We start from the raw sequence: 72089 nt of genomic DNA on the forward strand, positions 1-72089 counted from the left end.
AATTGTATTATATTTAACAATTATTTGAATTAGGATATTAACAAAATTTAATTGTAAAACAAATATGGTCTTTTAATAAATATTTTAATTTAAACCGTAGGAAGAAGTATATATATTCTTTTTTTATCTTATCTTTTGATATTTTTTTAGTTTATTTTATAACTAAATAATATAAAATTAAAATTAATATTTTATAAATGGACGGGCAGCCTGACTGGGCCTCTTTCTCTCAAATTTAGCTTGAAATTAAATGGGTTTAAAATTTCAATCTGGCCTGGCCTGGCCTTGTGAGTTAATTTTTTTTCCCTAAATTCGAAATATATTAGAGTTCTATTTGATAACTTTCAATTTTAGTTAAAAAATTACTATAAATTATTATTATTTATATATATTTTTAATAAAAAATTATTAAAATAATTTATTCTTAAACGAGATAGTTTGGGCAGTGGGCCATGACCACACCTGCGTAAATCTACGCAACAAATTGTGTACATATATAAAAGACTGATTTTAAAAACTATACATCATTAGTCCTTTTATTTTTTAACGAGTTTTACATGCGTGTATATGTGTCATTTATTACATGGGTCATATGTAAATTATGGCATTTATAGTATTATCACAATTATTATAATTAAATTATTTTTAGTCATAATTAAAAAAAAATTTAATTTATGAACTTTATACTCCATTAAATCCTAACTAAGACTTTTTGAATTTTAAAATTCTATTAAATTTTTAATAGTTAGAATTACCCGTCCTTTAAACAATTATTGTTTATCATTTATGATTAACTATAAAGGAATATTATGATTTGACATTTATTTTAATTTTCAAAACTTTAAAATATCAACTTTTAAATTGAAAAAACTAAAAAAAATTATGTGCAAATAAAAAGCTATGGTTTGAGTTTTTTGGATTAAATTTTTTTAAAATTGAGTTTTGTGTTTTTTTTTTTTTAGTGAATATTTTTAAAATTTTAAGCATTTTTTTAAAAAAAAATTTAGATGTATCTAAAAAGTAAAAAAATTGTGAAAAAATATTTTAAAAAATTAATAAATACATAAAAATACGAAAAATATACTCTCTTCTTTTCTTTTCTTTTCTTTTTTTTTTTTGTATTTTTGGTATTTAGTAAAAAAAAATTTAAAAAAAATTTACAAAAATTATACTTTTTATGTGTATTTATGTTAGGTGTGTCTAAAAATTAAAAAAATTGCTTAAAATATTGAAAAGATTCAGTAAAAAAAATATATGGAAAACATGAAAGTAAAATTTTCTGAAAAGTGTTTTTGGAAAACCAAAAACAAGCAAAGTGAATATTTTTTTTTTTTTTGAAAAATTGAAAAAACTAAATTATTTTTTTGTGCAAAATTGAAAATTTTGTGTCTATAAAGGAGCATGATGATAGAATACTGATGTGCAAAATTGGAAGAAAAAAAATTAAAAATAAAAAAACTAATAATATTCTCAATTTTAAAACTGGAAAAAATTGATAATGTTATCAGTTTTATTGAATAGTTGAATCAAACTAATAAGTAAAAAGACAAAACGTTTAATCTCATACTCTATGTCTTTTTATCGATTAGTGAAACAATTATATGAAATATTATTATGTAAAATTGATAACGTTCTTAGTTTTAAAAATTAGAAAAAAATTGATAATATTCTCAGTTTTACTAAATATGACTTATTGGTTCAAAAAAATTTAGATAGAACTTGAGCTACTATAATATTTATAAATATGAATTTTAGGTAATTAACTCAAAAAATAATGAGTTATGTAACCAAACACCACATTATATAACCAAAGACTTTTTTAGTTTTAATCAAAATAATAATTACAATAGGTCATAACTAATATCACAATAATTCAAGTGTCCACACTCTTGTGAATATTTGATAAAATATTTAATAATTTATTTAAAATTTTTGCAAGTCTAATTAGCCATATAAGATATCTAATAGATCAACAAATTATATGCATCAATTGCTAACTGACAAACATTTGAACCAACACACTTCGTTTTAGTGTGTCGATTAAAAATGCCCTAGGATAAAACTGTTAGAAATGGTTTGGAAATTCTGGGTTAAAATAGATTTTTTTTTTTAAATTTTGGTCTATTATATAGGTGAGATCTGTGTGTCAAAATTGGCGAGTCTAAGTGGTAACGTGTTATATGTCGCGTTGTGATTCACGTGGTATATTTGGTTACTCAAAATCATTATCGAGTGAATGGAAAATTGAAGCCAAAGTGTACTCCATGGAAATGGAGTTTTGGTGAAAAATTCTTAAATATTCGAAAAATGGCTTGTCCCGCATTAATTTGGTAGGAAATTTTGAGTGGGTTTATAAGACATGGGATTAGAACTTGGGGTGTGCCCCAACGGGTACCCAAGTTTTGTAGAAAGGGAGGTTATGGGCAAAATGGGCTAGACGGACTCAAAAATCATAACACGCGCATCGCCGGTCGGTCGGGCGGGGCTTGGGCACAGATGCGTGGTGTGAGGTTAGGTTGGGCTTGTCCGGCCCAATACCTATCTTTTTGGGTAAAAAACATTCGAATTTTGTTTTTCTAAAATTAAATTCAAATTTTTCCAATTTGTTTTTCAGAAATTAAAATTCAAAATTGGGTCCGTTTTTCTCCCACCCAAACAGATTGGAATTCTTTTAAATTTCAGAAAACCCGGACAGATTTAAATCTGTGCAATTCGATTTTATCTGTTTGAATTTGAACTCAAACAGTACCAATTCAAACCAACAGTTTCAGTACCTGTTTAAACAGGTATGCTACTTGTTCAATTCAAATTAAAAGGGTGCCACTACATCTATAAATAGACTAGCCCTCATTTGGTGTTTTCATTCAATAATTTCATCCTAAATATTGTCTGTCTTCTCTGCATTTTTGCTGTATTATTTTTCTTCTAAGAAAGAGTGTAAACACTTAATGTGTTCGTTGTTCGAATAAATTTTAGTGCTGCATTTATTCGTTGATAGATCATTTTATTCTGCGAGATAGACGTCCATATTCTGAAAGCACCGTGGAGATGACGAATATGTCTTAAGGACATAGTGTCGAACACTAGACTTGATTAGAATATTATTCAAGAAATTAATCAAGTAAGTTGGTTATTTATTTTCTGTTTTATTTTATTTTATTTAAATCAGATTTTGATTTTGTTTTTGTAACAAAATAAAAATATGTTTTTTCTTTATTTTATTTTATTTTTTTGGTTTGATTTTTGTAATCAAACAAATTCTCTCATTTCCTTTATTTCTTCGGTATTTTGGTTGTTGTTAAGTACATAACAGAATTTAATTTTCAAATACAGTGAAGATTATCCAACAATCTTAATATAGATTTATTTTTTGTATCTTTATTGTATTTAATTTTCTGTGTTTTCACAAAGTGATATTCTGATTAGAAAATACAAATAATATTTATAAACTATTTGACAGATAGTAGTAATATACTGTCTATTTTCTTTGACAACTAGTAGTAATATACTGGTGTCATTAACAATTGTAGAATATTATTTGGTGTTATAGAAAATTATTGTAGTATTTTATATTTCTGATTTTAGTAACAAGGAAAATAAAATTATTTTGTGTTATAATTTATTTTCTAGTTTTAGTAACTAGAAAATTAATTAGTGGTTTGTTTTTTTGATTTTTGTAATAAAATATTATGGCTACTGCAACTGGAAGTGATACTCCAATTGTTACACCAACACCGGTCCCTATCCAGAACCATGTTCAAGTACCAATAAATCATAGAGAAAAATAGAAAAAATTTAACGGTACTGAGTTTAAGAGATGGCAGCAGAAGATACTGTTCTATCTTACAACTCTAAATTTGGCCTGGTTTTTCCATGAAGGGGCTCCAGCACTTAAAAAGAGTGAAAGTGATCGGCAAGTTGTTGTTGGTGTAGATGTTTGGAAACATTCAGATTTCCTATGTAGAAACTACATCCTCAATAGTCTTGACAACATGCTGTATAATGTTTACAGCCCTCTAAAGTCAGCAAAAGAATTGTGGGATTCTTTGGAGAAGAAATACATGACAGAGGATGCCGGCACGAAGAAATTTGTTATCGGTAAATTTCTGGACTTTGTTATGGTAGACTCCTAAACGGTAATTTCTCAAGTTCAAAATTTTCAAATAATTTTGCATGATATTCATTCAAAAGGTATGTCTTTTAGCGAGTCTTTCTAAGTCGCTGCTCCAATGGAAAAGTTACCACCAGCATGGAAAGATTTCGAAAATTATTTAAAACATAAATGCAAGGAGATGACCATGGATGAATTGATTGTAAGATTGAGAATTGAGGAAGATAACCGAAAGGCTGAAAAGAGGAATGAGAAAAATACCATTGAGTTCAAGGCTAATGTGGTTGAACAAGTTCACAAACCACATAACAAAAAGAGGAAGTTTACTGGAGATGGTCCTAAACAAGGCGACAACAATGACAATAAGAAGTTTAAAGGAAAATGCTATAACTGTGGCAAGACTAGACATCAAGCTTCTGACTGCCACCGTCCTAAGAAGGATCGCGGAAGTACAAGCAAGAAGACTACCAATCAGGCCAATGTAACTGAACTAGATTACATCTTTGACGGGGTGGATGACATCAACCTCTCTGCTGTGGTATCTGAGACTAATTTGGTTGGAAATCCCAAGGAGTGGTGGGTTGACACTAGAGCAACTCGTCACATATGTACGGACAAGAAAATGTTCACTACCTACAATGAGGCTGCAAATGGTGAACAACTTTTCATGGGAAATTCTTTTACTTCTACTGTGGCTGGACAAGGAAAAGTGATCTTGAAGATGATATCAGGGAAATAACTGACCCTCAACAACGTACTACATGTACTTGACATCCGGAAGAATTTGGTTTTTAGCTCTTTGTTAAGTAAAAATGGTTTTAGGCTTGTATTTGAGTCTGATAAATTTGTATTATCAAATATTGGTATGTATGTTGGTAAGGGATACATGAGTGATGGTCTCTTCAAATTAAATGTAATGACAGTTGTACCAAAAATTGCTATTAATAAAAACAACACATCTTTTGCTTATATTCTTGAGTCGAATTTATGGCATGCTGGATTAGGACATGTGAATTTTGATACTTTGCGTAGATTAATTGGTTTGGATTATATACCAAAGTTTGAAATTGATCCTAATCATAAATGTGAAATTTGTGTAGAAGCGAAATTAACTAAAACTCCATTTAAATCGGTTGAAAGGACAACCAAACCTCTAGAATTAATTCATACAGATGTATGTGATCTTAAATTTGTTCAAACTAGAGGAGGCTTAAAGTATTTCATAACATTTATCAATGATTGCACAAGATATTGTTATATTTATTTACTTAGAAGTAAAGATGAAGCCTTAAAAATGTTTAAACTCTATAAAACAGAAGTTGAAAATCAGCTTGGTAAAACCATTAAAATGGTTAGAAGTGATAGGGGTGGTGAATATGATGCACCATTAAATGAATTTTGTGCATAACATGGTATTATTCACCAAACTATAATGCCCTATTCTCTTTAGCAAAATGGAATTGCTGAAAGGAAGAATAGAACCCTAAAAGAAATGATGAATACCATGTTACTAAGTTCAGGCTTACCATTGTGGGGGGAAGCAATATTGTCTGCTAATTATGTTCTTAACAGAATACCCCACAAGAAAACCAACAACACTCCTTATGAATTGTGGAAATGTCGACCACCTTCCTACAAATACTTAAAAATGTGTGGGTGTTTGGCGAAAGTTGAAGTTCCTGCTCCTAAAAAGACTAAGATTGGACCAAAAGCAGTAGATTGTGTATTTATTGGTTATGCTCAGAATAGTAGTGCATATCGGTTTCTTACTTATAAATCAAGAATACCTGATATAAATATGAACACTATAATAGAGTTAAGGAATGCTGTGTTTTTTGAACATATCTTTCTTTACAAGAAAGGACAGGAATTAAGTTCACAGAAAAGAACTTATGATTGTACACAAAGTCAAGAGACTAATGACAATCAAACACAAAAGACTAGTAATCAAACACAAAAGACTAGTAATGGTCTCGACCAACAGGATTTAACTGATGATGAACCAAGACGAAATGAGAGAGCGAGAACATCAAAATCCTTTGGTCCAGATTTTCTGGCATACCTGTTAGAAGATGAACCTCAAAACTTTAAGAAAGTAATGACAGGTCCGGAAACACTTTTGTGAAAAGAAGCTGTTAATAATAAAATTGAATCCATTATGCAAAATCATTCTTGGGAATTGGTGGATCTTCCACCTGGTTCTAAATCTCTTGGGTATAAGTGGATATTTAAGAGAAAAATGAAAGCAGATGGTCCAATAGAAGAGTATAAAGCAAGACTTGTAGTAAAAGGTTATAGACAAAAGGAAGGTTTGGACTATTTTGACACATATTCCCCTGTGACAAGAATAATATCCATTCGCATGCTTATTGCTATAGCAGCGTTGTTTAATTTAGAAATACATCAAATGGATGTTAAGACAACTTTCTTAAACGGTGATCTAAATGAAGAGATCTATATGGAGCAACCCGAAGGGTTTGTAGTACCGGGGCAAGAAAAGAAAGTTTGTCGGCTTGTAAAATCTCTTTATGGATTAAAACAAACAAAAAATTTGATCATGCAATGCTTACTAATGGGTTTAAGATAAACGAATGTGACAAATGCATCTATGTTAAAAATACTGACTAAGGATATGTCATAGTTTGTCTTTATGTGGATGACATGCTTATCATTGGAAGCAATCAAAACATAATCAAATCAACTAAGCAAATGCCTAACAAAAGATTTGATATGAAAGATATGGGGGTCGCAGATGTTATATTAAGAATGAAAATTACTAAAACATCTGACGGATATGCATTATCTCAATCTTATTATATTGAGAAAATTCTTGATAAATTTATCAAGGATGATTTGAATGTAGCTAGAACACCTGTAAATATCAGCCTTTATTTATCGAAAAATAAAAGTGATGCAGTGTCTCAGTTAAAATACTCCTAAATCATTGGAAGCCTAATGTACCTAATGAATTGTACTCCTCCTGACATAGCTTATACAGTCAGTAAATTAAGTAGGTACACTAGTAACCCGGAGAAGACCATTGGAATACGATCATTCGGGTTCTTCGATATCTAAGATTTACCCGTGATCATGGTTTGAACTTTACTCGATATCCAGTAGTACTCGAAGGTTATTGTGATGCAAATTGGATATCGGATACTAAAGACTCAAAATCCACTAGTGGATATGTCTTTACTCTAGAAAGCGCTACTGTTTCTTGGAAATCCACAAAACAATCAAGCATTGCACGATCCACAATGGAATCCGAATTCATTGCTTTAGACAAAGCAGGAGAAGAAGCTAAATGGCTTCGTCACTTCTTAAAAGACATTCCAATATAGCCAAAACCTGTGCTAGCTATTTGCATTCATTGTGATAGTCAATCTGCAATAAGCAAGGCACAAAATCATATGCATAATGGTAAGTCACGACACATTCGTCGTCGACATAATATCGTAAGGCAATTGCTCTCAAATGCAATAATCTCAATAGATTATATAAAATCTAAAGAGTATATTGCGGATCCGTTAACAAAAAGTTTGACTAAAGAGCAAGTGTATAGTTCATCGAAAGGAATGAGATTAAAGCCTATTACATAAGAATCATTATAATGGTAACTCTACTTATATGACTAGAGATTCCAAGAACTGAGTTCAAAGGAACAACTAAGTTATGTGTGGCTCGCCAGAAATCACTAAGGGATTAAAATTTCCCTACCCATTCCTATGATGAAAGTGATATCTGCAACATGTATTGTATGCAGGGGCCTAAGGTTAAGCTTAACTTTTAATGATTACTTATATCTTGATTTAGGCATAAAAATCAAGACGAGTTTAAGGAAATACTCACAATAGGAATCACCCATATGAGTGTCGAACTGGGGCCGATTCTATAAGGATGAAGAGGCTACATTCTCTAGAAGCACTCATGAAAATCAGGAGCGTTCAAGGCCAAAATGAACACAACAGTGAGAACCACGGTGTGTTAGAAGATATTTTGTGTGAAATCTATTGTCCTAGCTTACACAAATGGCTGAACAATTCAAGGCATCGCGTCCATTGGTTAGTTAGTAAGTCCGATAAGTTATCACTAGGGAAGGTTCAAGGCCGAAAGTTACCTATCTTGATGCAAGATATTTTCGATTTATACTCTTTCGACAAAGTCTGTATATTGTTGCATTTCTGTTGTCATCAAATTCCATTCATGTAGGGGATTGTTAGAAATGGTTTGGAAATTTTGGGTTAAAACAGAATTTTTTCCTAACTTTAGTCTATTATTTAGGTGGGACCCATGCGCCAAAATTAGCGAGTCTAAGTGGTAACGCGTTCTATGCCGCGTTGTGATTCATATGGTATATTTGGTTGCTCAAAACCATTATCGAGTGAATGAGAAATTGAAGCCAAAGTGTACTCCATGGAAATGGAGTTTTGGTGGAAAATCCTTAAAGGTTTGAAAAATGGCTTGTCCCACATTGATTTGGTGGGAAGTTTTGAGTGGGTTTATAAGACATGGGATTGGAACTTGGGGTGTATCCCAAGGAGTACCCAAGTTTTGTAAAGAGGGAGGTTATGGACAAAATGGGCTAGACCCATTGGACCCAAAAATCACCACACGCACGCGCGTCGCCGTCTGGTCAGTCGGGTGGGCGGGCGGGCGGGCTGGGCTGGGCCTAGGCTTGGGCGCGGGTGCGTAGTGTGAGGTTGGGTTGGGCTTGTCCGACCCAATACCTATCTTTTTGGGCAAAAAATATTTGAATTTTATTTTTCTAAAATTAAATTCAAATTTTTCCAATTTGTTTTTCGAAAATTAACATTCAAAATTAGGTCCATTTTTCTCCCACCCAAACAGATTTGAATCTGTTTAAATTTCAGAAAACCCGGACAGATTTAAATCTGTGCAATTCGATTTTATCTGTTTGAATTTGAACTCAAACAGTACCAATTCAAACCAACAGGTTCAGTACTTGTTCAAACAGGTATGCTACCTGTTCAATTCAAATTAAAAGGGTGCCACTACATCTATAAATAGACTAACCCTCATTTGATGCTTTTATTCAATAATTCCGTCCTAAATATTGTCTGCATTTTCTGCATTTTTGCTGCATTATTTTTCTTCTAAGAAAGAGTGTGTGTTCGTTGTTCGAATAAATTGTAGTGCTGTATTTATTCGTTGATAGATCATTTTATCCTAGGAGATAGATGTCTATATTCTGAAAGCATCGTGGAGAGGACGAATCTGTCTTTAAGGACACAGTGTCGAACACTGGACTTGATTAGAATATTATTCAAGAAATTAATCAAGTAAGTTGGTTATTTATTTTCTGTTTTATTTTATTTTATTTAAATCAGATTTTGATTTTGTTTTTGTAGCAAAATAAAAATCTGTTTTTTCTTTATTTTATTTTATTTTTTTGGTTTGATTTTTGTAATCAAACAAATTCTCTCATTTCCTTTATTTCTTCTGTATTCTGGTTGTTGTTAAGTACATAACAAAATTTAATTTTTAAATACAATGAAATTGTCCAACAAAAACAACCAAACAAGTAAATAATTTGATATCATTTTCTTGCTCTGCTACTTTACCAATTAAAACAAGGAAAGCTTTTTATTTTATTTTATTTTTGTAAATGGATGTTTGGACTAGTTTACACGCACCTGCACTAATTTCGCGGAGATCAATCCCATCGCCTACTTGCGGTAGCCCCACTTAAAGGCAGAACAAATCCCCTATATGAACTAGTCCCAAGAACCTTATTATAACTAGTGAGTATTGAACTTAAGACTTAAAAGAAGTACACCTATAATCCTCAAGTTATGCCCACTAGACCAATCCACAAGAAAAGCTAATTTTCTTGCCTTCCATTTACTTTTTCTATTATATCTTCTCATTTTTGTTAGGGAATTATAAAATCTTATCCATTTGTTAAGGTAACTAGTGAATTTTACTGCTTACAAGTTAAGAAATAAAAGAGGGGAAATAGAGAGGAGAGAAAGTGCAGACACACAAAAAAAGGTGGGGTTCACATGTTTTCATATATTTTATTCTTTATTTTTAACATGTTAAAAGGAATTATATTGATACTAAACACACCATTGACACTTTCATTAAAGCACTGATCAAGTCACTAAAATTAACTATCATTTGACTATTTTGTTCCAAGCAAAAGGCTAACTTAAATCATTTAAATAAGTCATTAATTTTTTTTTTAAAGAAAAAGGAGTAGAAAACATATCAAATGGACTAACTTTTCTAAGTGCTAGTTTATTTGTAAATTTCGTTTAAGCCAGTAAACTAATTTATGAACATGTTTGATGCATTTTATTATAAGTTAAAAATTGATAATAAAAAAACAAAAATTAAAAACACTCTTCTACCAATATCCAGATAACAATATGACCAAGCCGAACAAAAATTGTATCAAATAGTTTAACAAAAACTTTCACAATAAAATAAATTATAAATAACTCATATAAATTGTACCAAATAACTCCTATTTAAATATCAAAGGAGGCTTAAATTAACAAACACTTCACATCAAAAAGAATAGATAAATAAAATTCACTTCTTTTTTTAAAAAAAAAACACGTTAATACAATTTTGATTTATACATTAGAAATAGTCATATATGTATATTGCCACAAGGGTGTCACTTCAGACTTTTGAAGATTGAAGGGGCAAAAACATAAGAGTACAATCTGTCTAACATTTGTGCTTTTGTTTGATTCCTCTTTTTCATCACTTTTGGACTCATTGATTTTGGTGAGCACAATGCGTTCAAAAAAAATTTGGTGAGCATAATGGAGATTGCATTTTTCACATTTTTGTTCTCCTATCTCTTCTTTCCTTACATACAAATGGGAGTCCTATCTAAATTGATTTTTGTTCGGCTTGGTCATATTGTTATTTGTTTAAGTTAAAAAAAGGACAAAATAGGTATGAATAGTTAAGGATAAATTATAAATACATCAGATTTGTTTAAAATATGATTTGTTTCTAATTTTATCACAAATAATCATTTCATTAAGAAATTTTAAGTTAATTAATAATTTTTAATAACGTCAGAAATTTATTTCAATTAATAATTCAAGTAATTTTATCATTATATAAAAGGGCAATTAATAATTTTATTTTTTCAGTTAATTCTATTAAATAACAGTTTTTTGACAATGAGGTATTTATAATTTTTCAAATCACATAATACAATTCGTATTTTGAAGAAATTTCAAGGAGTATATTTGTAATTTACTCAAGAATTAATCTACAAATTTAAATATATATACACACGTACAATAGAGGTGGACATGTATTACGTGTGTAGTTTGTAATTAAATATAATAATTATGACAATTATTTGAAATAATTTATAAATATTATCATGTTCTAAGGACATTTTCAATTTCTTTTTTTGGTAACATTTGTGAGGACCCGTATTTAATTATTTTTAGAAGAAAATAAATGAATAAATTAATTAATTAATTGATTTTATGCGGAATCTATCTAAAATATATGTTAATATATAAGTAGGTTATTAAATTAATCTATAACAAAAACATTGTTAACGAATAATAATTTTGTGGGTATTCAATATTTGTTGCTTATAAATTGTTAAGGATTCAATATGATAATTATCCTTACTAAATACCTTAGTTAATTAATTTTAAGAAACTCATACAAATACAAATACAAATATAAATAAAAAAAAGAAAAAGAAAACAAAGAGAGAGATCAGATTTTTCAGTGACAATATTGCCACTTGGTTGCATGCATGGTAATATAGGATATAGGTCTTCATTATAACTCTTGGAATGGGAAAATTCGATTCATATTGTCACTTGGTTGCATGCATGGTAATATAGGATATAGGTCTTCATTATAACTCTTGGAATGGGAAAATTCGATTCAACTCAACACAATGATTAGAAGAGAGAGAGAGAGAGAGAGAGAGAGAGAGTCAGGTAAGGAGTCCATTTATATGCATACATACAGTGCACATTTCCTCCTTAAACTGTTCGGAGGGAAATTCCGTGAGCAAGTTAAGATTAATAGAGAGAAGAAGAGAAGAAGAGTAGAACATGAAAGAAGACATAATTTTTTCCTACTTTTTCATCAACCCATTTTAATCTTACTATTAAGTAAGAAAATCCTTTCAGTCCTCTCTTTTTTTTTTTAATTGTTAAAATTTTAGATTGTGTTCATAGCAAAAATTGTAGATAGAATTTTATTTATAGTTGTATATAAATTTTGTGATTTGTATATCAAATATTTGAAGATATTGGTAGTCTTAAAATCATGATATTATTGTGGAATTAGACTTGCATGTATAGTTTATGCCATTAAAGAGATGATTGAAGATTTTATTTGGCCCTTAAATCTGCCAAATAGTTGTACGAATTTTTAGACAATTTTATACTCAAAATTTTGAGATAATTTCTTCTACAAAGTTGTTGAGAATGATGTCTAGTTCATTCAGGAATTTAAGTAACAATTATTGAGTTTTGTATAACTTTATAAAAAAATTTAACTAAATCTGGAACTGTAGACAGATTTTACTATGTGTTTGAAAACTCATTAAAAATTCTATATTAAAGCAAATCTGGTAATTTCTAAATAAAAAATGCAATTTAAGAAGTTTAGTTTCATAATAAATTTTTAGATTATGGAATTGATTTATAAATTTAAGTATGGAATTAATTTAAGAAAATGTGATAAATCTGTGTCATAAAATTTCTTAGAATTTTTCAGAATTATTTATGATTTAGTTTTGAAACATTCTTTCTAAAAAATGACCATAACATGTTTATTGAATAGTCTATAGATTTTTATGAATTTTAGAATTGTATAAATAATTTATTTATAATTTTAATTACGAAATATATATTCTGAAAATTTTTGGCAGATTGAGAAGGAACCAAAATTATTACTTCAATTATTTATTTGGACTAAAATTTAATATTGTGCTAGTCTAATCCTATCAATTAAAAATCTATGCATATATGTGATTATGGTTTTTTTTTTTTTTTTTTTTTTTTTATCTAAATTGTCATTTCATACCATGGTTTAAATTAACTGTTTATTTAAATTTTGTATATTGATTAATTAATGTGTGATATGTGTAATATTTTATGTTGGGAATTAATGAAATAGTATAACATTATTGGTGACTGAAATTTGAATTATTTGTGATTAATATAAAAACTAACTAAAATGATTAATGACATGTACAAAATTAACGATTGAGAGTTAATACCGGTAATTCAGGGTGAGCCCTGATTTTTGATAATTTTTATATAATTGTGTCGTGAAATCCTAAGATAATACGGGACTAATTTAAACCCTTATCAGTATTTGGTTTTGGGATAATGATGGATGTGCAGGTGGCACACAAGGAGGTTACGTACCTCTGATAGACCGTTCCCTTAGGACAGACCACAGATGCCATGGCTTGGGTATATAACTTTGGGTGTGGACATCCTTGGTAGTTCTTGAATATTTGACCAGAGGTCTTCAAATTAACCGTGACCATAACTTAATAATTTATAAGAAGATCTCTTTGGTGAGATTTTGAATGTTACCTAAGCTATTAAAATTATTGAAATTATTATAATGGTTGTTATATTTATCGTGCTATTAATTTTATTATTATTTTAATTGTCATGATTATTGATCTGATTATTTTCTTCAAAAAGAATGTAGGTTAGTTATATTTTCTTACTGTGTTGCAAAATTCATGGCATATATTTTGTTGTACTCGCGTTTTATGCCAAATTACGATGAGGAAGAGACTGAATCTGAACTTGAAGCTGTTGCTAATATAGGACCTTGGCTAACTTGAAGTCAAGATTTTAGCAAAATAAATTTTTACTATCTTATGTATTAGGTTGTTATGATGTTAGATGTTGTATTTGAACTTTTAATTTATTTTTTTTTTTAATGTTGTTAAACCTTTGGATGTACGAGAAATGAAACTTTCCTATCAAGATGTTAAAAAGTTAATTTTATAAGTTATTTTATTATTTAAATTTTTATAATTTTTCAATAATTTTAGGGTGTTACAACATTTATACTAATAGAAGTGTTTGCTTTATATATAAATTAGTGGCCGGTGCACATGTGATGCGTGTACAAATGCATGTGATGGAGAAGATAAATAATTAAATTTTTGAAAATTTGATTAGTTTTTTCACAGTAACATTTTTCAAATTATTATGGACGTTTTCGGGATTTTTGTAATTGAGAAATGGAGAAGATAAATAATTAAATTTTTGAAAATTTGATTAGTTTTTTCATAGTAACATTTTTCAAATTATTATGGACGTTTCGGGAATAGAAAATCCGTGACATTTACATCATCTCAGGTTTTACTTTATATATAACATACAAGATATTATAGATATAGAGATTTATATTTAGGTTTCGTTTGGGAAGTCTAACTTGGGATTTTTTTGGCTATTTTAGCCACAAAAAATAAAATAGATTTTTTAACCCAATAAGACAAAACATCATATCCAATCCATAATCATTATATTCTTTTTCTCACAAAAAAATCAAAAAAGTCAAAAAAATTAAAAGCCTTTCCCAAACCAAGCTTTTTAACCTCAAGTTAAAATAATCAAAAAAATCCAAAAGTCAAAAAATCAACCCACTTTCCAAACAAACCCTAGAATACTTATATCGGCATCTCTTCTATAAAAAATTTGCACTTACATTATTATTATTTTTTTTTTTGTAAGAGTCACACCCAATATTTAGAGTATTTTTTTTTGGTTTAATTATTTAGCCTCCGTGTGGCACCAAACCATAATTATTTTATTTTTTCTCTCATAAAAGTCAAAGAAATTAAAAAATATTTAAACAAGACTTTTCAAGCTTAGACTAAAATAATTAAAAAATTAAAAAGCCAAAACCAATTCACATGCTAAACGAAGCCTTAAAAATGTTGGTAGTTGATTTTATGTTTCAATTGTTTTCTAAACACACGCCTCTCCCAAAGGAAACAAATTGTCAAAATAAATAAATAAATAAAAACTTGGTTGGATATATAAACCTAGAAAAGTCATTGCCTATTAATGCACATAAAAAAAATAAAATTTATTACGTGCTGTATAGGATTTTGAAATGGACGATTATATTAAAATTGATATTTTATTAATTTATTTCGTGTTATAAATTTTTTTCTAATTAAAAGTGAATCTAATTATTTAATATTTTTATTCATTTGGAAAAAAAAATAAGTAGGAATAGAATTTATAAAAAAAATATTTTAAAAGATTAAATATAAATATATTGTGGTTGGATTAATTATGTTGAACATTGATTTTTTTTTTTAATATCTATTTTAAAATTGTTTTTAACTATAATCCTCTGCTAAACCGATTTGTCAATAGATTAAAGTTTATTAGATATATAAAAAAAATATATTAGTGGAATAGAATTAATAACTACGCCAAAATTGGGCTTTAGCGGCGGTTTTTTACCGCCGTTAAAGGCTGTAAAACCGCCGTTAGGCGGTATTAATGGCGGTTTTGTTACCGCCGTTTATGCGCGTGTCGAAAAAAGTACAACCGTCGTAAAAAAGTAAATTACCGTCGTTAAAAGTCGACCAAAAATGGCGTAACATAGGACCAAAAATGGCAGTTTTTTACCGTCGTAAATAGGTTCAAATTTTTCAAAAAATAATTCTTTCTTCTTGCACTCCCTAAGTCTTGAACCCTCAACCTCTCATCCACTCACACTAACCACTCTACCATAGCCACTCTTCATGAAATATATTTCCTAAATAAATATTTAAACATTACTTTTAGTTTATTGTAGATGGTTTCGCCGGAGCACGCCGGAGTTTCGCCGGCAAAGACCGCTGTCATTAACGGCGGTAATGATTGGGAATTAGCGGCGATTTTGTTACCGCTGTTAAAAGTGGACATTAACGGCGGTTTTTTTAACGGCGGTAACAAAATCGCCGTTAATGATACCTTTAACGACGATTTTCGTTACCGCCGTTAAAAAAACCGCCGTTAATGTCCTATTTTGGCGTAGTATACAAGACAAAGAAACAACAGGTGCTTCTAAACACACGCTCTTATTTTTTTTTTAAATGTCGGCCTCATATACATTTAAATTTTAAATCCTTGTAAAAATGTGAAGAGAAATTTATAAGGTGCATTTTAAAATTCTCAAAACATTGTTCTAAAAGTTAATATATCTCGTTTGGTAATCAATTAAAAAAATTATAGTTTTTTTTTCCTGAACTTTTTGTCTTTAATAATATTTTTCAAATTTGTGTCAAAAAATTATTTTCTAATCCATTTAGTGCAAAAATAATATAAAAATTAAACAAAAAAATCCAAAAAAAAATTATTACTAAAGGAAAAATAAATAAATTGTTTTCTACCTTTTGTTTTTCTTTTCTCAATTTTCTTTTCTTTTTCTGGTTAGTCTAGTTGAGTACATTCTAAAAGTCTAAATTTTTTAAAAAAATAAAAAATAAAATTCACTAAAATTTAAAAAAATATATTAAAAAATTATATCACAAATGGCCTCATCCAAATTATGTTCTATTCAAGGTGCATGAACCTAAACTTCACTTTTTTGATTCATTTTGGACCATGATAAATACCCTTTTGCAACCCTTTGACACAAAAAGGTCACAATATATAAAAATATATATAATTACTATGATAGAGGAATGAAAAAAGAAAAAAACTACAACCAAATAATCACACATAAATAAGCGATGGTTTCACGGTTAACCCTAATCTACTAAAAGCATCATAATAAAAATCCAAAGAAACAAGTTAAAATTTTGGCCAATAAAATACACTGATCTCTGTTGAGGTTCGGAGAAAATATAACAAATTCTACAATTTTGACTTAATGACATTGTGCTTCCTTCATAATACTAAGCTTCATTTTTATCAATAATTATTTAGTTATTTGAATTAAAAAATGATGTTATCTCTATTACACTGAATTTCTTTTTCTCCATATTAAAAGTAAGTCAATATGATTATATCAAAATTTAAAATTACTTATATTTCCTTCAAAACTCATGTAATTTACCCTTATCAAAAAAAAAAAAAAAAAAAAAAAAAGAAAAGAAAAGAAAGAAAGAAAGGGAAAAGAAAAAAAAAATCAAGATTCCATTCGCTTGACTATTGGAACAATTGAATGAAATCAAGCCACCCAGACCAAAAAATATATATGAAAACACTCACATTGACAAATTCATCCAATTTTTTATTTTTTTTTTAATGCAATAATGCTAGTGTTCAAATTTGAGATAGGAAAATGTTTGGTAGCTCAAAATTTTGTGGCTCAAATGGCTCAAATCTGTCAAAACGACGTCGTTTTGAGTGATTTGAGCCATTTGCGCCACAAAATTTTGAGCTACCTAATATTGTTGTTTTAGATATTATTTGATGTATCAAGAATGAATTAGTTTAATAAATTTCACCATATCAAAAACACTTCACTTGATATTCAAACTTTATAATAGTGTAAATTAACATTTTCTGAGATTTGAAAAAAATACAACAAGTCCCACAGTTTTGACATGAACATTGAAGTCCCTTAAAATTTTAATTTATAACCATTGACCCCATTCTTATCAATAATTCGTTAGTCAAACGAATAAAAAAATGATATCTTTATATCTTTTACATTGAAATACATATTTTTTCTTGTGTTTTCATACCATCTGCTTTAATTATGATTCATTTAGCCTTATTAAAAGAAAAATTAATATAATTATATTAAAATTATGGAACTTATTGTTTTCCACACTTCATCAATCTATGTCATTTACCCACATAAAAATGTCTAGAAATACAAAATTCAATCATGTAATCAGACACCAACTCTCTTACATGGAGTGAAGCTTATATATATTTTTGTGAATTCTTCAACACTCGTGTAAAAGAATTGTGTTCAATAATACGATAAATATAAGCGGTACAAGTAAAACAACTCTTACAATATTACTTTTCATGATAAAAGCTTAGAATGCTGTTTGGACATGGGAGTAAAGTTAAAAATGAATCCACTTTATTATTTTACCCCACTTGATTTTAATTCCAATGAGCTATTTAACAAAGTTGTATTGTATATTACTACTTTTTAAGCTGTCTTAGTGCATTGGTGCCTAATCATGTAAAAGCTTCATGCTTTGGATGCACCATTTGTCCATGTGCATGAACCTGGTTTACAACAACATAGCAATAAATATAACACAACAATGGTTTTTTGTCATCACATGTAAGCAATTTTTATAAGATGGGCCCTACATGTTCCACCAGAGAACATTTTTCCATTATAAATAAATATAGAATTGCCATCAAAAACATCAGTTGCCAATTTGAGGAACATTTTTCCATTACAAATAAATATAGAATTGCCATCAAAAACATCAGTTGCCAATTTGAGGAGGCAGTCAACCTGGAACTCTTAACACAGAGAGAGAGAGAGAGAGAGAGAGAGAGGGAGGGGGGGGGGGGGGGGGGGGGGAGATCTACTTACAATGGGCTTACTACTTTTCTCTATTCTCCCAAATAAGAACTTAGATAAGAAGGAAATATTTATAACCCAAAAAAAAACATATGTAAATCCCGATACTTGAGTAACATTTTACAGAGGCATTGAGACACAGGATGAGACTACTGCTAATCCACAGCTACAAAGAACTTCAACAGTTAAGCACTTTCGGCCACAGAAAGCTGACCAAGGCTCCCAAGAATGTTGGCATATTTGGGCCTCCATTCAGTTCTTGCCTTCAGAATCTCGGGCCCATCCTCGAGTCGAAGCATATGTTCACACTCAACATAACCAGAATCAATCGATCCACCACCACCACCTGATACTTTGGTCAGGGATTGCAGCACACTGTCCCTCCCACACTCCCTCCTGTACTCCAGAGTCAAGCTAGAAAGCTCATGGCTCTCCAAAATTGGGGGTGGAGCGCTCTGCAACAAACCGGCATCTAGCTCTAATGAGATGGCAAGTAAATATGAAACTAAATCACTGTTTGGCAATAGCTAAATAAGCTGCTTATTGGCTAAAAAAGCCACAAGTGAAAAGCATGTTTGCTTTTTGCTATATAAGTCAGGGTAATATAGTAATTTCTCACAAAAAAAACAAAAGTTTCAAAAGATCAACATCTAATGAATCATGTCTCAAGATTACTGCAGCTGGAGGTTTTCACTGATCCAATGATTGTGAACGTATTGGGACATAGAGGGGCATGGAGATTTGGGGTAGAGGATTTCATGCCCAAGAGGGGTGATAGAGTGGGCTCAAGCGGTGGGCTCAAGCCCAACATCCTAGGTATAAAACATAAGGATAGAACCATTGGGATCAGCAAAACTAATCATATCATTGAAAACTGTAAATAAGGACTTCTCACACATATTTCTCCCCATGCTATAATTTATGAAACATGGAAAGTTGACAACCATCAGGGAACCACAACTTGGAATGCTTGGGTAACTTATGAGGGCATTCAAAAATTCCAACCTCTATTGAATTAAGTACATTGTGCTTCATACAGCATATTAGAACAAAACTAGACACCATAAAACATAATAATGAAATCAACTAAGCAGAAATAAGAAGCTTATTAATTGCTTGCCATGCCTTGACTTTAGACAAATGTAGCAGTTAGAATGTAAAATGAAGAAATTAAGGTTGAAAGTTAGGAGGACGAAGAAGAAGAGAGAACTTTTGTATATATTGAAAAAATTGTTATACCTCAACTTTACATCAGTCAAATATATATAAAAACCCTAAAGTAGCAATATGACCATCGTACCCTCAACTTAAGTAAATATTAACAAGAGAACAAAAGAACAAAAATAACTAAAATAACTATTCTAACACTCCCTCTCAAGCTGGAGCATAGAGATCGAACATGCCCAGCTTGGCAGACAAACGAAGAAACGAATGCCGCGCCAAAGGTTTGGTTAGAAAATCACCCAATTAATCCTCAGAACGAACATAAGGAGTCACCAGTTGCTTGCGGAGTAAGAGATCACGAATAAAATGGAAATCAACTTCGATATGTTTGGTGCGTTCATGAAACACAGGATTATTGGCAATGAAGATAACAGCCTGATTGTCACAGAACATGCTCATAGGAGTGGAAATAAAAAAGCCAAAATCTTGGAGAAGAGACTGAACCCAGAGCATCTCAGAAGCAGTATGAGCCATGGCACGATACTCAGCCTCGGCACTAGAACGAGCAACGACAGTCTGTTTCTTGCTACGCCAAGTGACAAGATTACCACCAACAAAAAGTACAATAGCCCGAGGTGGAACGGCGGTCAGTCTTATTACCAGCCCAATCAGCAACACTGAAGCCAGGGACAGACAAAGAGGAAGATGGGCGATAGAGCAACCCCCAACCTGGAGCACACTTTAAGTATTGCAAGATACAACACACAGCCACAAAATGGGGTTAGAGGGGAGCATGCATAAACTGACTGACCACACCCACAGCATAGGTAATATCTGGACGAGTGACAATGAGATATATTAACTTGCCAACCAACCGACGATAACGACCAATATCAGGAAAGAAGTCGCCAGTGTCACCATCAAGCTTGACGCTAGAATCCATGGGAGTATCACTGGGGCAAGAGCCTCAGAGGCCAGTCTCGATAAGAAGATCAAGAACATACTTCCGTTGAGAAAGAAACAAGCCCTGAGAAGAGCAAGCAACTTCAATCCCAAGAAAATACCGAAGATGGCCCAAGTCTTTGGTGTGAAATTGTTGTCCCAAATACGGCTTCAAAGTAGCAATACCATTGGAGTCACTCCCTGAAATGATGATGTCATCCACATAAACAATAACAACAACACGCCCAGTAGATGAGTGGTGAACAAAAACAGAGTGATCAAAGGTGGAACGGCGAAATCCATAGACAAGCACAACAGCACTAAAGCGATCAAACCAGGCACGTGGGGATTGCTTAAGACCATACAAGGCCTTCCGCAATCGACAAACAAGATGCTCTTTGCCGGGAACAACATAGCCAGGGGGCTGATTCATATAGACCTCCTCGTGGAGATCACCATGGAGAAAGGCATTTTTGATATCCAGTTGATATAAAGGCCAAGACTGATTAACTGCAACAGAAAGGAGAATCCGAACAGAGTTGAGACGGGCCACAGGAGAAAAGGTCTCCAAGTTATCAACACCATAGGTTTGGGTGTAGCCTTTAGCTACCAGACGAGCCTTAAGTCGCTCAACAGTTCCATCAAGAAGATACTTAACAGTATAAATCCAACGACAACCCACAATAAATTTGCCAGATGGCAGAGGGGTAAGGTCCCAGGTCTGATTTTGATGAAGAGCATGCATTTCCTCATCCATGGAAGACTTCCAACTAGAGATGGACATAGACTCCAGATAGGTGCGAGGAATGGAAATACTAGACAAGCTACAAGCAAAAGAGTGAAAACCAGGAGAGAGGCGATCATAAGAAACGAAATGAGCAATAGGATGTTTAGTGCAAGTGCGTTTACCTTTGTGGAGTGCAATAAGAAGGTCATCAGATGGTAGAGCAGCAGGTGGAACATGAGCCTCAGACGAAGGAGATGAACTGGTCGGGCCATAAGACACAATGCGACGAGCTTGAGACCGTTGATAAACCTGCAAAGGAGGGATAGAAGTGAGAGGAGATGGAGAGGATATAGGAGTGGATGTGGAAGGAGCATAAGAGGGAAGAGTAGGAGTGAGAGAGGCTAGCTCCCCCTCACGAGAAGAGAGAAGATCAGTAGATAACTGTTGCCCAGAGGGAGAAAAAAACGGAGTAGACTCCAAAAAAAGTTACATCAGCACTGACAAAGTAGCGACGAGACTCAAGATGATAACACCGATACCCTTTTTGAGTGCAAGAATAACCTAAGAACACACACTTGCGTGCACGAGGAGATAACTTATCCAACCCAAGGTCAAGAACATGGACAAAGGCCACACACCCAAAAATGCAAGGAGGCAAGGGAAAAGGAGATGTGGTGGGATATAACAGAGAATAGGGAGATGTGTGTACAACACTAGAGGGCATGCGATTTATAAGCAAACAAGCGGTGAGAACGGCATTGCCCCAAAACAGTTTGGGGACATGCATATTAAACATCAGGGTGCGAGCAACATCTAGCAAGTGACGGTGTTTCCGCTCTGCAACACCATTTTGCGGGGATGTATGAGAACAACTAGTTTGATGAATAATACCATGAGCATCACAAAAGATAGTTACAATAGATTGCACATATTCTAAGGCATTATCAGACCGAAATATCTTAATACGCTTGCTAAATTGAGTAAAAATTTCATTATAAAACTTAGAGATGATGGAAGGCAAATCAAAGCTTTGTTTCATTAAAAACAACCAAGTCATCCGAGAGTAATCATCCACAAAAATCACCATAAATCTCAGGAGGCAATTTCGAGTGTAGGGGTGAAGGACCCGTTCGTACAGTGCTTACGTCATGCTGACGTCATCGTACGGCTGATGACATCAGCACGTCTCGGTCACCTCAGATCGATCTCTAGAATCTGTAGAAACCTTTCTGATGAAGAAGAGATTGCTCTGATACCAAGTTAGAATGTAAAATGAAGAAATTAGGATTAAAAGTTAGAAGGAAGAAGAAGAAGAGAGAACTTTTGTATATATTGAAAAAATTGTTATACCTCAACTTTACATCAGTCAAATATATATAAAAACCCTAAAGTAGCAATATGACCATCGTACTCTCAACTTAAGTAAATATTAACAAGATAACAAAAGAACAAAAATAACTAAAATAACTATTCTAACAGTATCAAATTCATTTAGATACTAATTTTGACTTGTACCAAAATTACAAAATAGTTGTTCAATTTTCGAGGAGGGTCCGAATCTTAGTTAAGCAAAGCAGGAGAGGGGACAGGAGCAAGGGAGGGGGAGCTGGGCATATAGCAACTAAGAAACGGGAGAGGGGATAGAAGCGAGGTCATATAGAAGTTTCTAAGGTTAGGAGTGTGGGAGCGTCTGTGTTACATGGATTCGACACTTTGGGGCGAAGTACCCGTGTCGACACGACACGACACGGCACAGGTGCGAGTGTGGGATCTGTGTCGGATTTGCCTGTTCTCTCTTGGACACAGCTCATCACAGAAAGCAAAAGAAATGAAAGAGGAGAGAGCAAGAGAGAACCTGGTCGAAGCTCCATCCAGTCGAAGATCGAAGACCTCCAGTCTCCATCCGGTCGATCCAATCAAAGATCGAAGCTCCATCTGGTCTCTCTCTCTCTCCCTCGCCTTCTCTCTCTCCCTCGCAATCGCGATCGCTTCGCTTTTCTCCCTCTCTCTCTCTCTCTCTCTCACACACATTTTATCTTCTTCTTGATTCAGATTTGTCTCGCTATCTATCTATTCGTATCTATCTATTATTATAATAACTATAATAATAACTATTATTATTATATATTATATAATAATTATTATATAACATATAATATATTTATAAGATAATATATACTTATATATATTAATAAAAAAAAAATAAACACATGTATGTAAAATAAAATAAAAAAATATAATAAATAAATTAAATAATTAATGTATATTAAAATAAAAATGTATATATAATATAACTCATCTTCATAAAATAAATATATATTTTTAAAGAAAAACTATTTAACGTATCCCCGTACCCGTATCTAAATTTGGATACATATCCACGTATCCTTAATTTTTAATTTTGAAGTGTCCGACCCTTAGATACGCACCCACACCCGATACTCGTACCCGAGTCCGTGTAACATAGGGGAGCGTTTATATATTTTATATATTAAATATATAAAAATATTCTAACAATTATTTTATTTGTCTAGTTGTAATATTATGTGTTAAATATGAATAAACATTATAGATTAATGTCAACTACAATTACCATTGTTAAGTATAAATAAATATTATGTAAATAGAAAGTGCTATAATAAGTTTGCGTTGCTTTTGTTTTTTTTTTTTTTTTTTTTTTTTTGGTTGAGATTTGTATGTTTGAGAGGTTCTATCTCAATTGGGAACGAGTTTCTTCCTCAATGGACGTGAATTTCTTATAATTTCATTATTTTGGGAGCGCGGAATCATGTTTCTAAGTAAGAAACATCACCCAAGTAGAAGTTTCCTTCTACTAAGGTCCAAATGCCTCCAATCAATTCAAATCAATTTAATAACTAACTTTAAATGGCTTCAACCCCAAGGGTTGGTCTGGTGGGAAGGTCTTAGATCTTGGGAGTGTGCTCCTCCAAGGTTTTAAAGATCGAAATCTCTTAAGTGCTAAAAATTCTTTGAGGCCATCAGACTAGGAGAAAACCCTTGAATTAATCATGGTGCACTTGCGGAAAACTCCTTGCCAAGGGCTTGTGTACTCCTGAGGATTAGTAGAGTTTTGATCCAAATACCCCGGGGCCAATCAAAAAAAAAAAAAAAAAAAAAAAAAAACACAAACTTTATAAATGCCTTCAGTATCAAATGATTTCTCTAAATGAATCTTGGTATGTCATATTAATGTCCATCCCAATAGTTAGTTCTAAGAAAAATGTAAAAAGATTGTGACCTGTGATAATTATCATTTTGAAATTATGTTATAATGAAAAAAGCACGAACCTAGACTCAACTAATGGAAAAAAGCAGAAGTAAATGTGAGCATTATTCCACTCATAATTAATGTTACATGTACCATCGGTGCCAATATTGGTAGGTTTGGGGTGATGACAAAAACAACTGATTAATAGGCCTTTCTGTTTTCTTTTTTTTGTGTGTTTGTGCATGTGCGTGTGCTTTTTTTCAAAAAGAATTAATAAATACTCATGGTAACCACAACTAAAGAATGATTACTTGAACGGGGAAAGGGATCTCATCTGGTGTTATTCAGGCAAACCCTTTACGGGCCTTATCAAATCCAATTAATCAGAGAAAACTGACTTCAGAGCTTTAGGTTTTGTATCAATGCCACATTCAACTTAAAAACCACCCATACACATTGAACATGACTTTATTATACATTTATGCAATGCATGCACAGCTTTACCTAACCACAATATATACTACCACCTTGTACTTTTTATTATTTTACTCTTTTTATAGTTTTTCTATGAAGTGAACTTTTTTTTAAAGCAAGGGCTTTGGCTAGTGTAATCTCATCTCATCAAAGATTTTGGAGGAGAATGATATTAGGTTTGAACAGAGCATCCAATAGGCATCACAAACCATATTTTATGTGACAGGTTATAAAGTTAATAACCAGAGAAATCAAATAGATAAAGCATCAAAAGAAAGAAAAGAGATTTACCTCAACAATCCAGCCAACGTATTTCACATTGTTAACATGCAGGTTGACATCTAAATCACTCCGTTTAGGCTGATCAATTCAAAATGCACAAATCATATCAACCAACCAAAGTTCGAGCAGCACAAAGCATTCATATGCTGCATAACAGAGATCAATAATCATGACAATCAAATTCTTTAACTTACAGTTAAACCAGTACGAATATAATCTGCTGTGCTTTCATTAAGCTTTGGTAATTTTCTGCTGTCCTCGTCCAGAACAGGAGGTGAATCCACAAAATAAGGACCTATTTCCACTCTAACTTCATCTGGTATCTTAGATAACCTCCGTGTCTCTTTATTCATCATCACCCAGACACTGCAACCAACCAAAGTCACTATAATAATAAATAATAAAAAAAAGTCTGGTCAGTCAATAAGTGATCTAACTTTCAGAATATGTTATTCTTGACACACTAAAAATCCATGGCTTACCATGCTCCTGGGGATATGTACCTAATCCAAACAAGTCTTATGGATATTATCAGGAGGGATGTGAAGGTCAGATATTGTTCACTTTAAACTAGTTTACATATATTCAACAATATCTTGTAATTTTATTTGTTCAAATATAACAAAATAATATATGCACCCTTTTCCAAGGCAATAAACATGCTGATATAGTGTTCGTGAAAGGATATTGTGGCTATACGGGAATCTCACATAACTTATGACATCCATATAAAAGTCATGAGATTTGTTTAAATAAGCTCCTACCTGGAAGCTCTTGTTAGAATGTCCCCTGTTTTGCAGTCATGGACAATCCAATCACGCCGCATACCATTCTTCCCAGACGCAGCTACCCAACTGTTGACTTGCACAACATCGCCCCTGAAAGAAATAACAAAGTTCAGACTATTAGGTTCCGTTTGTATTTAGGGATTTGAAATGCATGGATTTGGCATTAATCATTCATTTATGAAAAATAACTTGAATTTGAATTTAGGTTTGATAATTCATCTATAAATTTTAAAATTGAATTGAACAGTTCTATAATGATGGATTTGAAATAACTATTTTAGGGTAGTTATTTGAAATCATGGAAGGAAAAAGCAAAAAGAATAAAAAAACATTTTGTTTTCTATTGTAATTTGTATCAAATGCTAGAAAATGCAAATAGCATTTTATGCCCAAACAATCAGAGTGTAAATATGAAAACAAAAAACCTACATAGAGACAGAGAAATCTGTGAATGTGATTGTCATCATGTGGCAAAAAAATACAAAAAAGCTGCTTTCTGAAAATTTGAGATGGCAAGGAAGAAGTTGAGAGCCCAGGTCCTCAAGCAGCCTTAGGTGAGAGCAAGGAAGCACGGGTGCGGGTACGAGTACGGTACGGGTACGCCGATTCAGCAAAACTCAAAAAAAATACGATACGGGTACGGCTGCAGTACGCCAATACTATTATTTTTTTTATAAATATAATTATGGTTAAAGGATTCAACCTACAAATTAAAATTAAATATCAAAACTAAAAAAAATACTACTCATTTTTCTATAATTTAAAACCATTAAGCGTTAAAAATAATATTTGTAAAATCTCTCACTTTGACATGTTATGCACTATAAATTTGTGATCATAATTTATTTTTAAAATCTTTCTTTTTGCTCATCAATTTGCTATTTTTATAGGGTGATACCAAAGAAATAAAAGAAGACCAAAGAAAGATTTAAAGTTAATTGCCAACAGTAAAGGAAAAAAATTTCTCAATTGGGGCAAGTTGTCAATTGCAATTTGCATAATACATAAAATTGAATCATTCCCAACCACTACTAATCAACTAATACAGTATCAATTTTTAACGTTTTGTGCATAAACTTTAAAAGTTTGTTATGATTAAAGATTTTACAAAGAAATTCTAGGAGGATCTAAAGCAAAAGCATATCGCATAGTCATACACAGAACTACCCTTTATAGGCCTTGTTATTTTTTTTAGTTCAAATTGCTTTTTAAAAACATCAAAATCATTTGCTGATATGTTTATACAATTCATATAGACAGACAGGACAGCAGAGAAACATCAAAATTACTGATCTGCAAGGGCACAAAAAATAATAATAATAATAATAATTGCTGATTTGCAAGGGCAGAAAAAAAAAAAAAAAAAAAAATTGGCCCTGGCGTACCCGAAACGTACCAACGGCGTACCGACGCCGTATCCGAATGAACCAAACATACCGGACCCTCTTTTGCCGTACCTGGTACGCGTACCGCCGTACCGGTACGCGTACCTGCACCCGGTACTCGTATGGCACTATTTTTGGAGTACCCGTGCTTCATAGGGTGAGAGAGAGGAGTGTGGTGGAGAGGTCTTGCTTTTTGCCAAAGATGGAGAATATAATTAAGGATGACTTGAATACATCAACATATGCATAGAGTCCATTTATAAAGGAGAGTTGAACAAAGGGAGTCAGCTCACCCTTGATCAGGTGGTTCATTACCATGGTGGTTTACGTGCCCCCACTTAGGTTAAGCTCATATCCTTAGCAAACAACTTGGAGATGACATGGTGCCTGATTGGCTAGCCACTTGGAGATACTTTTCTCTAATTTAGAGATTTAGAGATGATGTGGCTCCATAAGGCCAGCCAAGTGGTGATAGTATACCCACAAAAAGAGAACAAACTTACAAGTGAAAAAATACAAATTTAAGAAGGAAAAAAAAAGGCCAAGTCTCTCCCCCCCTTCACCCCCTTCCAACCCCTCCACCTTGATTTAGGTTCATGTTAGTTTAGGCATCAAGAACTATCATGCATGCTTCCTCATTTAGACCTGATTGAAGACTGAAATAATAGTCAAAAGTAAATTTCATTTTCACATCGATGATTATAGTCATCCTCAAAATATCTCAAGTTTAGTGATGCAGCTATGCCTCTACAACATGGTGAAGAGTGAATAAATGTAATACGAGTCTAATATATCCAGTAGCAGCCAAACACGACATCAGCTTCCTAGAGACAATTGAACCATTAGAGACGAAAAGGTACCATCATTAGAGTAGTAAGAAAGCATCAGTATGCACATAAGTCTAACTTACCAAGTAGGATAACGATCTACCACAACATGCATTTTGGTTACCACCCAAATGAGATTCTTTTTGCACATCTCTGGAGTTGCACCAAAGCCATCACCCAAAAGTCCCGCACCCTTCACATGGTTAAGAGCCGTTTCCTGCAAAAAGAGCTTATGCTTATAAAGAAGTGAACAAAGCTTAACATAATGATGATGATAATGATGATACAGTGTTCTTTTAGCATTCTAGCTGCTTATTTTCTTGGCTACAAAAATAAGCCAAGAATATTCTCTCTAGAACAAAATGAAACTAAAGTTTTAACCACACCTGCAAATGATTCATTAATGTCTCTATAGAAGCAGTCCGATCAGCCCCTACTTCATATGATCTTATAGAAAAGTTTTGAGAGAAAACAAGACCATCTTGAACGATTTTCCCCAAACCAAATGGGTCGGTGAGCATGTCAGGGCGCCTTGGTTTCCAATCAAGCATCATCCATTGCTTCTCAGCTGCCAAAAATATTGTCGTGATAGCAGCAAGAAGCATACTCCAATCCGGCAATTGGTTGATAATAGTCCTTTCATGATGTGATGGTGTATCATTCTCACCCTTGAGGCCCTCAACTACACCAAATTTGGTGCCATTGACCTTGGAAGGAGCTTGTGCATTGGTCCTAACCTGCAAACTCCCACTAGAGGCAGACTTGGATTTAATCCCTCGTGCATCTACAGTTGATGGCACTCCTCCACCCTTGCCGGATGTCTTGGCACCAGATTCAGGTTGCAGAGAAGCAACAGCAAAGAATGCAGAGGTGGCAGCAGTAGCAACCATGATGAAAATTTACCGCCAAGTCAGTTGAAGCGTATCAGAGGTTAAAATCACAATATTGGGGAAATGAATTCTTGGCAAATTTAAACTTGTAACCAGGAGGGACAATTTGTGGAATATTCACCCAAATGCATCAGAATGACAAGTTAGTTGCCTGTGCATAGCATGTGAAATACCGGTTAGAATAGTTGAACTTAAAATTCAAGTAACAAAGCGACTATTGCAGTTAAGATCATAATAGTATATATATCACTTCCTTCAGACAATTCAGCTATCAACTAAAATCCCCCAAAGCGAAACGATTCACCAACAAAGGTGTCCTCCAGACAATTCAGCAAAAAGCACCCCCAAAGTGCTTCAATTCACCAACAAAGATGTTATTTGCTTCAGCTAAAATTGAATGTTTATCGACCATTTGTAATCAATTTGACAGCTTATGCAGTAAAATAGCTTAAATAAGCTGGAACAATAAGAGAAAAAAAAAAAAAAAGGTTGATTCTCCTCAAACTGTATAAGTGTTTCTGTTGTTTTTTTTTTTTTAAAAAAAAAAAATTACAATAATTATGTGCTTTCAACTTAGAATAAGCTAAAACAAATTGACCCAAAAGCTTGTAGATAGAGAGAGGGGTCAAATTCCATTTTTTTTTTCCTTAAAAGGTGTGCTTCACTTTGTTAAAAACAGCGATTAAAAAAAAAAAAAACCCTTCAATTTTCATAATTAAGACCATATTTTAGACAACATCCCTCAAGAAAGAGGAAAAAAAATCCTGTTTAATCAGCCTAATACAATAAAATAGCAAATATCCAACACAAAGAGATGGACAAAACCTCATAAAAAAGAAAACAAAGAACAAGAAAGAATAGAAACAAAAAAACAAATAAAAACATGGAAAACTATTCATTATAACCTATAAAACTCAAACATCCAAATCAGAAACAGATCTGAACGTTAAAACCCACAAAACCCAATCGTTCAGAACCAAAACCCACATTTACCCCCATTATGCCCTTCCATATCACACCCAATAAAAAAAAACCCACACAAAAGTTCAAACCAAAATGAAATTCCAACACTTTCGAATCCAGAACTCAGATCACACCAATTCGAGTCCGTACCTTTGCATGTAACAAACAGTATATGCGGATCAAAGAGTCGATGTTTTTTTGATCGGAAAATTTCCTTTTCTTTTCTCGTAATTTCTAGGGCATGCGATTTTTTGCTCTTCTCGATTTCCGAGTTTCGTATGCAAGATTCCAAAATCCAGCAAATGAGAGAGATAGAGAGAGATGAGAGAGAAAAGAGTATTTTTTGGGGGCCAGCGGGTTTTCGATGGAGAGGGATTTGGCGTCCACCGTCGGCTTTTATACTACCTATCTGTCCTCCCGCCTCACGATTCAAGAAGTCCAATTTATTTACCTAAATGCCCTTTTTATTAAACGATTTTGAGTATTAATTTTTTGAAGTTTAATTTAAAATTTTAACGTGTTTTAAAATATATTTATATAATAAGTTAATTTAAATAAATTTTTAATTAATTAAATACGAGTTATATTTTAGTAACTTAATTTTTTATAATATATAAATTGAATAGTAAGTTGTTTAAATGTGCTTAAAAAATTTAAAGAATTTAAAACTGTTTTTTTAATTTGATTTTTTTATAAAACTAGTCAATTAAACAAATTTTGAATGAGTTTGACACAAAAGCTTGTTTTGTTTACTATCTTACATATATTTCAACAATGCTATATTCATCAATTTTGAGCTCGTTTGAATTGTTTAAATTTTGTGTATATCGGTCGTTTAATCGATCTGGACGGATATCGGTTGATATACTAGTTGATGAGCGTGATAATCATAATAGATAAGAGTGACACCGATCGTTTGATTAATCACTTGATTTACGCAATTTGAACAATTTGAATGAATCCAAATTAGGTGAATCATTTGTTTTTTTTTTTTATACATTTATATGTATTTTATTTTTGAAATAATTACAAACAAAATTGGTTGACTTTTTAATATAACATTATACATACAATGAGAGATGTTCCAGGCCCCCCACAACCCCAGACCCCCACATTATTCGTGAGAGAGAGAGAGAGAGAGAGAGAGAGAGAGAGAGGGGGGGGGGGGGGGGGGGGGAGGGGAAAAAAAAAAGAAGAAAGAATAAGTGTTTAATAAGTGATCACAATCGATTAGAGATTGTGGGGTCTCAAGTACTTTCTATATACAATGGGTTGAGGGGTAGTTTTTCATAAGTGAGTGACTGTGAATTTGTTTAATTATTTTTATATTTTCTTTTTTAAGTTTAAACAATTGATGGTTGTTAGTTATTATTATTTTTGTTAGCGTATTAAATTACTTTTTTAGTTCATTTTTTTATATATATTAAATTAGTTTGGGTTTTTGATTTTGAAAACGTTAAAATAGTTATAAAAAAATAAAATAGGCTAAAAAGTTAAGAAAATAAAACGTTACATTCAAATTATAATCATTTTATTTTTCTCTCACAAAAGTCAAAAAAGTCAAAAACTCATCTCAAATGAGATTAAAAAGTCCATCTCAAACAAAAAATTTTAGCCCAGACGCAAAAAAATTAAAAAGCCAAAAAATTCACATCCTAAACAAAGCTATGGTCTTTAGTCTAAGGTAATTACAAGGACAAAATTAGTTTAAACCCATGTGATTAAAAGATAAAGATACAATATGCACTCTATAGTCGATAGGTGACAAATTATACTACGATCTCGTTTGTCAATTATACATTTTAGTCAAAAAATCATTATACACTGTCACATCACTATCTTTATTTTTCTGCACATCTTTTCATAAAAAATCAAAAAAATTACTAAAATAGTATGTTCGCAAACGAGACTTACGCTTTACTAGGGTAGGATAATAGACAAAATAAAATTTTATATTTTACCCTTCAATGGAAGGAGGACCCCAATCCGTAGGTCAAAATTATTTAGGAAAAATTACATTTCAATCCTAGTTTCAAAAAATAATTATAAATTAATGAAAAAATTTATGATTTTAATGATTAATATCAATACGGAGAGAGAGAAAAAAAATTATACAAATATGGAGGGGTGCAAACATTTTCCTCGCAACTCGTCACAAAACCATTTGCACCCAATATGTTTATGTAATAATTTTTTTTTAATCTATCTTACTGTTTTAAAATTCTCTCATGTTTATGAAATTTATCATAATTATTTTTTAAAAGCATCATTGATGTGATATTTTTCCAATTATTTATAGTGAGGGGAGATGGGATTCATTTATTTTATTTTATAGAATGAAGCAGGATTGATTATTTTCTCATTTTTTAATTATCAAGGCTTGTTTGAAAATTGATTTTTTTGGTAGCTATTTGATTTTTTATAAAAAGACATGTAAAAAATTGAAAGACATGTAAAAAATTGAAAGTAATTTGATAGTTTATAATAATTTTTTTAATTTTTTAACTAAAAATCTCATTTCTCAATATACGATTAATCTCCTTATTAACCTAACCAAACAAGAGATTGAAAGGGATTGGAAAACAACATAGGCAAGAAGAGGATAGTTGTGGACACGCAAATCTCACTTCTCCTAAACTTGACAAACAAACTTAACCGTGTATAAGAGTTGATTAATTTACATCTTTTTATTTAAATGTGTTGTATATTTGTACTTTACACCATATGAACTAGAACTAGAGTCTTAATAATAATAATAATAAACAACTAAAAATAGGGTTTAAATCTCTAAAAGGTTTTTATATTATAAAGTTTGAATTTAAGTTTTAAAATTTCAAATTTTTGCCAGATTTATGACATAATTTTTAATTAATTATGGATAAGTTTAATGCTGTGTTTGGTTGGGATATTTGAGGAGGAATTTGGAAAGGAAAATGAAAAAGTTAGGTGAAATGTGAATAAAATATATTTATATTTCACCTAATTTCACACACATTTTTCATTTCTCTTTTTAAATTTTTTCTCAAATCTTCCAATCAAGCACAGTGTAAAAGTGGTTGGTGGAAATGGATGCCAATTGTCTACCATTGTTGTTGCTTGTTTACTTACCCTTTTATTATTTATTATTATTTGTTATTGTTGTACTCTTGTAACTTCTTCTCAAAGTTTTAAAGCGTTTAATGTTGTAGTAATAACATTTTTCTCATCGTTTGAAGGGTCAAAATTTGATTGACTTTGACATCTACATAACATATGTAAATGGGAAAAAGTAGATGAAATAAAAATTAAAAAGAAAAAATCTTTTGAGAATGATAGTTATATAAATTAAATTACAAAAAATGCATAAAAAGTATAATACGGGGTTAAAGTTCATCCTGAGTGTTATGTGAGTTATACTTAAAATAAATCTAAACTACACAATTCACTTTATGTGTGTTTTTATGTGTTTTAATTGTGCATGTAGTATTATTATTTTCATTTTTCTCTTATATTTTCCTCTTCTCACTAAAATCTCCACTTAAATATTTGATCTAAACTCCAACCAAATAAATAAATAAAATTTTGACATAAACACAACTTAAGATTCAAATATAAACTAAATTCACTAAATTTTACTGGTAAAATAAAGAATTTGTTAATGGTAGTGATTAATAAAGTATTAAATATTTATAAATTTTGCTACATTATTTATTGTTGTGAAGAATGTAGACCACTTTAAACATATTAACTAACATGCACCGTTAAGGAGACCCATAACCAAATTATAATTATTCGCAATTAATTTTTTTAGATTGTCTTTGGATTTTTTTATAGGAATTTTGTAAAGGGAAATAAAAACAGAAACCTTCTTTCTCTTTTTTTTTTTTGGGGGGGTTGTAAATCCTTCCTTAAATTATTAATTCAAACACAACTTGACACATGAAATAAATGGCCTCTACAATATGTTCTGGTTGCAAGTTGCGTTGCCCTTTAACTAACGAATCATATACTACTTTTTCATTTTATGATAGTTCTAAACTTGGTCTAATTGATATCGTGTAAAAAATATATTAGGCCTCATTTGGGAAGTTACTTTTTTAGTCAATTAGTCAAAAAGTTATTAAATTAGTCAATTAGCCAATTAATCATACAAAAAAGTCAACAATTACGGCTTCTCTCTACTTTTTGCACAGCTTTTCGTAAGTAGTCAAAAAGTCATCCCAAACATACAAGTTTTTTTTACTTACCTTTTTAGCCAATTAGCCAATAAGTTACTAAATTAGCCTGTTTCCAAACGAGGCCTAAATTATATAAAAAAGTATAAAAATATATAAAATGTATATTAAAATTATAATTTTTTTGATATTATTTAACTCTTAATAAACACCCATTAAACAGTCATTAATAGGATGCTTTTATGAATAACTGAGTAAGACATGCTAAAAATGGTTATTTGCTTCAATTGTGCAGCATAAATTCTATGCCTTTTTAAGGGGTGACTTCTCCACACTCCTGTTAGGTATACAGATATTGGTGGGATTAGTGGACCTATTTCGAAACCTATCTCTTGGTCATCTAATTCATTCATCTTATAGAATCTGTTGAGAAAAATTTTCATATAAAAATCAAGGTAATTAGATATCAATAGTTATATAATCAAAATTAAATTTGACTAAAAAATAGATGACAAATATCTAATCATCTTATTTTTCTTTGTATGAATGATCTTCTCAGCACATCCTATAAAATGAACAATTTGAATCACTACTGGAGGCACTGAAATGGGCATATAAAACCCAACAATACCTCTCTAGTTAGATGCAACTGAATCCAAACCTTTTTTTAATTTTTTTGTGAGGGCATGCGATTTACTATTGATCATCATTCAACCAAATTTTAATTATTTACATAAATTACAGAATAGAGAAATTGTATCTTTCAAATTCATCTAGACATGAGAAGTCTATTTTAAAATATGAACATAATAGAAAAAATGGATGTTTTTTAACACATTCCAAATTATAAATAATAGAAAAGGTTAGAAATTAATTTATTTTCCATGCAAAAAAAGTTGATAGAACATATTGAATATTTTAACAAGAAAATACATATAAATCATTCATATGTATGTATGTATTTTTAATAACAAATAATTGATTCTATGGACCTACATCCGAAGCATAAAATGTGTTTAGAATTAGTAATATGTGGATTAAATTAATTTTAAATGTGGCTCAAATGATGCTAAATTTAAATTTATATTATATATTCAAATTTTAAAGATTTCTGTGTGGGTAAAAATCTGACCACACTGCCCGTTTAGTGATCAGCAGCAAAGCACCGGCAGAATAGATAGCTTTAGCAACCTGTAACAGAAAGGAAAAAGCTCCGGTGGTGGTTCTTCCACCCGGGGGCACTCCGACGATCAAGTCAGTATGTTTCTCAAGGATAATCAAGTATTAAACTGAATACTCAAAGTATGAATTACATACCTTAGACCCACGGGGGTGCCTTTCTTTTATAATATTCTCAATCCAAGTCCAACTAGAAGTATGACTTCTATGAACTCCAATCTTAATGCTTACTCTGGACTCTTTAAGAGATAGAGATAAACTCCCTAAGAGCTTTATCTTTATCTTAACTAAGTCCCCTCTTTGCCTTAGGACTCTTGTCCCTTATCTTCGGACTCCGACATCTTCGGAGATGACCTCGGCTTCCCCGAGATTACCTCGGCTTAACTACCAGGGTACGTGGCACCTCGGCTGACACGTCGGCGTCACCATGCCACGTGTTTGGTATTCAGAAAATATGTCCCCACAACTGCCCCCTAGGTTCCATTACCTCGGCATTCTGAGATGATGGAACCTATTCTGAATTCTTTGTCACTTCTTTTCTGAATAATGGCGCAAAAAGACTGTTTTGCCAAGATTATCTTCTTTCAGCCGACGTGTTCTCTTCGGAGAACGAGGCTTCGGTCGTACTTCCCTACGCGCATGAGCTGTCATGCATATCTAACTGTTTCCTCCACGTGTTTTAATTTTACTAGAGCGTGTCAAAGACGCGCCTGGAAACTGTCTGTTCGTTCGTCTGCGCCGTCTGACGCGTGCGTTACCCTAGGCGTAATGATTGCCCTAACTTTGCCGCCGTTTCACATTTTTGACAAAACTTTCCTTTTGCCTCTTTCTCTTCTTCACTTTTTCATTCCCTCTTCGTGTTCTTTCTATCTCTGAAAGCACATTCTTCCTTGAATCTGCCATTACTTCAAACTTTCTTCTGGAACTGCTTTTGATCCTTCATTCTTGCAAAAAGCCCTCTTTGTTGTTGCAACTGATTTCTGGGTTCGGCGAACATTGCTTCGGCTTCATTTGTCCTGGTAAGACCCTTTCCTTTATTTCTTCCATTCTTTTCATGCGCTTTTGTCTGTCTGTTTTCCATTGCTGACCTTGTTCGAGGTCTTGGTTTTATTCGTATCTCGAATTCTGTGGCTATATTTTGACCCTCCATGCTTTTTCATCATTCTCTTTGCCACTGTTCTTGATTTTTTCCTGTACCTCTATTGTTTCTGAAAATTATACCTCTGTTCTTGAATCTGAAACTTCGTTTTTGTTTTCTCTTTTTTGTATCTGCCCCAGATCTGTGCCCTCGATCTTTATCTTAATAGTTCGTAGTTTTGGGATTTGTTTGTAAAACCCTTAATCTTTAGGGAAACCTGAAAAACGCCCATCTTCTGGAACATATTTCTCTTAGTTTAGGCCGACATAATGGGTATGTGGAGGCATAGGGTAAATACCCCCACAAGTCTTGAATACTTTAGGCAAGAATTCTCTATCCCAGCCGACGTTCATCTTAAACTGGCTGGGGAAAATGACACTATCGTGCCTACAGACCATACAATGCCTTTTCCAGTAGTTGCTTTTATCGAATGTGGACTTCGGCTTCCACTCGATCCCCTTTTTCGTCAAGTTCTCCATTTCTATAGACTAAACCCCATGCAACTTACTGTCAATTCCTATAGGGTGATTAACGGTATTATAGCTTTAGCTAGGCAAGAAAACCTCAGAATCACCCTAGCCGACCTTCAATATTGTTACACCATGTGCCCTCTTGATCTGAAGGATAGGGGTTTTGTCTATTACCTTAAGCCGAGATCCACTCAGTACAAGATTATAGCCGACCTTCCAGACTCCAACAAGGGGGCTGGAGATGACTATCTTATTGCCTCTGGAAATTGGGAATTTGGCCCAGATGAAGATGTCCACCTTTACCCTCTTCCTCGAACACTTACAGAGGGCAAGAGTAAGAGCCCTGAGTCAATACTTAGTTGTTTTCATTCAACACTTAAATACTTTTGTTGTTTCTGACGTCTGATTCTTTGCAGATCTTCATCAACCACCGAAAAATTTTCGTCAATCCTTCTTCCCAGGACCAGATCTGAGAACACTTCTTGGTCTTCCAATCCTTAAACGAAAAGCCCCAGTATTATTAAACTTTGTCCCCACATACAAATCTACTTTACCCGACGTCCCTCGACAAAGGAAAAAGAGTCTCTCTCCACCAACAGCCACAACCTTGACTGCTTCTACATCTCGGACAGATCAAGAGTCCACATCTGACCCAGCCGATCTTCCATCAACTTCGGCCCCCTTCTTGATACCAATTCCTGAACGTAAACGCCGACGAAGGCTAGTAAAGACTGCCGAGATGGTTCGTCCGAGGCCTGTCGTCCAAGACCTTCTTGCCGATATTCCAACTGATGCCGAAGCCGCACCGGCGCAATCCATGCTCCCCCCCAAACAAAAGAGAGTAAAAAAGGCTCAGCCTAAGGCCAAGGCTACAGACGCCGAGGCTGAGGATGCTCTGCCGATTTCGAAGCTGGCTGAAAGCAAAAAATCAACTTCTACTTCAACCAAAAGGTCTGCTGAGGGCCAACCCTCAGGATCTACACAAACAAAGAGGCCAAGGTCATCGTCCGCAACGACCTCGGCTTCGAAGAAGCCCGATGTCCCATGGGCCCCTGATCTATCTCTGGAGGACAGGCCCATTATGGCTAGTGAGAGTGCTGACGACATTAATGTTGCTGTTGCTCTCAGTACTGCTCTCCTCCTACCGAATGACTTGGAGCGAAATGCCAGTCTTAGTGAGTATGAAAATTATGCTCTTATGCTCCAACATTCTGCTCAAGTAAGTATTTCTGTTTATACTTGTGTTTTTTCCTTCTGTTTCATTCTGAGAAAATTTTCTGATACTTCTGTTTTCCGTTTTCATTCAGGCTATCCAACATGCCCATTCATTTTCAATGCAATCCTTTGAGAATCGTCAAAGATTGGTTGATATGAAAAGGGAAGTAACTTCAATGAAGAGAGAGATAAGGACTCTTGAAGCAAAAATGAAAAAACTGGAGGATCAGGCCGAGGCTGCAACGAAGAACCAAACCCTGGCTCTTGAAAAGGCCGAAGCTGCTGAAGCCGTTAAAAAGGTAGCTGAAGCAGAGAAAAGGGAGGCCGAGGCTCAGAAGGTCCAAGCGCAAAAAGAACTTCAACAAGCTCTGGCCACCAAGGAGGCCGAAGTCAAAGAGGCCGATGAAAAGGCCTATGCTCAAGGTATGGCCGACGTTGCAGAAGACTACAAACTTCAGGTCAGGCAGGCATGCAACAGGGGATTTTCCCTTGGTTGGATGTCCCTGATAAAGAAGCTTGATCTCCCTGCTGACTCGCCATTGCGCCAGGCCGATGCTATTCCTTTACCATTTCCTCCTCCAAGTCAGACTGAAGATGAATCAGAGACCGAGGTAGAGGCTGAGGCTGAAGACGAAGAAAAAGATGAGGGTGAAGCCTTGGTGAGAAAACCCAAGGGCGCTGCTGAGGCCAAGTCCTCTCTTCCAGCAGAGCAAATTTTAGACTTAACTCAAGACGAAGTGGGTGATGAGGCTGAGGAAGTGTCCAAAGAATCTGTTCAAGGGTGTCCATCATCTGACCTCCTTCAGACTGAAAGAAGTCTTGACACAACTTTGGCGGAGATAGATGCCGAAATACAAGCGGAGAAGGTGGCCGAGGAGATTCCAGCTGAATCATCCGAAGTTCCAGTTGCTGCTGCTGCCGATGTTCAAGAGTCTTGATTTCCCTTTCGTTTTTTTTTTTTTTTTTTTTTTTTTTTTTTTTTTGGATTTTGGATTTTGTTTTTGCTTTCATTTCCTGGACAATGTATATTCCTTCTTATGGCCGATGTGCCTTTTTCAGTATGTAATTGCAACTGTTCTTGCTATGGATATTTCAGTCTTATGATGTTCTGTTGTTTGCTTCTGCGTAGTTCTATACTTAGAAATTTTTGCTTGCTTTCTGCTTTCTTTGTGTACTCTTCTCGGGGTTACATACCTCGGGTATAACTGTAAAGCTTTTACTTCGGCAAGATACTGACCTGCAAACCTTGTATAAATTTTGACAGGCATAAAAACATGTACTACTCAATGCATACTTTTGCTATCAAGTTTTCAACAAGTATTTAATATACTTAACCTTCGCTTCAACCTGTTAATTTTCTGTATACCTTGGCGGGTGATCATACGCTGGCTTAACATAAACTTGTAAATTGCTACAAATTTCAACAAGTGTTAAGCATCTTCTCTGGGGTTTAAACAACCCACATATTGCTATGAGAACTTAAGCAATAACCTCGGCCTATCTTCGACTTGTAAATTGCTACAAATTTCAACAAGTGAAGATAGGGAATCAGCTTGATTCCAACTTGTAAATTGCTACAAATTTCAACAAGTGGATCAAGGAATAACATCGGCTTAACTTCAACTTGTAAATTGCTACAAATTTCAACAAGCGAAGATAAGGAATCAGCTTGATTCCAACTTGTAAATTGCTACAAATTTCAACAAGTGGATCAAGGAATAACATCGGCTTAACTTCAACTTGTAAATTGCTACAAATTTCAACAAGCGAAGATAAGGAATCAGCTTGATTCCAACTTGTAAATTGCTACAAATTTCAACAAGTGGATCAAGGAATAACATCGGCTTAACTTCAACTTGTAAATTGCTACAAATTTCAACAAGCGAAGATAAGGAATTAGCTTGATTCCAACTTGTAAATTGCTACAAATTTCAACAAGTGGATCAAGGAATAACATTGGCTTAACTTCAACTTGTAAATTGCTACAAATTTCAACAAGCGAAGATAAGGAATCAGCTTGATTCCAACTTGTAAATTGCTACAAATTTCAACAAGTGGATCAAGGGATAACATCGGCTTAGTTTGCCTGAGGTTGATATGTCTTCAACAAACATTAATCATACACGTTGAAAGAATTCTGAAAAGACTTTATTGATAATATCGGCCAAACAATGATGTTTATCTAATGATAGAAGAATTTCAAGTTACAAGTATTCCAAGGTCTGGGCAATGCTTTGCCCTCATTGTCTTCAAGCCGATATGCTCCATTGCCTAGTACTGAAGTAACTCTATAGGGTCCTTCCCAGTTCGGGCCAAGCTTGCCTTCCCTGGGATCCTTCTTGTTTCCGACGACTTTTCTTAGGACTAAGTCGCCAACTTGAAAATCCCTTGGATTAACCTTCTTGTTGTAAGCTCTGGCAAGCTGTTGCTGGTATACTGCAAGCTGAATTGCAGCCTTCTCTCTTCGTTCTTCCAGTAAATCCAGGTCTCGGGCTAAGAGTATGTCATTGGTGCCATTCTCTACTCCCTGGGTTCTGATCCCTGGGATGCCGATCTCCAATGGGATGACTGCTTCTGTGCCATAGGCCATGGCAAAAGGGGATTCTCCCGTTGATCTTCTCGGCGTGGTCCGATATGCCCAAAGTACGTTGGGCAGCTCATCCACCCACTTTCCCTTTGCTGCTTGGAGCCTCTTCTTTATTCCATCCAGGATTACTTTGTTGGATGCCTCTGCTTGCCCATTACTTTGAGGAAAACTTGGAGTTGAGAAATAGTTTTTGATCTTGAATTTCGCACAGAAGTTTTTGATAAGTTTGCTGTCGAACTGTGTTCCGTTGTCGGCAACTATTGCTCTTGGAATCCCAAATCTGGTGATTATGTTTCGCCAAATAAAATTCTTGACATCCACATCTCGGATTTTGGCAAGAGGTTCTGCCTCTATCCATTTTGTGAAGTAGTCCGTTGCTACCAGTAAATATTTTCTTTGCCCAGTTGCCTGGGGAAGTTGTCCCACCAGATCCATGCCCCATTGGGCAAACGGCCAGGGGCTGGATACTGGGTTTAGGTCGGCAGCTGGCTGATGTATTAAAGGTGCAAACCTTTGACATTGCTCACATCTCTTTACATAGGCTTCGGCATCCTTTTGCATGTAGGGCCACCAATACCCCTGGGTAATGGCCCTATGGGCTAACGATCTGCCCCCAGCATGGCTTCCACAAATTCCTTCATGGATCTCATAAAGAAAATCTTCAACCTGCAAAGGGTGTACGCACCTTAAAAGGGGTCCAGTGAAGGACCTCCTGTAGAGATGGCCTTCCGCTGTTAGGCTGAATCTGGCGGATTTCAGCCTAATTTTATGTGCTTCTTTGTGGTCTTCTGGCAGCTTCCCCTCTTTTAGGAACGCAATGATTGCATCCATCCAGCTTGGTCCAAGGCCCACGCACATTGTTTCTTGTTCGGTGCTCTGTTTATCTATACTCGGGGCCGACATGTAGTCGATCATAATTGTCCTTGTTTTTCCAGTTTGAATTGAACTGGCCAGGTTGGCTAATGCGTCGGCGTGGGTGTTGTCATCTCGGCTGACTTGGAGTAATCTGCAGTTCTGAAATAGGGCCGCCAGTCGGATGACTTCCTTTGCATATGCCGACATTCTTTCGTCTCTGGCTGCAAATTCTCCTGTTGACTGGTTAACAATTAATTGCGAATCACAAAAAACAATTACCTCGTCTGCCTCTGCTGCTGCTGCTAGCTTTAGTCCTGCAATTAATGCCTCATATTCTGCTTCGTTATTGGAGGCTTTGAACCCCAGTCGGATGGATTGTTCTACAATCTCTCCATCTGGAGATATCAGCAGTACTCCTGCTCCTGCTCCCTGGCGGTTTGAACTTCCATCGACATATAGTCTGAACGAATCGCCGATGTAGATGCTGCATGGTCTGAGCCTTTCTTTCTCTTGCTGTTTTGTCTTTGACTGGGTTTCTTTTTGTTTGTCGGGGTGATGCTCATCTCGGCTCGACGGAGCCTGATGTGCGATGGCTTCAGGTGTGAGTTCTGCGACGAAGTCGGCCAAAACTTGGCCCTTTATTGCTGTTCTTGGCCTGAATTCTAGGTCAAACTGTCCCAGTGTTACTGCCCATTTTGCTATCCTTCCTGTTAAGTCTCCTTGATGTAATAAGGACTTCAATGGGTGCTCTGTTAGAACCACGATCTTGTGTGCCTGGAAGTAATGGCTTAGTTTCTTTGAGGCCATTACCAAGGCTAGCATTAATTTTTCCAGTGGTAGGTACCTTGTTTCTGCGTTAGCCAAAGTCTTGCTTACATAATAGACAGCTTTCTGCTCCCATTTTTCCTCTCGGATTAGCACTGCACTGACTGCGTGTTCAGAGACTGCTAAGTACAAAAATAATTCTTCTCCTGGAACAGGGTTAGAAAGGACCGGGGTTGTGGTCAGGTACTTTTTCAGATCGGCTAAGGCTGCTTCACATTCTTCGGTCCACAGGAAGTCTGTGGCTTTTTTTACCAGGTTAAAGAAGGGTCTGCACTTGTCCGAGCTTCTGCTGATGAATCGGTTCAGGGCTGCGGCCCTTCCAGTGAGCATTTGGACTTGCTTTGCCGATGTTGGGCTCTGTAGCTCCAGGATGGCTTTGATTTGGTCTGGGTTGGCCTCTATGCCCTTTCTTGTTACCAGATAGCCTAGGAATTTACCTGACCCAACTCCGAAGGCACACTTTGCGGCGTTGAGTCGGAGCCGATATCTTTTGAGTATGTCAAAGACCTCTTTTAGGTCGGCAAGATGACCTTTTGACTCTTTGGTCTTTACGACCATGTCATCAATGTAAACTTCTACTGTTTTGCCGATCAGATGTTTAAACATCTTTGTTACTAACCTCTGATAGGTTGCTCCTGCGTTTTTCAGCCCAAAAGGCATTACCTTATAACAGTACAGGCCTTTCGGGGTGATGAACGCGGTCTTCTCCTCATCTGGAGGGTACATAGCAATCTGGTGGTACCCTCTGTATGCGTCTAAAAAACTCATCCTTTCGTGTCCCGAAGTGGCGTCAACCAGTTGGTCGATTTTGGGCAGAGGGAAACTGTCCTTGGGGCAAGCTTTGTTGAGGCTGGTAAAATCCACACAAACCCTCCACTTGCCATTTTTCTTTTTTACTACTACTGTGTTGGACAGCCACGTTGGGTACTGGACTTCTCGGATTGCCCTGGCTTCAAGGAGTTTGTCTACCTCTTCCTCCACTGCTTCGACGTGTAATAACGTCGGCCTTCTGGCTCGTTGAATCACTGGTTTTGCCGATCTGTCGACATTCAGACTGTGGCAAGTGACCTCGGGGTCAATGCCAGGCATTTCATAGGGTGTCCAGGCAAATGCCTCTATGTTTGCCCTTAAAAAATCTTCTAGTTCTTTTTCTTCTTCTTTGGCTAGGCCGGAGCCGAGAAGAAAAAATCGTTCTTCGTCGCCCTCCTGGACGAGGATTCTCTTTAGTGCTTCTTCGCTTTTCTCGGTCGGTTCTTTCCCGACGTCTTCCAGGACTTCCATGTCTCCATCTTCAACTTCTTTGTTTCCCGACGTATCTTCCTCGGCCCTGGCGTATTTCTCAATTCTTGCCATGAGTTCCTCCATGCTTTTTGGCAGTGTTTTTGCCAGGGACTTCCGTAGTGGGCAGTCATCTTTCAGGCCATTTTTGAAAGACACGACTGCTACTTCCTGGTTGCATTCAGGTATTCGGTTGAACACCTCGTAGTACCTCTTCGCATAGGCCCTAAGGCCTTCTTCCTTGGTGATTCTTAGAGCCATCAAAGCATCAACCCTCAGGGGTTGTAGCTTGTTGGTCACGAACCTGGCCACAAACATCTCGGCCAAGCCTTCCCATGTTTTTATACTTCCTTTTGGTAACTTGTGGAACCAATCAGATGCAATTTCCCCAAAGGATGAGGGAAATACCTTGCAGAGCAACGGCTCGTTCCCGCTATATAATGCTATTGAATTTAGGTACAGCCCGACATGAAAGTTTGGATCTGACTTACCATCATAGATTTGGAACCTCGGCATACTGAACCTCTTGGGTGGTTCGAATTTGTCCAGTTCTACCGAGAAGGCTGTCTTCGGTTTTACTGGGGAGTTTACCTCGGCCTCTGCATTTTGCTGCCTCCTTTTGAGGTAGTCCCTTAAGTCTTCTTTGCTCCTTCCTGGAGCTCGGCTGTCTTTTGATTTTAGCCTTTTTGGTATACTGCTCTCGGCCTCGAGGTGGGTCCGTTTGGGTCTTTCTTCATGGGTTGTGTCAAAGTGGAGTACTTGCCCCTGAACATGTCGATGTTCTTTGGGGTCTGGGTTCTTCATGTGTTGCGTCCTTCGGGACTCTTCTTGCCTTGGCCTTTCTCGTCCGACTTCCCTGGAAGACCGGTGAGAATGCCTTCCGCTTCTGGTATGTTGAGGGACCTCGGGGATTGTTTTTCCTCCACCTTTCTTTGTGTTGGTTGCTGGCATCGGTGTATCTTGCAGTGGGTATGGTGGTTGCATAACATTATTCTGCATCATGATGTTGACGACCGACTGGAGGTCCGCCAACTTGTTTGCTAATTCTTTTACTTCCTCGTCTCTGCGTAGGCATCTGTCCCTCCATACCTGGAGGTTGTCTTCATTGTAGTATTTTCCTTGGTTTGATCTTTTTGTTGTGTCACCTTCCTGGATATCGTCGTTCTCCCTGTGACCCTGGTCACGGGCTTCTGTATTGTGATTGTCTCCTTCGGCGTCAAGGTTAATCGGTCTGCTGCTTCCAGAAGGAGCATCGTCCCCAATGTTTCCTTGTTGTCCGTTACTGGCCATCTATTCTTCCTTCGTTCCCACAGACGGCGCCAAATTGTGTGGGTAAAAATCTGACCACACTGCCCGTTTAGTGATCAGCAGCAAAGCACCGGCAGAATAGATAGCTTTAGCAACCTGTAACAGAAAGGAAAAAGCTCCGGTGGTGGTTCTTCCACCCGGGGGCACTCCGACGATCAAGTCAGTATGTTTCTCAAGGATAATCAAGTATTAAACTGAATACTCAAAGTATGAATTACATACCTTAGACCCACGGGGGTGCCTTTCTTTTATAATATTCTCAATCCAAGTCCAACTAGAAGTATGACTTCTATGAACTCCAATCTTAATGCTTACTCTGGACTCTTTAAGAGATAGAGATAAACTCCCTAAGAGCTTTATCTTTATCTTAACTAAGTCCCCTCTTTGCCTTAGGACTCTTGTCCCTTATCTTCGGACTCCGACATCTTCGGAGATGACCTCGGCTTCCCCGAGATTACCTCGGCTTAACTACCAGGGTACGTGGCACCTCGGCTGACACGTCGGCGTCACCATGCCACGTGTTTGGTATTCAGAAAATATGTCCCCACAATTTCATTATTTTAATTTTGAGTTGATAAAACTTTTGATTGTAATTTTTTTTTTTTCTCTTTTTGTCATCCACAATCATAAAGTCATAATTCACAAGGAGTGGTGCATACCTTGGGTTTATTGATTGAAAATAACTTTAAATAAGACAATACTTCAACTATTTTTTTTATTTAAATGTGTCTCTAACATCACATATTAAAACGTTTAAAAATAGTGTACATTTTGTATAAAAGTGCATACAATAAAAATATATAATTTTTTTAAACTTTTGTAACATGTGCTCTTCATCAAGACCCCCGTTAAATTGGAAAATACATGTTTAGTAAAACATACTAATATGACTGCATAAAGATTGTATTTAAACCTTAGATTTGTGAATAAATTTGTGGAGAAAAAAAAAAAGAAGATATTTATATGAACGAAATATAGTTGGAAAAAAGAAAAGGGAAGGGTTTTATGAATAAATATTTTTCCTATAGAAATCTCTCAACAAATTCAAGATTTAAATACAACACACATGTCTTAGGGCTATTTATTCATTAATTGATAAAATGAAGGTGTAAGGCAATAATTTAAATACTATGTTTGAATATAGGATTTATTAAGGACAAAAAAAAAAGTTTTTATTAGTTTATGGTAAATTTTTTTTTTAAATATATAATTTTTAAAAATATTTTTAACCCTTAGAAAAGCACCCAAAAAAGAAAAAAAAACTTGCTTTCCTATTAGCCTTATCTTTTTTGTTCTTTTTCCTTTAAGTAATGCTAGAGACTCCAGAAATTCTATCAAAAGTTCTATCAAATGTCTTATATGGGAGTGAGACCCACACATGTGAGACATTTGATAGAACTTTTGATAGAATTTTTGAGATCCCTAACATTTTTGTTTTCGTTTTCGTTTTTCCAATAAATCCCAAGAACTAAAAAAAAAGGTAGAAGACAATTCATGCCTTTTTAAGACACCAGTTGACATGGGGAGTTTATAGGAGTAACTTATCTCCATAAGTTTAGATTAGACCATCATAAACATGCATTAGGAGATTGTAGAATTTTTTTTTTATTTTTTTTAAATACCAAACTCTCATTTTTAAACTTTTTTTTCCCAAAATTCAAGAATTTTCAAATTTATTTCAAATTTCATATTGATTTGTGAAGTTGTGTTTTTAGTGTTTTCAATATACAATTTCAAAAAATAGCATGAATTTTAAATATACTTGCATCTAGAAAATTTAATTTTTTAAAAAAAACTTGATTTTAATATCTTGGAGAAGCACTCTTTCATTTTCTAAAAGTGTCTCAATTCCAATTATTTTCAGTCACTATGAAAAAAAATTAATTACAATATATATTATAATAAAATCTATGAAATACATTCACAATAAAGATCAAACATATGCTGACCAAAAAAAAAAAATAAAAAAATTTAAGATAAAATATTTGAGAACATAAAATTGTTTACAATATATATATATATATATATGTGTGTGTGTTGGTGTTTGTGTGTGTTTTTGAATGGTCTAAATTAATTAAGATGTGACCCGCACTTTTGTGGTGAGGGGAGTCTAACCCTTAAGGTATAAAAGACTTTGTTTGATATTGATTTTTTGTAATTACGAATTATAAAAGATAAAATAAGTTAAATAAATTAATAAGATAAAATATTATATTTAAATTATAGTTATTTTATTATTTTTTTATAAAAGTAAAAAAAGATAAAAAATTAAACTAAATAAATTTTTAGTTCTAAATTAAAATAACAATAAAAAAAACTAACCTAAAAAAAAATTTTGCCATAGTGCAACAAAGTTCTCGACAACTTGTCACATTCATTGAAAAATGTAATTAAAAGTTCCAAGAGAGAGAAAGTGAATGGAAGATAACATAATAAATATTCTTATAAAAAAAATATAAATAAAAGAAAATGAATTCACATTAACATTTATGTGTGTATATATGTTGGTTACCAAAGGGCCTAACAAGGCGGCTTCAATTGACCGCACTAGTGACAAACCTATGTGACCAAAACAATTGGATTTATGAGGTAGTTCAACTATTTGCTCTGTTTTATTATTTTTACTAGTTGAGATGAGATGACCAATTTGTTTTCCTTTGCAATCTAGTCCAAGTCAACACCATTTATCTCACATCAAGCAAGATTCTTCACGTTTCTTGCTTTTGACACCATTATTGAATAATTGACTTGGGCAGAAAAATATAATTAAAAGTGAAAGTGAACTAATATATATATATATATATTTTCTTGTAGACTTTTGATTAAAATTTATAAGATTTTTATCAAATGTCTTACATAAATGTGAGACATATTTGAGTATGGACACATGTAGTGTGACTCTCATACCCATATAAGACATTACGTAAAAATTTTGATAGAATTTTTAAAATCTTTAGCATTTTTCTTGATTAAAATAAGAGAAAATTATAAATAAATTTTCTATGATCTGCTTAAAATACTAATTGGTTCATGTGATTTTGAAAATTATATTCCGATCTTTAAAATTTCTAATCGTATACCGAATAATTTGATTTCATTAATAAACTATTAAATTAATTAACAGTTTTAATGATGTAAGCAATATATTTCAATTAATAATTCCAATAAATTCATTATTGTATAAGAGAATAGTTAGGAATGTTATTTTTTATGTAATTTCTGGTAAATGACAAATTCTGACAACAAAGTATTTATAATTTGTAAAATTATAAGGAACAATTTATATTTTAAATAAATCTCAAAAAGTATATTTATAATATAAATAAATCTCAAAGAGTATATTTATAGTATAGCCTTAAGATAAAACCAATTTTTTTCATATGTACAATCTCAGATTTTTTTAATTTTTTTTTATTTTTATGATTGGCCTGGTGCAACTAGTGTAGGTTTGTACATTTCACTAACATTGCTGTTCCTATAAACTCTATTTCTAGCTTAACCAATGTAAGCGGTTTGATTGCATTGGAATTGAGAAAAAAAATTTAGCACTAGATAGAGTCCTTAGGTCTTGTTAGTTGAAGAATCAAAACTGACCATGTACTTAAGAGTTCTGTTTTGTCAAGTTTTCGATTTAGGCCTCGTTTGGCAAGAGGTTATTTTAGTCAATTAGTTAAAAAATTATTAAATTAATCAAAAAGTCAACAATCCATACCAAAAAGTCAAAGATTCTTTTTTCTCTCTATTTTTTGCACATCTTTTCGTAATTAGCCAAAAAGTCATCCTAAACATACAAGTTTTTTTTACCTACCTTTTTAGCCAAATAACCAAAAAATTACTAAATTAGCCTGTTCCCAAACGAGGCCTTAATGTAACCAGCATGTGTTGTGTTAGAATTTTTTTTAAATAAAAGAGTAATATAAATAATTGCAAATAATATCAATTAAAAATTAAGAAATTGTGAAACTATAGTAAAATAATCATACAACAAAATTGTAAAAGTTCTTCCAAGTTTAAAAAATAAGCACCAAAACAAAAAAAAAAAAAAGAATGATAAAAACTATAAAAAAAAATAAAACCTATAAAAAATTGTTTAAACTACAATTTATATTTGTTTGGGATGTGCTATATAAGTGTACTTTTTGACTTTTTGACTAAAATAGTAGAGAAAAAAGATGTATATTTGGAATTTTTTTTTTTGACTTTTTACAAAAAATGTGTAATAAAATATTGTAGCAAATATCAAAATTATCGTTCTATCCTTCTTGACACATGCAGCAGCATTATTTTTGTTACCCAAAAGACAACTTAAGAGAGGGGATGAATTAGGTTTTTATAATTAAAAATTAATAATATCCTAATAAAAATTGTGACTAGTACAATAGATAAATATAGTTAATGAAATAAAAATAATTAAAACAAGTATTCTAACAACTATGTCAATTAATGATTTTAGCACAGTGAAAATGTGAAATATAGCTACAGCAATAAAATAAATAGATAAGAGAGAGAGAGAGACAAACAAATTTATAGTGGTTTGGTTTCAACTCGGCTTACGTCCACTCCTCAAGCTTCACTTGAGATTTTCCACTATACTCTAGCTTGACGGGAGTGCTAGCAACCTATTTATAAATAGAGTAATCCTCCACAGATTTACATAGACTTTCTAAGTCAAGAATACTGAATATACTACACTCTTACAAGGTTGAAAAGAAAGTGTTTTTGCTTTCACAGAAAGCTATAAGAATTATCTCTCAAAGATAGATATAAAAATGAAGCTCTGGTTTTTCTGTAAACCTCACACAGGAAAGATAGGCTTAAAGCTATATGTCTCAGTGTATAATTTCTGAAAGAGGATGTAAATAAAAATTGAAGAACACTCCTTAGAGAATTTTTCAGAGAATAGATGTGAGTGATTATAGATCAAAAAATATTTTCTGGTTTTTGTAACTTGTTTACATTAGAGGTTTGGGTATATATAATGAAACTTATAGCCGTTTATAGCCGTTGTATTCATTTGAATTTATAGCCGTTTATAACCGTTGTACTCCATCATTACTAATTTGAATATCTTCCGCTCCATCATTACAAATTTGAATATATTCCACTTGAACCTTTTGAACATTTTGAACTGTTGCTGGACTGGGTTGTTTGAATCTCTGTTTTGGGCTATTTGAACTCCTGATTTAATCAAATATTAAATACATTCTAACAACATTTAGGATAAAGGTTTAGGTGAAAAATAATGGGACAAAATAAATTTTGATTCTATTTTTTTCTTTCAAATAAATCATCAAAATAAATTTTGATAATATTTTCTTTTCCAAATAAATTAAAAATATAATTAAATAAATCATCAAAATAAATAAGTCTAACAATGTCCCTCTTTTTTATGATGGCACACAATGATATTTTGATTTGATTTGGGAGTAAGAAAAGCTCCCCTTCAAGTCATGCTCCCTGAATTCATTTCTAAATACACAGGTTAACACATGTGTCATAAATAAGCTTTAATTAGAGACATGATATGAGACTAAGATATCAAATTATAAATACATAATCATCAGATTAGTTCTCAAATAATACCATAATTTGAAAATAATACCATAATACATAACATCATATAATTTCTCCCACCATGACATTATCAAAAGGAAATCATGGGTCAGAATCTGGAGGAGGAGGAGGAGGAGGAGGAGGAAAATGATAAGGATAAATGACATCAAAAAAATAGATAATCAAAACAGCAAAATAAAAAAAAAAGAAAGAAAATAAGTTAAAATAAAATAATACCAGTAGAAATTAAACTTAATGGGACGTTGGTGTTGCTAGAATGATAATGTAAAAAAAAATACTATGAGGGTTTAAAAAAAATCAATGTATGCAAAGTTAATTTTACCTCAAGATGCAGAACCCAAAAAAAATTAAACAGTTGAAAATAGCAAACTGTTAAGGAAAATAAATGTATGAAGGACTTGAAAGCATTCAACTGATATAAATGTTTTCATATTAATGTAGCAATACACATATATAATTTTAACAAAAATTCAAGTTTCACAGTTATAACAAAATTTTTTAAGCAGAAATCGATATTCCAAGCTCGCCACGAATAAAATTGAAGCGATCCTCGTTTAGGGGTTTTGTGAAAATATACGTCAATTGCTTGTCGGTGTTTACAAATTCAAGTACAATATCCCATTTTTGAACACGATCTCTTAAAAAATGATGTCGAATTTCAATATGTTTTGTCCGTGAGTGTTGAACCGGATTTTTGCTTAAATTGATGGCACTAGTATTATCACATTTAATAGAGATATGATCATAATGCAAATCAAAATCCTCTAATTGTTGTTTCATCCAAAGTATTTGGACACAACAACTTTCAGAAGCTATATATTCAGTTTCGGCCGTTGATAAAGCAACAGGATTTTACTTTTTGCTAAACCAAGATACTAATGAGTTACCGAGAAAGTAACAAGTGCCACTGATGCTATTTGCATTCGGCAAAGTCGGCATCCGAGTAACTAATTAAATCAAATGCAACACCTTTAGGATAAAACAGTCCCAAATTTTGAGTGCCAACAAGATATCTAAAAATTCTTTTAACAGCACTAAGATGTGATTTCTTAGGATTTGATTGATATCTAGCACACATACAAATACTAAACATAATATCAGGTCTACTTGCAGTTAAATAAAGAAGTGAGCCGATCATACCTCGATATTTTGTTTGATTAATGGACTTACCTTTTTCATCATTGTCTAGCTTAATGGATGTGCTTATAGGTGTTCCAGCTATTTTTGAGTCATATATACCAAACTTTTTGAGTAGTTCTTTTGTGTACTTAGCTTGGTTGATAAAAATTCCTTCCTTACATTGTTTAATTTGAAGCCCAAGGGAATAATTTAGCTCTCCTATCATGCTCATCTCAACCTCACCTTACATACACTTAGCAAATTCCTTACACAAGGTTTCATTAGTAGCACCAAATATAATGTCATCCACATATATTTGCACAATAAGTAAATCATCATTTTTAGTTTTAACAAAAAGTGTTGTGTCAATCGTTCCTCTAGAAAAATTATTTTCAATCAAAAATTTACTTAATCGTTCATACCATGCACGAGGTGCTTGTTTCAAACCATATAAAGCTTTTGATAGTTTAAAAACATGATTTGGAAAAACATGATCTTCAAAACCTGGGGGTTGTTTAACATAAACTTCCTCATTTATAAAACCATTAAGAAATGTACTTTTTACATCCATTTGATAAAGTTTGAAATCTCTAAAACATGCAAATGCAAGTAACATGCGAATGGCTTCTAATTTAGCAACTAGAGCAAAGGTTTCATCGAAATCAATACCTTCTTCTTGATTGTATCCTTGTGCAACAAGTCTAGCCTTGTTTCTTATAATTGTGCCAGATTCATCAAGCTTGTTTCGAAAAATCCATTTGGTACTGATAATGGTATGATCCTGAGGTTTTGGCACAAGTTCCCACACTTTGTATCTCTCAAATTGGTTAAGCTCTTCATGCATTGCTATCATCCAATGTTCATCGAATTCGGCTTCTTGAAAGTTTTTAGGCTCAATCTATAAGAGAAAAGCCAAATTACTACAAATATTTCTAAGTGAAGAACGAGTTTCAATACCTTTTGTAGGGTCACATAGGATTAAATCCTTACGGTGATTATGAACAAACTTCCATTCTCTTAGCAAATCATCATTGTTTCCTCCTTCTTCTTGAGGTGGGAGAATAGGTTGTTTAATCTCTTTGTTCAACTTACATGGTTGGTTCTCTTCTTTGTAGATACTTGAATCTTCTACATTTGGTTCAAAATCTATATTATCACTAACAATTTGTTTTTGAGCAGAGATGTTAGTTTCATCAAATGCCACATGTATAGATTCTTCCATAACAAGAGTTCTTTTATTAAAAACACGATAAGCTTTGCTAGTTAAAAAATAGCCAAGAAAAATTACTTGATCAGATTTTGAATCAAATTTACCTAAGTTATCTTTACCATTATTATGCATAAAACATTTACAACCAAAAACATGCAAGTGACTAATGTTGGGCTTTCTATTATGCCAAAGTTCATAAGGAGTCTTTTTGAGAATAGGTCTAATTAATGCACGATTTAAAATATAGCATGCGGTGTGAACGGCTTCGGCCCAAAAATATTTAGGAAGATTATTTTCGCAAAGCATTGTTCTATTTATCTCTTCTAAAGTTCTATTCTTCCTTTCTACTATATCATTTTGTTGAGGGGTTCTAGGTGCTAAAAAATTATGTCCAATACCATGCTCATCACAAAACAATTCAAATTTCTAATTTTCAAGTTCTATACCATGGTCGGTTTGAATATTAGTAATAAGAAAGCCTTTTGCAATTTGAATTCTACAACAGAGTTTTGTGAAAGAAGAAAAGGCCTCATCTTTGTGTGCTAAAAACATAACCCATGCAAATCTTGAATAATCATCAACAATAACAAGGCAATAACGTTTACCACCTAGACTAAATGTCCTTGAGGGACCAAATAAATCCATATGCAATAGTTGTAAAAGGTCTAGTTGTAGAAATATAGTTGTAAAAGGTCTAGTTGTAGAAATATGAGATTTTGATTTACATGATGTTTTAGTTTGTTTCCCTTGTTAACAAGCACTACAAAGATGATCTTTTTCAAATTTAATTATTGGAAGTCCAATAACCAAATCCTTTCTTAAAAGTTTAGCAGTTAAATCCATATGAGCATGACCAAGTATTGTATGCCATAACCAACTATTTTCATTATTAACATATAAACATTTAACATCACTAGCATAGAGATCATTAACATGAAAAACATAAACATTATCATGGCGATTACCAACGAATAAAGCTTTATGATCATTTGTGCTTTCAATTGTGCAATATGATTTATAAAAAATAACTCGATTACCTTTATCACATAATTGACTAATACTAAGTAGGTTATGCTTAAGTCCATCAACAAGTAAAACATTTTTAATAGAAGGGTTAGGAGAAATACCGATGCTACCAATTTCGATGATTTTTCCTTTCTTGTTGTCTCCAAAAGTAACAAATCCTCCATCATTCGATGATAGTTTAGTAAAGAATGATTTATCTCCGGTCATGTGTTTGGAACATCCACTATTAAGGTACCACTTCCCTTCTTTAGCTTTGGACTTAAAACAAACCTACAAGATGACAATCAAGTGTTGGTTTTTGGTACCCATAATTTCTTGGGTCCTTCTTGGTTAGTTTTGTTAGATCCTTTAACAATCCAAATCTTTTTAATTTCCATATTTATATTATTTTTAAATGAACAAGAAGATATATAATAGCCTTTCTTTCTACAATAATGACAAGTAATATGAGGGTGAGTCGTGAGAGGTGCCTTTTAAAAAATTGTATTGAGATTCTTTTATTTTTTAATAGGGTCATATCCAATGCCCGCCTTATCGAAAACACATATTTGATTTCTAAGAAGCATGTTAAGATTGTCTCTACCTTTTACAAAATTTTCAAGTGTTTTGTTAAATCATCAACATTGTTTTGTAAAGCAATTTTCTCATTAGAGATGGTGTCAAAATCATTTTTCAAAACAATTTTTTCTTTCTTTAATTCTTCTACATTAATAATAAAGATGCAACGGATTTCTTCAACACATTATTTTTGGCACAAACTTTTCTAAATTTATCTCGTAGTTCATGGAATGCACTTTCAAGTTCTTCATAAAGAGTAGTTCCCTCATCTTGAGTAGAGTCTTCATCTTCAAGAGCCATGAGACATAAGTTGGCTACTTCATTTTCAATTTCATCACTTGAGTTTTCATCTTCACTTTCTCCCCAAGCTGCTACCATAGCCTTTTTGTTTCTTTTGTAGTCTTTTCCATGATTCTTCGATTTTGGACAATCCATCTTCATATGTCTAGGATTTTTACACTCATAGCAAATTATAGGCTCTTTCTTGTTATTTTTGTTATACTCTTTCTTGAAAGTTTTTCTTCCTCTATAATTGTTTTTCTTGAAGTGCTTTTTGAGATTTCTACTAAATATGGCATATCTTTCATCCTCACTGGAGTTTTCATGTTCTTCTTCATTTGATGAGACTTTGAATGCAATTCCACTTTTCTTTTTGTTTTCAATATCATTATATCCTTTCATGGTGATTTCATGAGTCACAAGGGAGCCCATAAACTCATCAAATCCAAGTGTGGTAAGATTTTGGCTTCTATAAAGGCCGTGACCTTTGCTTCTCAATTCTTTGGTAAACACCTAATAATTTTTCTTACCAACTCACTGTTAGTATCAGTTTTGCCAAGAGATTTCAAAGAGTTTATAATTTCAGTAAATCTAGTAAACATACTTGAAATAGATTCATCAGAGTTCATTTTAAACAATTCATAACTATGAACAAGCATATCAATACGAGATTCCTTTACTTGGTTTGTACCTTCATACGTTACCTCAAGTTTGTCCCAAATTTCTTTTGCCAATCACAACTTGAAATTCTATTATACTCCTTAGAGTCTAATCCACAAACAAGGGTGAGTTTGGCTTTAGCATTGGCTTGCAATAATTTATGATATCTCTCATCACATTCATCTTTAGTTTTAGATACACTAATATTGTCTACTAATTTGGTAGGAATTTTTAGACCTTTGGTAACAATAACCCACATGGCATAATCAGTGGCTTGTAGGTATAGGGTCATCTTATCCTTCCAATGACTATAATTGTTTCCGTCAAACAATGACGGCCTATTTGTGGCTTGTCCTTCAGCTAAGATTGCCATGGATCGATACTCCCAGATGGTTAAATCTAAAATAAGAATCTAGGCTCTGATACCAATTGTTTTCCAAAAGACAACCTAAGAGAGGGGGGTGAATTAAGTTTTTACAATTAAAAATTAATAATACCCTAATAAAAATTGTGACTAGTACAATAGATAAATATAGTTAATGAAATAAAAATAATTAAAACAAGTGTTCTAACAACTATGTCAGTTAATGATTTTAGTACAATGAAAATGTGAAATATAGCTACAACAATAAAATAAAGAGATAAGGGAGAGAGACAAACAAATTTATCCTGGTTCGGTTTCAACTCGGCCTACTGTAGACGTCCCCGAACGCCCCAGGAGGAACGAGTCCCCCGTTCCGTTCGATATTGGGCTCACTACAGTTCGGACTCTCAATTTGTCATGGTTCTAAATATGAACCAAAGAGTCCAAATCCGGCAAATCGTTTTGAGAAAACAGATTTTGAAAGAAGTGCCAAACATGGACTACTTTGCCAGATACAGAGTTGCCACCTAAATGTTTTATTTTGGGAAAATTTAAAAAACCCTGACTCGTTTGCCTAAGGCCACGTGTCCGTCATCACCAAAGTTGCCTCGGCTCGGGAACTTGGGTACGATTGGGGAAGGTCACTTCGTGAGCACCCTTGCTCGCCCGATCAAAGATCGGCCTCTACTAACCATGATATCTATTTTTGAAAACATTATGCGTTCTTATTCCGGTTATTAGCCTAGATTTACTATGTGATGCGCACAGCATACAAGTATAGACTGGATCGTCTGAATTGGAACAAAACATTTCATGTTTATTTTTTTAAAGTGGTTTGATGGTGCTATCCGCAAGTAGGCTAAGACGTGGATTTGCCACCTTCGGGTGGACTTAGAAAAACATGATTTTGCCACTATCTAGTGGGCTTAAAACACACATTTGATGAATTGTTCCAATTCAAATAACTCAACCTTCACCCACAGGCATTCAGGCAGTTATATCACATAAGCATATAGCCTCATGGTAAGCATGCTATTCATGGCAGTCACTCACACGCATGCAAGGATGCTAAAGCATAAAACTTACCGAGTACTCCAAGCCAAAATAGAAGCTAATTAGAAATCCATGCATGATCCTAATTATACGGAAATGCCTAATGCAACACATGCAAAAATGCAACTATAGCAGGCTCGACTATTCTAAACATGGCATATGAAATGCTACAGCTAACATGTATTCAACTTGGAATTGAAAATACAATGCAGTTAGTATGATGCGCCGAGCCCGGTGCATGCAAAACAGATGAATGAATGCAAACATGCTATCATACTGTATGCTAATTAAAACATGCCCTAATCTAACCATCATAAGCGGGTAAATAAAAGGGAGAAAGACGTGGGGTTAGAAGACATACATCACACACACGCACACTTATTACAATTGTGCCCTCGCACAGAGGGTCCGAATAAATAATATATAGTCCCAAATGAATAATTACAGTCCAAATATGTACAAAACCCTAATTAATTAACAAATTAAATTAGGAAAGTAATAAATTGGCATGCAAGCCAGGGACTGCCTCAAATCTGCTCCAGGTGATGAATGATGCATGCTCGGGTTGCCTTGTGCGGAGAATCCCTCGCGATGTCCCGGTTTGCCTCTGTTTGCAATTGTTCTTGGAATGCGTGCCAAGCGCCGGAAGGCTGTCAATTTCTGATTTGCTGCAACAGAGAGCAACAAAGGGGCATGGCAAAGTATTTTCACATATGTATGCATGACTACTCTTTAGAGAGTGTAGTCCTCGGTCCTCGTGCCACCAATCACGCATATCGATGCATGATGGTCGAGGAGTCAAATTGCACTACTCAATATGAAATGAATGCACATATAAACACAACAAAACCTAAACTCCATCATGGATAATCCGGAATGTCGGTGACTGGGAATTGAGACACGTTCCGTCACTCGAAGTATGAAACGTCCCCCGTTTCCCGTGCTCGAGCTAACTCCTATCCCAAGCACAATGCAAAATATGCATGACATGCATGAATGCAACTAATATACAACCTAGTATGCACAATGCTATGAGATGGCATACACAATGCACGATGTAACAAGGCATACGCAATGCTCTAACATACAACCTAGCATACGCAATACTATAAAATGAAATGGCATACTCAATGCACAATGGACTTACACCAACATGAGTGGACCTCAGCCACACTCACATTAGTAGCCATAAGATGAAAATGAGACACTCAAAATGCGTGCACACATGCATGCAAACCGAGGACCGATCCTAAGGCACAAATGCCACTCTAACAAGGCATGGCAAGGCACGAAATATGGCATACAAACATGTAAGTTTCAGCACTGAAATGTGATGCAAAATGATCTCGAAACATGGAAACATGGCACCCGATGCATGGAATGAACCCGAAACACAAAACTAGGCATATGCATTAGCCTATAGCTATACAAAAAATACATTATTCGATCATGGAGTGTGAAGACAGAATCAAGAAAGTCCCAAAAAAAGCATATTTTCAGTTTTAAGCAAGGCCAAAAGGTGAACACAAATAGGGCTAAGTTATCATGCAAAAATGGCCCCGTAAGAGAGATAATGAAGCAAGTATCAGCTTCTGGCTCCAAACAATGAAGATCCCTTCAAAAAAGTTTAAGAGGGGCTCAAAACAAGGTATTTTACAGTTTATGGCAGAGCCCAAAACAGTGCACAAGTAAGCTTAAAATACTATGCAAGAAATAGGCCTAAAAGAAGGTTTAAACACAAAGTGTGAAAATGGAGCCTCAAACAGCAAAATACCCTTGATCAAACATGAAGAGGGGTTCAAAATATGACTATTTTCAGTTTGGGTCGGAGTCCAAAAATACAATCACAAGGGGCTAACAAAACATGCAAAAATAAGGCCAAAAGAGGGATAAAGAGGCAAGTGACAAAAGGAAGCCTCAAACAGTGAAGAGCCCTTCAACAATATTGAATAAGGGCTCAAAATAAGCCACTTTACAGTTTATGACCAAGCTCAAAACAGTTTAAAAATAAGCCTAAAATACTATGCAAGAAAGAGGCATACAAGAGAGGTAAAGAAGCAAGTGTAAAAAGGAAGCCTCAAACAGGGAGAGACCCTTAAACAAACATGAAAAGGAGCTCAAAATAATGCTATTTTCAATTAGGGTCGGAGCCCAAATATGCAAGCAAGAGGAGCTAATATATTGAGCAAAAATAGGGCCAAAGAGAGGGATAGAAGACTTACCCTTGAAGACCAATGCTTCAACAACTCTTGGACCAAGTTTGGGAGCCCTTGACCTCTGGAAATGGCCTTGAAGCTGCTGGAATGAAGTGTGGATTGGTTGGCTTGGAGATGGAGTAGAATGGATGTAGGATTTGAGAGGTTTTGAGAGTTGGAGTGTAGAGAGAGAGAGATGCAATGCAAGAGTCTTAAAGCAAATTTTGTAACCCTTCAAATGGGAGCTGGAGGGCCTGGATATATAGGCAAAAGAGGGGGAAAAAAGGGGGGAATGAAATTCAAATTTCTCTTCAAAAGTTGGCCCCCCCGGATACAAAATCTGGGGGGAAACATATGGCATTTTTGTAAAGTACCTGGAGAGAGGATCATGGCCGGCCGGTTTCCTAGGGTTTAGGTGGCCGGTCGGCCTTCCCCATGGCCGGTCGGCCAAGGGTCAAAATGGTCAATGAAGGTTAATGGCCGGCCATGCCAAAAAGAGGGCCTCTCATGTGTGCACAACACAACCATGTGGTCAAAAACTGGAGAGAATGAACCAAGAGAGAGAAAAGGCCACTTTTAGGAGGGGTTCAAAAGGGTCACGCACAATTACTGGCCGGCCATACGATATTGGTGGCCTCCCAGGTGTGTACAACACAAATATGTGGTTTGGGGCAAGAAAAAGTGGCCTTAGGGTGGTCAACATTGGCTTTCAAGTAAGAAAAACAGGCGACGGAGGGCGATGGAGGAATAAAACTGGTTGTCAGAACAATTGCTGGCCTCCCACCCTTCTACGACCTTCCTAACAATGAAACAGAGGTCCTCACCAAAAATGAGTCCAAACCGATGCAAAATGAAGGTTCGGGGGCCGAAACGCGCAGCCCGAGGCCCCGAAAACTGACTGTTAGGCACCGGAAGTGGTGTTCGACCACGAAGTTGGTCTCTTGAGCCACAGTGACCCTTAAAAGGGAGCAAATAAGATGCATGCAAAAAACCGGAGCAAACAGAGGTGGTCAAGCGGTCCCGAACCGAGGCACACGGCCAACGGCTCTGAAAAACTGGAAACCGGACTCCAAACGGGCAAAATGGCCTACGACCACGAAACGTAGCCTACGGCCACTGAGAGATGATCTATGAGACCTCTCCCTCCCTTCGGGAAGAGAAAACAGAGAAAACGGAGTCTGGTTCGCAAACTGAGCCCAGACACGAAAGAGCCCTGAAGTCCGGAGGCAAGGCTCGCAGCCGAGACTTTGAAACTTCTAAACGAGCACAATATGCACCATCACCGAGCGCTCAATCGGTGACGTCTGAGTCTTAAGGTCGGTCAAAAATGGGGTGTCTACAGTTGCCCCTCTTTGATAGAACTCGGAAGTCATAAGTGACGGGAGTGAATGTCAAAGCCCAGAGACGACCCATTTTTGACAAGGCCGAAGACTTAGACAAACATACAAAATAACAAAGATGTTCCCACAGGCAGGGGCAAAATGCAACCGACAATGCAAGAAGCTGAAGGTATCTCAATGATCATGCAAATGCAGCAAGCTGTAACGAAGCACATATTCACAATAGATGCAACAGTTTTAAGCAAGAATGCAAAGCAACAATTATATTTCATGCAGTTAAGAATGCGGAGAATTGTTCGATTCTCGCCATGTTTCACACGGAGAAGATACAATACCTGCGCGATTCGTCTGGTTGCACCAGCTTCGAATGAACCGTACATGCAATATCGTGCCTCACGCTACTAGGGATCTCTCTCTTCTTCTTGGTTGAACTGCAGGTACTACTTCTCTCTCTGACTATGGTCGCAGTTTTCCCTATTCTCCAACAGGGTGACAGACTAGGTTGGTTCAGTATCCAGAATTGAGGGGCATACACATGCTATCTCAATCTATGGGGCTGCCATACAGATTTCAAGCCGAGGATATACCTCTGGGTATTTAAACCAGATTTTAGTCTCAGAAATCCCAAACCTTTGTGTTCTAAGCATGAGCCATTCGAACTCTAGTTTCCACCGTCTCAGTTGGTCTCCTAGGAACTCACCGCAAACATAGGCAGGTGGCTATACCAGACCACAGGGAGTCGTTCGGGCACGACAAACACCAAAGGAATTACACCTTTAGAGGATTTAAGGTCTCTTAGACCGGGGAGTGCACAAGACAGTGTGAATAAAGATGCAGGATTTAGGGTCTCCTTAGACCGGAGGATGCATAAGACAGTGCAAGTGATGCAAAAATACAATGTGCACAAGACAGTGCGATGCAGAGTGAATGCACAAAATAGTGCTAAACAGATGCACAAAATAGTGCGATGCTAAAGGTGTACAAAACAGTACGAGCAGGGTGAATGCACAAAACAGTGCGATACAGATAAGGTGCGCAAGATAGCACGATGCAATGCATGCACAATGCAAGTAATGGTCACGACGCAAGATAGCGCGATGCAATACACTAACAAGTACAGGTGAAATGCGCAAGATAGCGCGATAAAATGCATGCACAATGCAAGTAATGTGCACGAAATAGTGCGATGCGCAAAATAGCGCGAGTGAAATGTAATGCACTAACAAGTGCAGGTGGGACGCGCAAGATAACGAGAATGATACAATGCACAAAATAGTGCGATACGCTAAGCAGCGAGATTGATTTGAAATGCACAAGATAGTGCGAATGATAAATTGCACAAAACAGTGCGATTGAGGTGCGCAAAATAGCGCGAATGTAAACTGCACAAAACAGTGCGATTGTGGTGCACAAAATAGCGCGAATGATAAACTGCACAAAACAGTGCGATACACTAAACAATGCGAGTGATTAGAAATGCACAAAACAGTGCGATACGCTAAACAACGCGAGTGATTTGAAATGCACAAGACAGTGCGATACGCTAAACAGCGCGATACGCTAAACAGCACGAGTGATTTGAAATGCACAAGATAGTGCGAGTGAGATACAACCACAAGATGCACAAGACAGTGCAAGTGAGATACAAAGTGTAAGTGCACAAGACAGTGCGAGTGAGATAAAATGCACAAGAAAGTGCGACAAAATGCATCTTCTATGCAAGTATGGGGGCATTTTCCATGCAAAAGATACAAGCATTTTCTATGCAAGTATGGAAGCACATTCTATGCAATATTGAAAGCAAGCATATTCTATGCATGAAACAAGCAAAGCATATTCTATGTAGAATCGAAAGCAAGCATATTCTATGCATGAATCATAACGATGTGCGGCACGCATGCAACAACAGTGTACATGAAAGTTCACATTCTATGCAGTAGAGGAGCATCAAATATGTACTATGGTGCCTCTGATTTACCTCTTAGAGGACTTTGCAACACACTCAGCTCAAAAAGGGCACACCCTGTTCATATTGGCGAGAGATAACATCTGCATGTGAAACCTTCGGGTGCTGCTCGGACTGCCATTCTGACTTGAAGCAGGCTTACACTTGGGGTCGAGATACACTCATACTCCAGAGAAACAGCGAGGCTTGAGAAGGTGCACCTCAAATGCAGTCTCGAATTTTGCTAAAGTTGAAACATGCTAAGATGCTCCAAATTTTCCCTCTTTTCTTTTGCTTTGCAGTCTGGAACCTAAATAGCTTCAAATAGGTCCTTGTTTTACCGTTCACACTTATCGGGGGTGGACCCTGCAGTTTTATGAAAGAACAAATCCTGTTTTGCACAAATGTGGAGAATGGAACAGCACTCTGAGCACAAGATGATTTTTTTGAAATTGAGAAATGAGTTCTCGACCGAGTATTGAACCTACAACTGAACATAGCAAAAAAGACTCAATAATGGAAAACAAAAGGTAAACAACCTAAACACATCGAGACACACTCGGACTGACTCAAAGCAAGAATCGAGACAAAACAAAAGACACAACACTCAGACGTGTTACAAAGACGAGAGACCGCTTGGTGCACGAGGAGCCAGTTTCTCCGGGTATTATTTCCCACCCTTTTCTTATTTGTGATTCTCACATCACTCGGCCCTCAGGCTCTGTTTTTCTGAAAAGCCCTTTTCTCACTTTTTCTCTCAGCGCACATCTCTCTATTCTTCAATCTCTCATTTTTATCCCTCCCCTGGGTGGTTGATGGATAAACAGAAAGTTGCGGGTTCTTGCCCAACATAATCAGTTCGCGGCTATTTCCTCCGGTGACATCTGTCGATGCGTCGGATGAGGGAATGGAGTATTTTGATCCGTTCCAATCTTGTGCTTCGCACTTGGCTTGATATCTCGCTGCTTGGAGGATGAGAGAGCTTTCAGCCCTTTCGCTGTCGCCTTTAGTTGTGCCTTTTTTGGCAGGTAGAGTGCCCTTCTTGGCAAGTATGGCGCCTTTTCTGGCATGTATGTTGACAATGGGGAAAAGACAGAACACCTGACTCAACTGTGCCCCTAGTTCATCATTTTGACCATTTTTGTTTTTGGATTTCTACTAAAACAATTTTAATCAAAATGAGAGTTAGATCAACACGCTTGTTCGATTTTCTGATTCAAAATCATGCAAGTTAGGTTATGAGCCCTGAAAATTTTCCTTTTTTGGGTCCAAGAAAAAGGTCCAATTTTAGAAAAATGGAATTATTTTCGAGAGAAGATCAGTCAACCTTAGTAAAAATTCTCAAAAACTGTTTTTTCAAACGACCACTGCTCAACAAGCATAGAACCCACTCTCGAGATGCACAACCTCAGATTCGAAGGAAAATTGCTCCTTGCTTGAGGGGAGCTACATGGCAACGGACAGTCGCCTCTTGTTTGAACGGCACTGCACCGCATTGAATGGCAACGGAAAGTTACTCCTTGTCTGAATGGCACCACAGCGCATTGAATGGCAATGGAAAGTTGCCCCTTGTCTGAATGGCCCCGCAGCGCATTGTAGTCAGTCCTCAGAGTGACGAACACAACCAAATTCTCGGATACAGAGAAAGCGAAGATGATCAAAACCATTACATGGGCACAATCGATTTGGAGTGTTTTACGGCTGGACTTCAGAATGAAGTTGCCTACGTATCCCAAAGATGAGAATCAAGCCTTACGTAGTTCGGGGTTAAGGTACAGTCAGGTATTTTGACCTCTCCTTTTGCGCTCTAACTTTTGCCAAGGCCACCCTTCCGGGTTTTCAACTTTGCAAGCTATGTTCTTCTTTTCTTTTCTTTTCATCTTTTTTCTTTTTCTTCTTTTTCTTCCTTTCTTTTTTTGTTCTTTGCATTTTTCTTTTTCTTCTTTTTTTTTGTTCTTTTTCTTGCTCTAACTTTTGCCTGGGTCGCCCTTTTGGGTTTTCGACCCAGCGAGCCTCTCAAGGGTAAAAGTATAGCTTTGTCCATGTCAAATAGTTTTGAGACCCCGAAGTCATCTGAATCCAGGAGAATGACTGTTGTTCGCTGACGATGCAAGAGTCCATCCAATGGAGGGTGAATTTGCCCCTAGTGTTTGTGGATAGAAACTCGGTTGTCCTTCAACAATGTCTTCTTCTTTCCTCCCTTTTGGGGTTTGGCATTCTTGTCGATCTTCATCTTGGACTCTTCGAGCACATTTGAAATTCTTGCCCCTAGTTCGAGAGGTGCTCCTGATCTAGCTTCGCAAGCTTCTTGATCTGACTTTGTTGCCGCTAATTCATGGGCTGCTCTGGATCCAGCCACATAGGCCTTACATTGTAGTTGACCTTTGAACTTTCTGAGTTCTAGTCCGAGGTTTGAAAATGAGGAGTCGAGTCTCGAGGCTAAGAGCGATCCTAAGCTGCACAATCTCAAGAGCGATTCCATACAGGTCTTCGCAGGACCGCGTAAAACATTTTTTTGAAATCTTTTAAGAAAACGACTAATCACTCGTGCTGAAGACGGTGTGGGACCAATTTGGATCAAGTCAGGATCCTTCTCAGTACTCACGTTAACAAATATGATTTCATTCATTAAGGGCTTAGCACGCCTCTCTTTCTCTTAATTTGATCAAAGTTTTGCAAATCCCGAGGAATTCCTTCCCCTTTGTTTTCATCACAATGTTTAAAAGGTTTTGAAAAACTTAGGTCAATGCAATGATTTTCAAAGTACAGAAAAGCAGGTGAAAAGCACTATCGTTTCATTCAAAACTTCTGGCATAGCTGGTACAAGGCAGAAACGAACACAAGAATGTGAAAATCACTGCTGTTCATTCAAATCTGTTGGCATTACTGGCTCCAAGACAGAAACATACTCAAAAGAAAGCAAAAAGACAAACCCAAAACAAAACAGTGATGCCCGAGGTAACACCCCTGGAATCACCTGACTCTAACAAAACAGGACTGATTCGGTACAACAAGACAGACCCAACTGACTCAGTAAGAAAAGACTGACTCTGTACGACACAACAAGACTGACTCAATACCCAAGTCAGAAAGCACAAAAATTGGTATTTGCATATTGCTCAGAACAGTGCATGCCATTTCCACGTCTGGAGTTAATCGAGCGTTGCCTGCAGGTGGTTCATCCCCCGATCTCATAACATTATCCCCCCAAATTCACCGATCCTGTGCCGATAGACTTTGCTGAGCTCGGCGGGAGGATGACCCCATTGTCAAATAGATCCTGTACTTCATGGCGAAGACGAAAGCAGTCGTCGGTAGTATGGCCAGTTTGTTGATGGTACGCGCAGTACTGGGTAGCATCATGTGTAGCCGGAAGAGGGTTCGGGAGAGGCCGATGCTCAAGGGGTTTGAGATGGCCTTGTCCAACAAGGATTTGGAGAGCTTTGGACAAAGACATATAGAGGGCATGGAAGACCCTCTGACCTCAGGGTTGGTACTTCAAGGTTTGTGAATTTTTGTTAGTAAAGGGATTGACAGGTGCTGGCCTGGTTTGTCGATCTCTTCTGAGTGCAGGATTATAGCTGAAAGAAACGTTTCTGATACAACGACCCTTCTCCCGGCTTGCCCCTTGATTCAAACTGCCCCCAACTTGAGTGGCGAAAATGTCATCCACAGTTTTTGCAACAACTGCGAGCACTTGCTCTTTGTTCAGTCCCTCGACTTTCAAAGCTTCAACAGCCAACAGAAGATGTTCATGGGGATCCCTGTCCGCCCCTATCTTGTTCTTTCCACTCGCCTCCACTTTGCCAAGGGATTGTCATTCCTCAAATACAGCCCGTTCCAAGACTGGGGAGCTTTTTGACACGAACTCCTTGGTATGTGATGTGGTTGATGACGGAGCCAATGTCCCGGAGGCCAAATCTGTCACAGTTCTCTGAAGATCTTCGATCATTCTCTTCAGCTCAGAAGTAGTGGGTTCACGGGTTTGAGATGATTGAGGTTCAGGTGCACCCATCATGCATAAGTCCATGCTTTCTAGGATAAACACCTTAGGCTTGGGTAGATGGGCTGGGGTGATGTATATGCTGGGGTCATAGGTGGATGGCAGTATATGGATGAGATTGAGGTAGACAGGAGATGTTTGGTCATTGGGGTCTGAAGGTGGAGCTATCGTCTGATTGTCGATGAGAATTTGGATCTCATGACGAAGGCGGTAGCAACGGTCGGTGCCATGACCGCGCTGCTGATGGTACATACAGTACTTGGAGGGATTATGTCTGGCTGGGAGTGGGTCAGGCAGAGGTTGAGGATCGAGGGGTTTGAGATGCCCTCTTTCCATCAGGACTTTTAGTGCGCTAGTCAGGCTCATATAGAGAGGGGTGAAAGTTCTGCCCTGAGCTCGGGCTGGGTCGACGGTTTGTAGGCTTGGTTTGGCAAAAGGGTTGGTTGTGGTGACTGTATTGATTTCAGTGGGTTCGGGAATAGTGCTACTTCCAGCATTGGTACTCCTTAAAATCATCCTCCTTATCGGTTCCCTTGTTCTGGGAATGATCCCACTGTTGAACGCATTCTCGACCTGAACCCCCAGTTCATGTAGACTTTTGAAAGTGAATAGTGGAGCGACTATCAACTTTTGCAACATATTATGCTCGAGGTTTCGCACCATCATCTGCACTTGATCCCTCTCAGAAGGGCGACGATCTGTCATTTGTGCTGCCTTTTCTCTCCACCTCGCAACGAATTCCACAAAAGGCTCTGTTGGGTTCTGGCGGGTTGCTTCAAGCTCTTGGATGGTCATTTCAACTTGGGTATTGTAGGAATACTGATTGACAAAGGCCTCAGCCAATTCTTCCCAGTTTTGCTTCACTGTATTCTCCAACTTAGCGTACCAAGTGGCTGCTACACCCGACAGGGGTCTCCCATACAGAGAGAGTTTTTGTGGCTTAGTCAGACCTATCGGCTTCAGGACATCCAAGGAAAGTCGAATATGTACCATTGGATCTCCAGACCCGTCGAAACGGTCGATATATGGCATTTTGAATTTGTCTGGGAACCGTACGGCAGACTCGGTGTACCCATCCTCAATGTCGGGAATGGAGTTAAGGCCCTGTGCCTTTTGAACTGCTTCTCCAGGTTCGCAATTTTCACTGCGGTCGGATTGAACTTATCAACATGAAAGGGTTGAGTTCTCTCATTAGGCTGCACCAGGGGTCTGAGCACCTGAGCTTGAGTCAACCTTTCTCGAGGATCTAGACACTGCAAATCTTCAACTAGCGGTAGTGGGTCAAAGTTCGGCTGGGGTCCTAAAGCTAGATGTGAAGCAGATGCCCCAGATGGGCACTGCGTTTCAATACTGGTCTCAGCCTGCATGGCAGTTCCCTAATTTAACGCTGCTATCACGGTCACAAATTCTTCCGAACCCTGTGCCATCACGGTCTGCTGAGTTTGAACAAAGGTGATGTTATTGGCGACTGACGGATCAGATAAACCGGTGAGCCCTGACTGGCTTTTCTTTGCCTTGCCTCAGCGAAAGAACACTGGTTACCCTTGAATTGAATCTCTGACCTAACAAAGTCTATCAGCACTAGTTCAATGTACACGGGGGATATGGAGCCTTCTGAAGCTATGGTTCCCAAACTACCTAGCAAAAGAGAAAACATGCAGCATCTCAGCCTAACTTCACCAAAACAAATACGAGCATAGTAGGATGACTGCGCCCTCTACTGAATTCTGCCCCCAAAATTCTGCCTCAAATCTGATACCCTTGGGTAAAACTGATTCCCAAAATACTGAATTGGTGCTCGCCGGCCTGATGACCAGACTTGTAAACTGATACATGCATTCCTGTAGAGACACACTCTAAAAGCACATAACAGATAAGTGAGAGCCAAAACACCCCTATGTTGGGGTAGGGTTTCCCTGTCCTATTTTGTCAGGAGCTAGGGTTTCACTACGCACGCAGCGGTTTCAAACAACCTATAAACGGGTAAGCAACCTGTCCTAGTTTAGAGTGGTCACTATGGATTCCGAATATGCACTAGGTCGAATGGTCAAAAGGGTGCCCCGGTAAAACCAGGGTTTGTGTTCCCATACTGGCAGAGCCCACAACCGGTCAGCCTTATGGTCATGCCTTGACAAGACAAGCCTCCGGCAAACCGTTCAGGAATAGCAGATGGCAAACACGGTGTCCTAGGCGTACCAATGAAAATACAATGCAAAGAAACACATAAGTGTAATCAAAACAAGATAGCATGAGTTCGAGTCAAGTTCTCTAACTCCCCAGCGGAGTCGCCAGAAACTGTAGACGTCCCCGAACGCCCCGGGAGGAACGAGTCCCCCGTTCCGTTCGATATTGGGCTCACTACAATTCGGACTCTCAATTTGTCACGGTTTTAAATCTGAACCAAAGAGTCCAAATCCGGCAAATCGTTTTGAGAAAACAGATTTTGAAAGAAGTGCCAAATATAGACTGCTTTGTCAGATACAGAGTTACCACCTAAATGTTTTATTTTGGGGAAATTTAGGAAACCCTGACTCGTTTGCCTAAGGCCACGTGTCCGTCATCACCAAAGTTGCCTCGGCTCGGGAACTTGGGTATGATTGGGGAAGGTCACTTTGTGAGCACCCCCGCTCGCCCGATCAAAGATCGGCCTCTACTAACCATGATATCTATTTTTGAAAATATTATGCGTTCTTATTCCGGTTATTAGCCTAGATTTACTATGTGATGCGCACAGCATACAAGTATAGACTGGATCGTTTGAATTGGAACAAAACATTTCATGTTTATTTTTTTAAAGTGGTTTGATAGTGCTACCCGCAAGTAGGCTAAGACGTAGATTTGCCACCCTCGGGTGGGTTTAGAAAAACATGATTTTGCCACTATCTAGTGGGCTTAAAACACACATTTGATGAATTGTTCCAATTCAAATAACCCAACCTTCACCCACAGGCATTCAGGCAGTTATATCACATAAGCATATAGCCTCATGGTAAGCATGCTATTCATGGCAGTCACTCACACGCATGCAAGGATGCTAAAGCATAAAACTTACCGAGTACTCCAAGCCAAAACAGAAGCTAATTAGAAATCCATGCATGATCCTAATTATACGGAAATGCCTAATGCAACACATGCAAAAATGCAACTATAGCAGGCTCGGCTATTCTAAACATGGCATATGAAATACTACAGCTAACATGTATTCAACTTGGAATTGAAAATACAATGCAGTTAGTGTGATGCGCCGAGCCCGGTGCATGCAAAACATATGAATGAATGCAAACATGCTATCATACTGTATGCTAATTAAAACATGCCCTAATCGAACCATCATAAGCGGGTAAATAAAAGGGAGAAAAACGTGGGGTTGGAAGACATACATCACACACACGCATACTTATTACAGTTGTGCCCTCGCGCAGAGGGTCCGAATAAATAATATACAGTCCCAAATGAATAATTACAGTCCAAATATGTACAAAACCCTAATTAATTAACAAATTAAATTAGGAAAGCAATAAATTGGCATGCAAGCCAGGGACTGCCTCAAATCTGCTCCGGGTGATGAATGATGTATGCTCGGGTTGCCTTATGCGGAGAATCCCTCGCGATGCCCCGGTTTGCCTCTGTTTGCAATTATTCTTGGAATGCGTGCCAAGCTCCGGAAGGCTGTCAATTTCTGATTTGCTGCAACAGAGAGCAACAAAGGGACATGGCAAAGTATTTTCACATATGTATGCATGACTACTCTTTAGGGAGTGTAGTCCTCGGTCCTCGTGCCACCAATCACGCATATCGATGCATGATGGCCGAGGAGTCGAATTGCACGACTCAATATGAAATGAATGCACATATAAACACAACAAAACCTAAACTCCATCATGGATAATCCGGAATGTCGGTGACTGGGAATTGAGACACGTTCCGTCACTCGAAGTACGACACGTCCCTCGTTTCCCGTGCTCGGGCTAACTCCTATCCCAAGCACAATGCAATATGCATGACATGCATGAATGCAACTAATATACAACCTAGCATGCACAATGCTATGAGATGGCATACACAATGCACGATGTAACAAGGCATACGCAATGCTCTAACATACAACCTAGCATACGCAATGCTATAAAATGAAATGGCATACTCAATGTACAATGGACTTACACCAACATGAGTGGAGCTCAGCCACACTCACATTAGTAGCCATAAGATGAAAATGAGACACTCGAAATGCGTGCACACATGCACGCAAATCGAGGACCGATCCTAAGGCACAAATGTCACTCTAACAAGGCATGGCAAGGCACGAAATATGGCATACAAACATGAAAGTTTTAGCACTAAAATGTGATGCACAATGATCTCGAAACATGGAAACATGACACCCGATGCATGGAATGAACCCGAAACACAAAACTAGGCATATGCATTGGCCTATAGCTATACAAAACATGCATTATTCGATCATGAAGTGTGAAGATAGAATCAAGACAGTCCCAAAACAAGCTTATTTTCAGTTTTAAGCAAGGCCAAAAGGTGAACACAAATAGGGCTAAGTTATCATGCAAAAATGGCCCCGTAAGAGAGATAATGAAGCAAGTAGAAGCTGCTGCCCCCAAAAAATGAAGATCCCTTCAACAAAGTTGAAGAGGGGATCAAAAAAAGGTATTTTACAGTTTATGGCCGAGCCCAAAACAGTGCACAAGTAAGCTTAAAATACTATGCAAGAAATAGGCCTAAAAGAAGGTTTAAGCACAAAGTGTAAAAAGGGAGCCTCAAACAGAAAAAGACCCTTGATCAAACATGAAGAGAGGGTCAAAATATGACTATTTTCAGTTTGGGTCAGAGCCCAAAAATACAAGCACAAGGGGCTAACAAAACATGCAAAAATAAGGTCAAAAGAGGGATAAAGAGGCAAGTGACAAAAGGAAGCCTCAAACAGTGAAGAGCCCTTCAACAATATTGAATAAGGACTCAAAATAAGCCACTTTATAGTTTATAACCAAGCTCAAAACAGTTTACAAATAGGCCTAAAATACTATGCAAGAAAGAGGCATACAAGAGAGGTAAAGAAGCAAGTGTAAAAAGGAAGCCTCAAACAGGGAGAGACCCTTAAACAAACATGAAAAGGAGCTCAAAATAATGCTATTTTAAGTTAGGTTCGGAGCCCAAATATGCAAGAAAGAGGAGCTAATATATTGAGCAAAAATAGGGCCAAAGAGAGGGATAGAAGACTTACCCTTGAAGACCAATGTTTCAACAACTCTTGGACCAAGTTTGGGAGCCCTTGACCTCTGGAAATGGCCTTGAAGCTGCTGGAATGGAGTGTGGATTGGTTGGCTTGGAGATGGAGTAGAATGGATGTAGGATTTGAGAGGTTTTGAGGGTTGGAGTGTAGAGAGAGAGAGAGATGCAATGCAAGAGCCTTAAAGCAAATTTTGTAACCCTTCAAATGAGAACTGGAGGGCCTGGA

General features: G+C 35.7%; 1 protein-coding gene across 1 annotated transcript; it reads right to left on the reverse strand.

Annotated features, from left to right (window-relative positions):
* Nucleotides 1-18460: 18460 nt before the first annotated feature.
* LOC114292046 (palmitoyl-acyl carrier protein thioesterase, chloroplastic) lies at nt 18461-30782 on the reverse strand. Its single transcript, XM_028235956.2, has 7 exons — nt 30432-30782; nt 28815-29469; nt 28512-28645; nt 26193-26306; nt 25623-25794; nt 25438-25506; nt 18461-19065 (listed from the first exon to the last, which is right to left on the reverse strand). The coding sequence occupies exons 2-7, from the start codon at nt 29316-29318 to the stop codon at nt 18796-18798; spliced, it is 1263 nt and encodes a 420-aa protein (XP_028091757.2). The 5' UTR covers nt 29319-29469; nt 30432-30782; the 3' UTR covers nt 18461-18795.
* Nucleotides 30783-72089: the final 41307 nt, after the last annotated feature.

This window comes from Camellia sinensis, chromosome 5, assembly GCF_055761805.1.
Source record: "Camellia sinensis isolate YWXY chromosome 5, ASM5576180v1, whole genome shotgun sequence".
Classification (NCBI taxonomy): domain Eukaryota; kingdom Viridiplantae; phylum Streptophyta; class Magnoliopsida; order Ericales; family Theaceae; genus Camellia; species Camellia sinensis.

Bases quoted from the DNA above. Each gene is read 5' to 3' on its own strand.
- LOC114292046 (XM_028235956.2), bottom strand. From the start codon at position 29,318: ATGGTTGCTACTGCTGCCACCTCTGCATTCTTTGCTGTTGCTTCTCTG. The intron at 28,646-28,814 runs GTGTGGTTAAAA...CTCTTTTTGCAG, and splicing joins CATTAATGAATCATTTGCAG to GAAACGGCTCTTAACCATGT. The intron at 26,307-28,511 runs GTAAGTTAGACT...TATTTCTTTCAG, and splicing joins GTAGATCGTTATCCTACTTG to GGGCGATGTTGTGCAAGTCA.